Source organism: Macaca thibetana, chromosome 5, assembly GCF_024542745.1.
Source record: "Macaca thibetana thibetana isolate TM-01 chromosome 5, ASM2454274v1, whole genome shotgun sequence".
NCBI lineage: Eukaryota > Metazoa > Chordata > Mammalia > Primates > Cercopithecidae > Macaca > Macaca thibetana.
Genome location: NC_065582.1, coordinates 15924073 through 15996161, shown reverse-complemented (window position 1 = coordinate 15996161; position 72089 = coordinate 15924073). Strand labels below are relative to the sequence as shown.

The window sequence follows — 72089 nt, the reverse complement described above, 5'->3', positions numbered from 1 at the left end:
TATAGACATGTCATGATTATTTTTGAGTGTGTGTCAACTTGACTGGGTAAAGAAATGACCAGATATCTGGTAAACACATTTCTGGGTATGTCTATGAGGAGGTGTGTTAAGCCATACTTGCATTGCTTTAAAAAAATACCTGAGACTGGGCTATTTATTTTGTATTTTTTTAAAAAGAGGTTTAATTGGTTTAAGGGTCTGCAGGCGGTGCAGGAAGCATATTGGCCTCTGCTTCTGGGGAGGCCTTGGAAAGCTTAAAATCATGGTAGGAGGTGAAGGGAAAGCGAGCACATCATATGGACAGAGAAGGAGGAAGAGAGAGTGGGAGGAGGTGCCACACATTTTTTAATGACCAGATCTCACTTGAACTCAGAGTGAGAGCTCACTTATCACCAAGAGGATGGCCAAAGCTGTTCATGACAGATCCACCCACATAACCCAAACACCTACCACCAGACCCCACATTCAACATTGAGAATTACATTTCAACATGAAATTTGGGTGGGGACAAATACCCAAGCTATATTATTCCACCCCGACCCCTCCCAAATCTCGTGTCCTTCTCACATTGCAAAACAGAATTATGCCTTCCCAATAATCCCCCCAAATTCTTAACTCAATCCAGCACTAACTCAAAAGTCCAATGTCAGATCTAAGATAAGGAAAATCTATGAACCTGTAAAATCAAACCAAATTAGTTACTCTCAAGATACAATGGGAGTATAGCATTATGTAAATATTCCTTTTTCAGGTGGGAGAAATCAGCCAAAAGAAAGAGGCTACAGGTCCCATGCAAGTTTGAAACCCAGCAGGGCAGTCATTAAATTGTAAAAGTCCAAAATACATTCTTTGACTCCATATCCTGCATCCAGGTAACACTGGTGCAAGGGGGTGGGCTCTCAAGGCCTTGGGCAGCTCCACCTCTGTGGCTTTTCTGGGTGCAAGCCCCATGACTGCTCTCACGGACTGGAGTGAGTGCCATGGTTTTTTAGGCACAAGGTGCAAGCTGCCAGTGAATCTGTCATTCTTGGGTATGGAGGGCAGTGGCCCCCTTCTCACAGCTTCAAGAGCGAGTGCCCCAGTGAGGACTCTGTGTGAGAGCTCCAATCCCACATTTCCCCTTGGCACTGCCCTGGTAGGGGTCGTCTGTGGGGGTTCTGCTTCTGAAGCAGGCTTCTGCCTGGACACCCAGGCTTTTCCATACATCCTCTGAAATCTAGGTGAAGGCTGCCAAGCCTCATTCACTTTTGTATTCTGGGTGCCTGCAGGCTTAACACCATGTGTAAGTCACCAAGGCTTACAGCTTGCATTCTCCAAAGTGGCAGCTTGAGCTGGAGCTGGGCCCTCTTAGAGTTCCAGCTGGAGCTGGAGTAGCCTGGATTTGGGGAGCAGTGTCTCAAGGCTGTTTAAGGCAGTGGGGCCTCATCGGCCTCAGGACCTGTGACAGGAGGGGCTGCCATGAAGGTCTCTGAAATGCCTTTGAGGCCTTTTTCTCCTTGTCTTGGCTATTAGCACTTGGCTCCTTTTTAGTTATACAAATATCTCTAGCAAGTGATTGCTTTACAGCCTGCTTGAATTCCTCTCCTGAGAAAGCTTTTTTTTTCTCTGCCATATGGCCAGGCTCCAAATTTTCCAAACTTTTGTGCTCTGCTTCTTGTTTAAATATAAATTTCAACTTTAGGTCATTTCTTTGCTACCACATCTGGGTGTCAGAAGCAGCCAAGCCACTTCTTGAGCACTGTGCTGCTTAGAAATTTCCTCTGCCAGATACCCTAAATCATCACTGTTTCGTTTAAACTTCTACAGATCTCCAGGACATGGACAGAATGCAGCCAAGCCCTTTACTAATGCAAAACATATGTGACCTTTGTTCTAGTTCCCAATAAGTTCCTCATTTCCATCTGAGACCTCAGCAGTCTGGCCTTCACTGTCCATATCACTATTAGCATTTTGGTCACAACTATTTAACTAGTCTTAAGAAGTTCCAAACTTTCCCTCATCTTCCTGTCCTCTTTTGAGCCTTCTAAACTCTTCCAACCTCTGCCCATTATCCAGTTCCAAAGCTTCTTCCACATTTTCAGGTATCTCTATAAGCAATATTACATTCCTTTCTACACAGAAATTGGTACCAATTTTTTGTGTTAGGTCATTCTGGAATTCCTTTAAATAAATACTCAAGACTTGGTAGTTTATTTGGTTTAATTGACTCAAGATTCTGCAGGTTGTAGAAAGCATAGCGACATCTGTTTCTGGAGAGGCCTCAGGAAGCTTATAATCATGGCCGAAGGTGAAGTGGGAGAGGTACATCACATGGTCAGAACAGGAGCAAGAGAGACAAGTAGAGAGCAGACAGTGGAAGTGCCACAAACTTTTAAATCACCAGATCTCAGGCATGTAAACTCAGAGCAAGAGCTCACTTATCACCAAGGGAATGGCTCACACCATTCATGAAGGATACACCCCCATGACCCAAACACCTCCCAACAGGGCTCACCTCCAATATTAGAGATTACATTTAAACATGAGCTTTGGGCAGAGACAAATTATAGCAAACCCTATCAGGTGCTTCTGAAAAAGATTAGAGTTTGAGTCAATGGACTGAGTAGAGAAGATTCACTCTCACCAATGTGGGATGATATCCTAGTCATAAAGAGCCCCGTTACAACAGAAAGGTGAAGGGAAGGTGACTTTTCTTTCTGTTTTTCAGCTACAATATCCATCTTCTCCTGGCCTGGGACACTGGAGCTCCTGGTTCTTGGGCCTTTGGAGCCCGAGACTTGAACCAGCAGCTTCTCAGGTTCTCAGACTTTGGGCCTCAGACTGGGAGTTATACCATCATCTCCTCTGTTTTTTAAGACTTTGGATTTGGACTAAATTACACTATTGACTTTTCTGGTTCTCCAGCTTATAGACAGCATATTATGGAACTTCTTGGTCTCCAGAATAAACATCCATTTACATATCTGTATATATTCTATTGGTTCTGTTTCTCTGGAGAACCTTGACTAATACACAACCAGAAGTAGGGTTCTTGGTTGCCTAGGATTTGGATGTAGTGAGAATTGGTAGCAACTGCCAATGGACATGCGGTTTCTTTTTGAGCTGAAAAAAATGTTTTAAAATTAGATTGTGCTGATGGTTGCATGGAGAATAACCCTGTGATATTCTGTAATTTTATTGCACACATTTACAAAAGGTTCAAGGATTTTATAACTGATATATTAAATGGATCAAATTTCCCTCAGTGTTATGTTTTGAAACTTACCCATGTTAATACAAGGAGCTTGAGTTTTATCTACTGTATGATTTTTCCTTATGTAAATGTAACAAAATTTACTTATCCATCTGCTTATACAGATGGACATTTCAGAAGGTTTTAAAAGCTGCCACCATAGATATTTCTGTGATAAACACCTTGGATATGTTCCACTATAAACATATAGATGTGTTTCTCTGGGATATATACACTAGAAGTAAAACTACTGGGTCATAAAACACATACCATCTTTAACTCTACTTGATATTGCTACATACCTCTCCAAAGAAAAGTAGTTTGCTCCACATTCTTGCCAATAGTTGTTTCGGTTAGACATTTCAAGGTTTTGCAAATCTGATGGGGTGGGAAATATTATGTCTTTGTGGTTGTTATTTGTATTTCCCTAATTACTATAAAAGTTTAATATTTGTTAATATTAACCATTTGAGTTTCCCCTTCTATTGTGTATTCACACCATATTTCTGTTTTTCCATTGGGATCTCTATCTTTAAATGTTTGGAGTTCTAAATCCTGGGAGTTCTTTAAATGTTTTAGATACAAATCCTTTTTTTGTTATGCATATGTATTGCACTATGGTTTGTCATTTTATTTTACAGTGTCTTTTGTTAAAAAAGAGTTTTGGCTGGGGTTTGGTGGCTCACACCTGTGATCCCAACACTGTGGGTGGCTGAGGCAGGAGGATGGCTTGAGGCCAGGAAGTCGAGACCAGCCTGGGCAACACAGTGAGACATCATCTCTACGAAAATTTAAAAAATTAGCTGGTCATCGTGTCACATGCCTGTAGTCCTAGCTATTTGGAAGGCTGAGATGGGAGGATCTCAGAGCAACTTCAAGACAATATTTAGATTTGGAAGTGGAAGGGAGAAAAGGAAGGGAATGTAACCAGAAAAGTTCAGAGAGGGTTTTTAATGGATCTACGATATTTTCTTTTTCTTGAACATTTTTTCATGCAAATTTGGCAAAATGCTAATCCTGTTTTTTTTTTTTTTTTTTTTTTTTTTTTTTTTTTTACGCTTTTTAGAGACTGGGTCTCGCTCCGTTGCGGTGACAAGATCATAGTTCTCCTGCACTCAGGCATTCTTCCCACCTCAGCCTTCCTAGTAGCTGGGACCACAGGCATGTGTCACGATGCTTGGCTAATTTTTTGTATTTTTGTAGAGATGGGGTCTTGCTATATTGCCCAGACTGGTCTCAGATTCCTGGGCTCAAGTGATTCTCCTGCCTCAGCCTCCCAAAATGCTGGGATTACAGGCATGAGCTATTGCGCCCAGCCTAAACATTTTTAAAGTTGGAGAGTGACCTCACGGTATCAGTTAGACTATAATCTTCTATAATTTCTTTCATTTTGAGATTTTTCACTATAAAGATCTTTAAAATAAAATTCATTTAAGCAACACAGTAACAGTGAATATATTCATTATTGTATGGTGGAAAGCAAATGGACTTTGGGATCTGGCACATGAGCTATGCATTCTTGAGAAATTTTTTAACCTCTCTGAACATCAGATTCTCCATTTGTAAGATGATGGATGATCACACTTGCTGGCTGGTGAAATTCTGAAGGGTAAATGAGTTGGTATAAAAATATGTGCCTGATATCTCTAATAAGTACACAATAATAAATATTAATTTTCTTATCCTGGAACAGATTTACTACTTCAGTATGAACATATGCATAATTGCTTTTTATCATGTCCTATAATGTTACTGAAAAAATCATTGCTGAATTATTCAGCAGTGAATATCAGCCTGGAATATGTTTGGCTCCACAAAAAGAATTATATCTTTCTGTGGAATGGTGTGTTGACTCTATAATGACTTCAGGGACCTTGATCTCTTCTCTCTTTCTATCCAGCCATATTCAGTAAGTAGTTTTGTCTCTCACACCCTTTATTTCCAGTCACAAAATGACAGTTCCACATCTAGCATTATATTTTCAGTCTAACTATGCAAAAGAGAAAGGGCAATGTCAGCTCCCCCTTTTTAAATAATTTTCCAGGAAGCCTTATCCAGAGTGTCCTGTTTATTTCTGATTGGGCTAGAACTGTGTCACATGGCATCTGTCATAGCAAGAGAGGCCTGGGAAGGTGATCTTGGAGCTGGGTGTGCCTCTGGAAAAAGAAAATGAGGTTCTGTTAGTAAGGAAGATGAGGATAATGAAGAGTATTGAGTGAGGAAACTGTAAAGACAGCATCAGAGATTGCCATTTTATGCATTCCACAAGAACCTCCTTTTTTTTTTTTTTTTTTTTTTTTTGAGACGGAGCCTAGATCTGTCACCCAGGCTGGAGTGCAGTGCCACGATCTCGGCTCACCACAGTCTTCACCTCCCGGGTTCAAGTGATTTTCCGGCCTCAGTCTCTCGAGTAGCTGGGATTACAGGGACCCGCCACCACACCCAGCTATTTTTTTTGTATGTTTAATTGAGACGGGTTTCATGTGTTGGCCAGGCTGGTCTCGAACTCCCGACCTTGTGATCTGCCCGCCTCGGCCTGCCAAAGTGCTGGGATTACAAGCATGAGCCACTGCACCTGGCCAGGACCTCCATATTTTGAGTCAAGGTTTGTTTTTCTGGTGTGTGATGGTTTCGCAATTCCTACCTAGAAATGATTTTAGGGTGACAATATTGGAAGAAATGAATTTCTTTAAGTGGTTTTATTTAAGACTATGTGCAATGTCAGTACAGGGCTTTTGCTGAAATGGCTTGTTTATTTCGGGCACTGGGTGTGGGCGTGAGAGAAGTAGTTAATGGAGCTGACGGGTGAGAATTCTGAAGTCCTCTAGAGTCTTCAGTTGAACCATCGCTTCTAATAAATATGCTTTTAACGTCTCCAAACACTTAAAATCGAGCTTTCTTTGCTCTTGCAGTAAAGCAGTAAAGTACAACACTCACAACTTTTTTTTTTTTTTTTTTTTGAGACGGAGTCTCGCTCTGTCGCCCAGGCTGGAGTGCAGTGGCCGGATCTCAGCTCACTGCAAGCTCCGCCTCCCGGGTTCACGCCATTCTCCTGCCTCAGCCTCCCGAGTAGCTGGGACTACAGGCGCCCGCCACCTCGCCCGGCTAGTTTTTTTGTATTTTGTAGTAGAGACGGGGTTTCACCGTGTTAGCCAGGATGGTCTCGATCTCCTGACCTCGTGATCCGCCCGTCTCGGCCTCCCAAAGTGCTGGGATTACAGGCTTGAGCCACCGCGCCCGGCCACAACTATTATTAATAATGCTTCTTCATGAGGGGGACTAACTGGATTTGGCAGAATTGTGCTTTTCCCCTTTTAGCTGGTTTCTTTCTCTTCTCACGGTATTATAGGAAGAAACTATTAGAACTAATTTTTTTTTAAGGAGAAAAAACAATACTTCTCCTAAGAGGGGCCTTGCCTGAAGCAAACTCTTTTATATGGTGCTTCCTAAGGCAGTAAGCCAGCCTTTTACAGACATGGCCAGCACAGGTGTGGCAGAGTCGCACTAATGAGCAGCATATGCTTTTAGTTACATTCTCATTTATGGTGTCATCAGGGCCCAAGAAAGCAACCATATTACACGTTTAAGTTTTTAAAAATGGAAAGATGCTAGGGCTCTTTTAATTTTAAATATTCTGGGAATCATAATTGAAATCAAAACTTCTTTGAACCATTGTGGTGTACCCCAATTACAGCAAACCATTTACCAGTGAAAATTACACAGAGAAAGAATATTTTCAATTCTATGGAAAAGGGGGGAAAACATGTTTCTGTGATGTTGGTCTACTCTGGGGAAACCTTGACTCTAGATCCGAAGATTGGTCCAATGCATTGATCTTTACGTAAATTCTGTTAATATTGAATGGCACTTAAACAAGGTCAAAAATGAAACTCAATTAATGATTCCCCTCAAGTTTTAGCTTCAGTGGACACTGCAAACCAAGCCTTGGGCTCCTTGAAATTTAAACTGGCTCATTTACAAAAGTCAAGCTCAAAAGTTATCTTGGTTTCATTTGGAAGGATCACTCCCCTTACCATCTGAGGTAGTTATGAGTGATTCTTCTTGGGGGACTGATGTGAATCTTTAAAATCTTTAAAATTTATTCACTACCACAAAGAGTATCTGAGTTAATATGAACTGTCATGGATAAGGACGTGCCTGAGTTCCTTATTGTACTCACACAACATAATGAAGACACACAATTCACCCTCACACCATTTTCTGCTGCACTAAAGTTTGAAATTGGTGTAGACACTAATACATGAAAAAAGTGCAAATGTGCTTCCACTTGGATTTTTAGCTCCAAGCCATTTGGCAGTGAGTTGAAGGAAGTAAGCATACTGACAAGCAAATGTATTAGTCTTTTATATCCCAGTTTGAGTGGTTTGGGTGTGAAAAAAGTGGGAGAAAATGGAAGATTATATGTCTACTATTCTGGACTGTTGAGTTCCTTCCAACGGAGAATGATGATGTGGAAACTGCAAAGCAAATCTCTAGGGGATGGGATGAGGTCAGACACTGGATCCCAATCCTAGCATTTAGAGAAAAGCAGAGTGGGAGCCAGGCCAGTCACAGGCCAGACAGCTGGCAGAAGATGCCAAACCAAAGTTGGGCAGGTGCAAGAACCGGAGTCCTGGAGCACATTTAAGGTTATAACGACTAGAGTTAAAGAGGAGGAAAGGAAACTAAGAAATACTCCTCCTGGGCAACGTTCTTTGTGGGAGTTTCTTCCCAATCCCTAAATGCCGTGCTGCCTCTGGTATGCCTGGAGCAGCATTTAATAATATTTCATCAGCTGTCATGTCCTGCACACACCTTTCCAGTTTTGACACATTTCACACAGTTATCACACCCACTGTCCGCAGGCAAGTTCATGTGCTTCAGACAAACCAAGCTGTGCTCATACATATTTATATATCTCAATTGACAAGAGTGAGTCATCTGGAAGACTTGTGGCAGCTAAGACCAGAAAGAGCTCTGTTCCTTCTACTCCTCTCTTTGGAAATTGATGCCTTTTCATTTTCCCATCTTAACACTTATTCTTCCAAATTTTTAATTCTGGCTTAAGCCAAGATAATTATTGCAGGTGCCAAATCTCTCATCTTTGACTCAACCTCCTTCCCTTTTTTTTTTTTCCATGGAATCTCATCAAATCTGCCAATATCTGCTTTTGAAGAGCTTCTGAATTTATGTTTTTCTTTTCTCTCTCACTCTCACCCCCTTGTCTAGACCCTGGTCACATCAAACCTGGCTTGTTTTGACATTAAGTCTTCTCATTAGATGTGCTGGCTCCAGCCTTTCCCGCCCTGACCTATTCACACATCAGTCCCCAGCGAAGGGGTTCCAGAGAGGTCCCATTGCCTATAGTACTAAGTCTACACTCCTCCTGCCACTCTCAGTATCTGGCCCACCTTCTCTATCCAACCACATTTCCCTCCTACTCTTTCTTATCACTCATCTCTCTATCTCCGGTTTTACCATTTCCTCTACTTCTGCTAATCAATTTTATTTGCTTAAAATGTCTCCCCATTCTTCCTCAGCTATCGAAACACTAGCTATCCATCTACGTTCATGCCAAGTTATCCCCCACTAAGTCTTCTCTGAAAAATTGGGTCCCTTTCAATTCCATACATCTGACTGCCAATACTTCACATTTATGTTATCTAGAAGATTATGTTCTGACTTGAGGTTACTTAAGGCTTGTTTTATAAATCTGTTTGCCTCCTTAACTCTTTAACTCTTGAGAGCATTGTCTTGATGATACATTTCTCCTACATTGAGCTTTTTCGCCTTTGGGAAAATGTATATGTATATATTTTAAAATGTATATATTTATCAAATTTGTATATATTTATCAAATTTGTATATATTTTTACACAAATTTACATGTATATATTTTTAAAATTTGTATATATTTATAAAATTTGTCTGGGAACATAGATTTTAAAAATTTATATTAAGAAGGACTCTAGGAAAGTCAGCTTGGGATTTGGAGAGTTTTAAACATTTTATCACAAGAATTAGTTTAAAGACACAGGACTGAAATATCCTGCTCCCTCTGACCTTTGGGCTGGCAGCAATGCTGGCAATATTCTACTCTTTCATTTTTGGCCCTTCTTCAGCAGCTTTCTGGGCTGCTTAATTGGCCTGCATTCCAACTTCATCCCTGGAATGTAAGCTATCACCTACACACTTAAGTAAATAGTTAAATCGTTCTTCTGGCTTTACCAAATGGAACAGTGGTTTCCAAAAATGGGACTCCACAGCTCTGCCATGTCTTTCTTTACTTGGGAAAGGTTCTGTTGTAATCTCCTCGCATCCCTTTACTGAATTTACTTTCTTTTTCTCTGAAAATAACACTAAAGTAAGTCAGGGATAAATTCAGAGTTCACTGGAAATGGAAAGATGAAGAACATTTGATTTTAAACAGAGAAAAGTTTTCATTCTGAAGAACTTACATATATGGTATCTTCAACTAAACAACATAATATGGTTTTTATTAAGCACCAGAAAAGCAGAGAGCACGGGTGAAGTTGTAGCCAGCTCTGGACCTGCTTTATAATTGGATGATCTAATCAGAGAACACTACAATCAAGAAGAAAGTATACACACAATATGAAAATTTATTAAGTAATAAGAGTGTGCAAATTCTCCTTAATTCTGTCCTTCTTATTCCATCTTCAGAGGCCATAGTAAAATTGTTTAAAGTATGGAATCTTTATTCTTTTTTTTCCAAAAATAAAAAAAGTTGATTTTTCCCTACATGGACAACACCAGGACTGGGATCATGGAAAACTAAATTGGCATGTACTATCTGGAGGCAGAAGTAGAATCTGGGAGTAATTAACAATTAATTTTGAATAAGAGCATCTCATTTGTATCACTCTTTTTTAATACATGTGGTTTAGAATTTCAGTAATCAAACCATAATAGCTTAAAAATACCAAGTTAGCTACCAAATCTATGTGCAGACAAGATTAGGGTTCAATAATGTGCTGACTAGTCTCACTCACTCTAAACATATTATTTTCAGATTTGACTTAAATAGCTAAGTTACTACTTTATCGCTTTGTCCAAACCAATGCCTTCCCTCTCCTTCCTTATACAGTACCATCTTTTTTCTTGCTCAATATTATCAAACCAAGCTACAAATCTAATTAAACTGTCTTGATGCCAAAATCTCTGCTCCTGGAGAAATGCATCATGCAGCACATCTAGGTAAGTGAATTAAAAAAGCATCCAGGCAGGTATCTGGTGAATGTCTCAGTTCATCCTTGCATAATAAACTATCTTCTCCTGCTCATTCATTTGTCAGTCACAGTAACTAAGGATTATTATTTGCTGAATGTACGTGACACCAGCAATTTGCAAAGTCTGTTGGCAAGAAAATCAGGTTAGCATGACAGAGTGAGAAATTAAGCAGAAGCCTGATGTAATTAGCTACAACAATCAGTGCTCTAATTTCTGATTTATTGTTTCCTGTTTTCCTGCTGCACTCCACTCTGTGTATACTGTATGTACTTCATATAGGTCAAACAATTGCCTTATCAGTCCTGGCAAAGCGAGAGGTCAGAGTTAACAATATTTATTTAAACATGCAGGATGCTTCCCTCTGCAATTAGGAAATAACTATTACTAATAAGTCCTTGGCACTATTTCCTCATTTATACAATTTTTGGGGAAAAAAGAAACAGAAGCAAGGAAGAATTGGGATTCATTTTTTACATATGCACGAAAGTTTATTTCGTTCTCCCTCTTGGATAATTCTTTTACTCTCAAAAGATCTATGATTCTAAAAGAGCCAAATGAATCATTACTGTTACAGATGAATATTTATAAAAATAAAGTAAAAATATCTTTCTTGATAAAGAGTGGGGTTTTATTTTCAAAGCCCTGTTAAAAGGTTATTGCAGAACCCCCTTGGAAACTCTAGTCTATGGAGAATTTTCTTGCTGTCCATCATTCAACCACAAACAGAAAGTGGTGTTAGCTGTTCTTTTCATATTTTTAGAAAGCATTCTTTTAAATTGCATATAGCTTCCATTTTGTAGAACTATGAGCTTTCTTACATTCAAAATAGAATTTTTTAAAACCTCTGAAATAAAGCAACAAACTTCTATAAGATAAAAATACCACTTCACTCAAAATAATGTTAACATTTCTGAAAGAATGAAAATAACTTAATTCAGCGTAAATTAAATGAAATTTGCATCACTGGCATGTAAAAGAATATGTTTTAGGTTTCTTAAAAACAAAGGACCTGAACATAATAAAACAAATAGTTCTGTTTGTATTCTTTTAATTTAAAAAATTTTATATATTAATTCTCTCAAGACACTGTATACCTTTGAGAAGATAAAATAGAACATATTTCCAAGGCTTTCAGAAAATCCTCAGGATGTAGTCAGACTGTAAAGCAAGATGGGACATAGAAGACACGTTACACTGCCAGGAAATCTGGATTTTTCTAAGGTCATCTCTTTCTTAACTAGTAGCCTTGGGTCAAAAGACTCTTACAGTCTCATTTTCCTTATAGACCAACCGAAAGGCATGCATTCATTAGTTCTTTCATTATTCCACAAAATTTTACTGAGTGCTAAACAGGCACTGTGCTAAGTGTTGAGAAAATAGTGGTGAACAGCAACAAGTAAGAAGAATATTTGTTCTCATGAAGAACAACTGCAAGATAAAAGTAGATACGTTTCAGGACCCATGATAACAGTGTGTCATTAAGTCAGTGATTATAGTAATATCTTTTCCAGTTGCTGAGATCCACCAAAATGAGGGAAGGGAGAATGAGCAAATAAACAACTAAATGATCATAATAGGCTGAGAGAAGAAAAATAAAACAAGTGGAAGTAACAGAGAGTTACTGGAGGACAACTTGAAAGGGGAGGTCAGGGAAGGATTCTCCAAAAAGGTAACATCTGAATTGAGACTTAAGTGACAAGAAAGTGCCAACTATTCAAACATCTGAGAATGGAGCATTACCAGGAGAAATAGGAAATAGAACACTTCAAGTGGGAATAAATATGTTGTGACTAAGCAACAGAAAGGAATCCAATGTAAGCTACTGCAATTTGCAAGTGCAGTAGTGGAAAAGTATTGAAATGAGGTCAGAGAAGTATGTAAAGTTGTTATCACGCATTTTTAAAACCATAAGCAATTTGAAGTATATTCTAGGTTGGATGGACAGTAATTGAAGCTAAATAGGCTTATACTGTAATCTAATTTAATATGTAAAATTAATTGAGCTTCTAGGTAGAGAATTGAGAATAAGAGTGGCAGCTATGGCAACTGCTTGGGAGTGGATGGTGGTAGTAATATTGGCTTGGACTAGGCAGTGAAGATGGAGAGAAGAAAACTAACATAATGAAGTTTGGAGACAGTTGGTAGGACTTGCTCTTGGATTGGATGTAGAAAATGAGAGGAAGCGAGAAATCAAAATGACTCCTAGGTTTTGGACTTGAGCATCTGGGTGGATAATGTTTGCATTAATGAGGTGGTGACTACAGATTGGGGTAGAATAAATTTGATTTCAGCTATGCTACGTTTGAGTTATCTATTATACCCCCAAGTAGCATATAAAATAGGTAGCTGGATATTCAAGTCTAACTAGCCAGATCAGGACCAGAGTTATTGATATACAGATGGCATTTAAAGCCATGAGGAATTAGATGAAATTATCCAGAAAGACATTATAAATAGAGATGCAGAGAAGTCCTAAGACTAAACTCTAAAGTACCTTAACATTAAAAGGTTCAAGAGAGAAAGAAGAATCCACAAAGGTGATTGAGAGGAAGAAACCCCACATGATTTGATATTACGGAAGCCAAGACAAAAAAGAATTTCAAGAAGGGAGGAGTGATCAATTTTGCCAAACATTACTGAGTGGTAGAGAAAGCTGACAACAGATGATGGTGAAATAGAAGTTAATGACCTTGACAAAAGTAGTTTCATGAACTTTAAGGTTACACATCTATGGATTTAAAAATCAGGCACAGGCTGGGTGTGGTGGTTCACACCTCCAATCCCAGCATTTTGAGAGACTGAGGTTAGAAGTTCGAGACCAGCCTGGCCAACATGGTTAAACTCCATCTCTACTAAAAATACAAAAATTAGCCAGGTGTGGTTGTGCATGCCTGTAGTCCCAGTTACTCAGGAGACTAAATCAGGAGACTCTCTTGAATCCAGGAGGCAGAGGTAGCAGTGAGCTGATATTACATCACTGCACTCCAGCCTGAGAGACAGAGCAAGACTCCGTCTCAAAAAATAAATAAATAAAAAGTAATAAAAGTAAAATAAAAATCAGATTCTACAACTTAATAGTGAAGCAGACTATTTCCCTATCCCCTTTGCAGGTGGGAACTTGAGTACAGGGACGCTGGAACTAGCTGGCTGCTTTGGCACTGGCAGAGGCAAATTCCACTCACTCGGACCCACTGCCCTTCACCCTTCATGGGAGGGGGAATGTGCAGGTGAGTGCGTGCCGGAGCTGGGGGCAGCGCTTTTGGGCAGTGGCAGGAGCAAAACTCTGTGCGGCCCCACAGCGGCATCTGGGGAGGTGCCCGTGAGCCCTGAAGCCCCAGAAGGAGTGTGATAGTGCCCTTTCAGCTTCACTGTCCGTGGACAGCTTAAGTGATAACAGCTCAGTGGAGGGTCATTGTGACAATGCACCCGCACTCATGGCACCCAAGTTCTTGTTCAGCATCCAGGAGGAATGAGGTCGCATGAACAAACTGAAGGTGGTAAACGAGGGGGATTTTATTGCCAATGAAAGTAGTTCTCAGCAGGAAGGGGAGCTGAAAAGGGAATGGAGTGGTAAGGTGATCTTCCCCTGAAGAGTGGATGCCCAGACTCCTCTCCAAAGCTACGCTGTCAGGCTGTCGCTCTGAAGTAAAGCCTCTTCTGTCCGACGTCCAACCATAGTCTCTGACGTCCAACCACTTCCCCTCCTTCTGCTGGCTGAGCCTGGGGTTTTTATGGGGGGTGGGGTGGGCCATGGGTGGTTTTGGAAAGGCAACATTTGAGCAGGAAAACAGGGATGTAAGTTCTCACTTTGGGATGCAGTATCAGGCTTTTCAGCTTAAGGGTGGGGCCCTTGCCAGGGACCTGCCCTCTTCTGCCCAGAATTACCCTGCCTCCTGTCCCTATCAATAGCTATATGACCTTGGGCAAGAAATTTAAATCTTCTGTGCCTCAAATTTTTCTTCTTGGCAGTGGGAGTATAGCGCCTGCAATCAGACTGGTTGAATGATTAACACAGTAATATATTGGAAAGATCTTGCCATGACTCAATAGGCCTTCTTTCTGTTCCCCTTTTCCCAACTCACCAGAAAATGTAAAATATAGTTAACTAACCAACTCTGTGAAAGTCAAATAAAGTCCATACATCAAAATATGAAAAAATAGATGCTGGAATTATTTAAGCTACTCTTCTACTCACTATTTTATGTAGGACAGCGGAGCTTAAACTTTGTAATGGAAATGGTCATAAGTTACTATGTAGTTATATGTAGTTACATAATAGCCAATAATTCCAGTAAATTATCTAAATTTCTATCACAAAGGAAATAACTAAAACATATTTTTTACCCTTAGAACTAAAATTTATTCTGAAATAAAGGCACAATGAAAGAAGAGCTCATGACAATGGGAGTATTCTAAAGCATATTAATTTTTAAATTAAATAGTATTAATGAATCTATGCTTTTTAAGACTGAGAGAACAATTTCATGTACAATCTCTGACAAAATAAATGCCATCCTTGCAATGGAATCTGTCGTTTTACAATTAACTAAATGTTTTAGCTGGGTTAAGGCTCTGTCTCTGCCCAAATTCTTAAAGCAATATGAATTTTTACCAAGATATTGAAACACCTAAAACATTTTGTCACCTGGGAATTTCTGTAGTACTCTCTTAATTGTATGTTTAGATTAATAATGTTTTCTAATTTTAGTGGAGTCTGATTTGTCCATTTTTTTCCTGAATGGTTAGCACATTATTTGTCTAACCAACTTTTAGAAGTTATTTTTTTTTCTCATCTAAGAGTTTATTATTTATTTAAAAATATTACTTCAGTGTCTTTCTGGGTCAAAAATAGGAGGTAAAAGTTCTCTCTCTGCCTAATTAATGAGAGACATAGGTCCTCAGCCCTTGGACTGGAACTTACTTCATTGATGCTCCTGGTTCTCATGCCTTCAGATTCAGACTGACATTTATTTAATACAACATCAGCTTTCCTGGGTCTCCAGCTTGCAAACAGGAGATCATGGGACTTCTCAGCCTCCTTCACTGTATTAACCAATTCTTATTAAAAATTTATAAATAAATATGTATAAACATGCGTGTGTGTATGTATATATATATCTCTCTCTCCTATTAGTTCTGTTTCTTTAGAGAGCCCTAATACAATGTGAGATAGAGATTAAATAACTTTATTTCCCATGTTGATATTCAATTGATCTAGTAAAGTTTACTGAAAGTACAATCATTCTTCACTGCCCTGCAGTGCCAATTTGTTATAAATTAATTATCTTTATGTGTATGGTCTGTTTCTGAACTGTCTATTCTGTGCCTTTGGTATATTTGTGTATGTCTACCTAAATTCTATACTGTCTCAATCACATTAACTTTATATACTAACTTACAGAAGAGAAATGACTCCTCGAACTTTATTCAATATTTTAAGATTGTCTTAGAAATTCATGGCTCTTTGACTTTCCATAGAAACTTTTGTATTTTTCATAGAGACAGGGTCTCACTTTGTTGCCCAGACAGGTCTCGAACTCCTGGTTTCAAGCGATTCTCCCACCCCTGCCTCCCAAAGTGCTGGGATTACAGGTCTGAGCCACCATACCACAGACTAGAATCTTCTTTCAATAGAAAGCTGTTTCATCTACATTGAAAATTTGTTCTTTAGTTCAGCCACCTTCATCAATTACCTCAGTTAGATCTTCTGGATTACTTGCTACAACTTCTCCAGCAGCACTTGCTGCTTCACTTTGCCCTTTTAAGTTATGGAGACATCTTCTTTCCTTCAACCTCATCAACCAACCTCTTCTAGCTTCCAACTTTTCTTCTGCAGCCTCCTCACCTCGCTCAGCCTTCACATAATTGAAGAGAGTTAGGGCTTTGCTCTGATATAGGATTTGGCTTGAGGCAATATTGTGACTGGATTGATCTTCTATCCAGACCACTCAAATTTTCTCCATATCATCTGTAAGGCTGTTTTGCTTTCGTATCATTTGTGTGTTCACTGGAGTAGCACTTTTAATTTCTTTCAAGAACTTTCCTTTATATTTATGATTGGCTGACTGTTTGGCCTAGCTTTCAGCCTATTTCAACTTTGGACATGTCTTCCTCACAAGCTTAATTATTTCTAGCTTTTAATTTAAAGTGAAAGACATGTGACTCTTCCTTTCACTTGAACACGCAAAAGCCATTGTAGGGTTATTAAGTGGCCTAATTTCAATATCTTTGTGTCTCAGGGAAGAGAGGCCTGAGGAGAGGGAGAGAGATAGGGGAACAGCCTGTCAGTGGAGCATTCAGAGCACACGCACTTACAGATTAAGTTCTCTGTATTATAGGGGTGTGGTTCATGGTACTGCAAAACAGTTACAATAACAACATCAAAGATCACTGACCACAGATCTCCGTAACAGATATAATAATAATAAAGTTGGAAATTTGCAAGAATTACCAAAATGTGGCACAGAAACACAAAGGGAGAATAAGCCAGTGGAAAAATGGCAGCAATAGACTTACTCAACACAGGGTTGCCACAAACCTTCAATTTGTAAAAAAAACACAATATTGGCAAAGTGCAATAAATCAAAGCACCACAAAATAAAGTATGCTTGTACTTTTATATCATATCTTCATTATTATTCAGTTTTAAATATCTTCTAATTACAATTATGTTTTGTTGCCCTATATGTTTTTGTAAAATTACATTTGGGGATTATGTTGAAGATTTTCCAGTTAATCTTTTTAAATTTTATATTTTTATGACCAACTTTAGCAAATGTTTAAAATACATTTGAAAAGAATAGACATTCTCCAGTTACTGTGTGTCTGTATCTATTGATTATATCAAGTAACTTAATTGTGTTTATAACCCTATAATTTTTTCTTGCCTGTTCCATCAGATACTGAGGGATGTTTGTTAAAATTTTCAAATATATTGTGGATATTCTGTTGTCCTTTTAGTTACATCAATTTTTGCTTTATGAATTTTCAGGCTATGTATTAAGTACATGCAAATTCATGATTCATAAGTCATTCTACTTAATGGAAAATTTTATCATTCCAAAATGTCCTTCTTTAGTTCTAGTAATGTTTCCTGCCTACAATCAATTTTGGTATTCATTTAAACATATCAGATTTCTTTTGGTTAGTTTGTACTGTGTGTGACTTTCCATCCTTTTACTTTCAACACTTTTTTCCTCTTTTGAAGGCATACACCTATTAAGTATTACATAGTTGAATTTCTTAAGGAGTCTGACAATTATTGTCTTTTAATTAGAGTCTTTATTATATTGATATTTAATATAACTCCTGCTGTATTGGGATTTAAATCAATGCCTTGCTTTTTATTTCTTTTTCTGCATCCAACCTGTCTGACATTCCGTTTTCCTCCCCTCTTATTTTCTCTATGGCTAATTAAATATTTTGTCTCATCTTATTTATCATTCTGTTTCTGGTAGCATTAATACTTTCAGTCATTAGTCAGAGGTTATAGTATGAATCCTTGATTTATTAAAATCTAATATAAATTAGCATTTGCCACTTTCCAGATATTGCTAGAAGCTGAAAATAGTATAACTACAATTACCTAGCTTACTTGTTGTGCAATTATTATTATGTATTTTAAGTTGACATATGTTTCAAACCCCCTGTTAAAAGAAAAACTTCAGCCGGATTAAATTTAAAAGAGTTTAATTGAGCAATGAACGATTTGTGAATCAGGCAGCCCCCAGAATCACAGCAGATTCGCAGAGACTCCAGGGATGCCTCATGGTCAGAATACATTTATAGACAAAAAAGAAAAGTGATGCACAGAAATCAGAAGTGAGGTACAGAAACAGCTGGATTGGTGGCAGGTTGGTGTTTACCTTATTTGAACACAGTTTGAACACTTAGCAGTGTATGAGTGGTTGAAATATGGCTGCTGGGATTGACCAAGACTGAGCCACTGTTACAGGCACATACTCCAAAGTTAGGGTTTCAATCTTGTCTACCTACTAAGTTAGGTTGCAGTTTGTCCACAAGGACTCAAATATAAAAGTACGGAGTCCCTCTCAGGCCATGTTTAGTTTGCTTTAACACTCCTAAAACAATTTATACAATTAATTTTCATTTCTATATACTCAAATATTTACCCTTTATTTTGCTTGTTTTTCATGATGCAGCTATATGGTTCCATCTGGATCATTTCACTTCTGCCTAAAGAAATCCTCCTGAATATTTACTGCTTTGGTAGATAATCAACACCTTCAAACAATTACTTTAAATTTTTGTTTAGAGTTTCTAGTTATTATTGGTAGAACTTTTGGTCTGAAATAAACTTATCTGATATCACTGGAAGCAAAAGTCTCACAAAATATCTCCTTCTCAAACCTTTCTACCAGATTCATATATTCACATACCTGCTAGACATCTCCATGTAGATGTCTAACAGCTCAAACCATATTGATGTATATGGACTTTCCCTCCCCCTCCACAACAAAAATCTCACTCCACCCATATTACTTCCATCTTACTTGATGATAATGCCAACCTTTTAGTTGTTTGACTCAAATTTTGGAGTCATCTTTCATTCCTGTCAGAAACTGCTGGCTCTACCTTCAAGACTTGTCCAGAAATCAACAATTTCCCTCCATCTATACTGTTACAACTCTGATCCGAATCACTATAATATCTTTCCTGGATTGCTATAGTAATTCCCTGGTAGGTCTCCCTGAGTCTATCTTTGACCCCCACAAAATGCTCAACAGTGCAGCTAGAATGATACTTTTACTGGTTAAATCAGATTATGCCAATTATCAGCTTATACCACCCAATACCTGACCATCAGACTAGCCAAAGATCTTACTATAACTTGCAAGGTCCTCCTGGATCATCCCCTCCTTGCCTCTGACTTCATCTTCTACCATTTTCACTGTGTTCCACCACACTAACCTCTTTCTGTTCTTAAACGTAAAAGGCATTTTCATTCTCATATCTCAAACCCCTGTCTCCAGCTGTTTCTTTTGCAAGGAAGGCTCTTTCTCCACATAATCTATTGGCAAACCTGTATCCTCTCGAGCCATTGCTGAAATTCAACAGCACTTACCATGACCAGTCTATTTAGATCTGCAACTCACCCCAACTTCTGCTTGGCCCTCTCAATCTCCCTTACTCTGCTCTACTTTTTTTCTATTGAATTTTTCACCTTCTAACATAAAAATGTGCTTATTTTTACGGTTTATTTCTATTTGTCTTCAACTGCTAGAATATGTGTCCCAAGAAGAAAGGGGTCTTTGTGTTTTTCATAGATGTATTCCAAACATCCACAACAATGTCGAATATATAACAGACTCCCCATATATATATCTGTATATCTGTTGAATGAAGACGTGAATGAAAGAATAAATGCCTTCCTCTTTCTATACAGTCGTGCTTAGAAGGTGAATAAGACATTTGGTGTTCTTGAACATGGAGAATGTATACCATTCCCTAGTGTATTACCATTTGTAATATGAAATTACCTGCTATAAGAAATTACCACAAAGTTGATGACTTAAAAAAACAGAAATGTATTATCTCACAGTTCTGGAGGCAAGAAATAATCAGTATTGCTGGGCCAAAATCCGGGTATCCAGAGCCACACTACTTCCAGAGGTCCTAGAGGAGAATCCATTCATTCCTTGAATTCAGAATTCAAGACGGGAATTCCTAGGCTTGTGACCACATCAATCCAGTCTTCAAGTGCAGTATCTTCAAATCTGTTCTGTCGTGTGTGTGTGTGTGTGTGTATGTGTGTGTAAAATCTACCTCTGCCTTCATTTATAAGGATTTAGGTGATGGCATTTAGGGGCCACCTTAATAATCCAACATAACCTTCCCATCTCAAGATCCTTAATTTAATCACATCTGCAAAGACTCTTTTCCCAAATAAGGTAGCATTTACAGATTCTCAGGACCTGATATCTTTTGAGGCCTAAGATCTTTTTGAGAACAGCCCATCACACCTGGGCACAATGGCGCGGTGAATATAGTTCCCTTGTGACTTAATGGAGCAGAGCAGTCATTCAAGCCTTGGAAATTCTTACTTTAAGATACTAGGTTGAAGAGAAATAAACCTATTTTAAGCCACTGTTATTCTGGGCCTTGTTGAGTTCAATCATAACGAATCCTAACTGATAATGGTTAGTGAATAACTGTTAATATTTTTAATTGAAATATTACATTTACCCAAGTTGAAGTTGCACAAACTCTAATGTTATGCTTTTCTCCTTCAGACTGGAATTTTATTGCCTAATTGGGTAACCCTGGTTATTTCATATTGAAATACTCTCTGATACACAATGGAAATAAAACGTAAAACTTTAAAATAAAGTTTGGTAGGCAGTTTGAAAACTTGAAGTGCCTAGAGAATACAAAAATTAATATTTTAAAATCTGATTATGGAACTGTTTAGAACCACTGCTCTACATGAAAGCACATTAAACGACTGAACAGTTATCCTCTTTACTGACTACATTTTCTCCTAAAGCCTGATAAGGAGCAAATTGCAACAGCCTAGACTGAGTCACAAAGACATGGATGCTCGCAAGAAAACATGTGCTAAACAAATACCATATTTGGTAAGTACAAGTGGTTAGCAACTGAAAAGCCTTTCTTTGTAAATAGAAAATTGCGTCTTTAACCTAATGGTAAAAACTGGTATTTATTTTGACGTGTTTATCAAACAGTAAATTAACAAAAGAGCAGCACTTCTAATTCTACAAAATTAATCCCCAACAAACTTCCCCAGATATCTTTGAGGATCAGAGACTATTGGAGATTACAAACTTAAAAGGTATTAGAAGATCAGAACTGTGAAAGACAGCTCAGCAACCTGTGGAATTCCAATGGACATTTGTGTTTGATCATTGCCATGTATGTTTTGTTATTAAGTAACTGTTGGGTAATGTGTCTCAGGCCAAAATAAACAGTATTACCTGATAGATGTATGCACTAAACAGTAACGTATTATAATTAACAGAGATACGTTGCTGCCCAAATGATCATATACAGATCATACAACAGTGTAATCTGTTTATTATGATACCAAAATTCTTATGTTCTGGCTTTTTCTATAGGGTATCATCAGTTAGATTATTCAGAATTAATGCACCCCATCCAGCCAGCTGCCCAAGCCAGAAGGGTTTTTTCCCAGTCAACCCCTGAACAGCTAGTGGAGAAGAAGTCCTAGTTATTTAACATCTCCATCCATGTGTCTCTATCCCCATTGTTACCACTTAGGTCAACTCTTAAATTCACATTTCTCATTCAGGTTCCATTAAGCTCCTAAGTGAGCTCCACACACCCACTGATGCCTCTTTAATACATTCTCCACTCTGCATCCAGAGGTATCTTCTAATAGTACAAATATATCATTGTTCTGCTGAGAACAATTTGATGGTCCACTATATTCTTCAAGGCTATTCATAATCTGGCAATACAGTGGAGCCATCAAGTACTTGGGCCCTAAAGCCAGATAGTCTAGGTACAAAGCTTGGCTCTAACACCAAACGTGGTTCTGGGAATTCATTTTATGTCCTTGCTTCTCAATTTTTCCTTCTGTAAAATACTTAATGTAATACTAGCGTTGCATTAATATGGTTGGGATTAAAAGAGATAATGCATATAAAGCCCTTAGTCCAGATTCTGGCACACACATAGTACACATTCCATAAAAATAAGCAAGCGGTTATCATGTCTTGAGTCCTGTGTTCTTTACAGTTAAAAGAAACTGCTGGCACTCTCTGAAGACATTATTCTGCCTCTGGATGCTATCTTTACATGTGCTGCTTCCTCAGGCTGGAATCCAATCTTCTCCCATGGCCCCAACATCACTTTCTCTAATTGATTCCCACATTTAACCTCTAAAAAATCACGGAGATTGAATGTCCTCCTGACTTTCCTCACTTTCTGCCATCTAGGTTGAATTCATATACTCATGGAGTAGTCCATACATAACACTACCCTAGGGCCTTACAGTTTATATTGCAATTGCCTGCCTAACTGCCTATAACCCCACGTGGGTTATAAGCTTTTTGAGGTCAAAAATGTGACTATTTGTCTCTGCATCATTAGTTCTTTTTTTTTTTTTTTTTTTTTTTTTTTTTTTTTTTTTTTTTTTTTTTTGAGAAAGAGTCTCACTCTGTCTAGGAGGCTGGAGTATAACGGTGATCTTGGCTCACCACAACCTCCGTCTCCCAGGTTCAAGTAATTCTCTGCCTCAGCTGGGATTACAGGCATGCACAACCATGCCTGGCTAATTTTTGTATCTTTTAGAGAAATGGGGTTTCAACATGTTGGCCAGGCTGTTCTCCAACTCCTGGTTTCAAGTTATCCACCTGCCTCTGCCTCCCAAAGTGCTGGGATTACGGGCATGAGCCACCACACCCAGTCTCATGAGTTCACTTTTAAACTGCTATAAAGAAATACCCGAAACTGGGTAATTCATAAAGAAAAAAGGTTTAATTGGCTCATGGTTCTGCAGGCTGTACAGGAAGCATGGCTGGGGAAGCCTCAGGAAACTTACAATCATGGCGGAAGGTGAAGGGGAAGCAGGCATCTCTTCATATGGCCAGAGCAGGAGGAACAAAGGTGGGGGAGGTGCTACACACTTTTAAACAACCAGATCTTGAAATAACTCATTCACTATCACCAGAACAGCACCAAAGGGGAAACCTGCTCCCATGATCCAATCACCTCCCACTAAGCCCCATCTCCAACATTGGAGTTTACAATTTAACATGAGATTCGGCAGGGACACAGACCCAAACCATATCTCACAGTGACTGAAGATAATAGGCAAAGGAGAAGTAGCAGGAATAAAGATTCTGTAGACTTAGATGAATCTGAAAGCAGGACAGTCTAAGGGTTCCAATCATCAAGTGCATGGTCATATGCAAGTACTTAGGACTGTATCTTTTTCTCACCAGATAAATTCCAAACTAATTATATTCAGATGTAGAATATGAAACCATACTAGTACAAGAAGAAAACATGGGCTAACTCCTTTATGGCCTGAGAAAGGGACAACATTCACAATTATGATTCAAAATCTAGAATCAGTAAGGGAAAAGATTGATAAATATTAATATAAATACATATAGATAAATACACACATATACACACTCATACATGAAAGTTTTGCACGACAAAAATAAAAACACAAGCAAAGTCAGAAACAAATCATAATACAATTTTGAAAATCCTAGTTACACAATAGGCAAAGATTTATTATTCCTAAGGTGCTTATTTTAAAATATGATAAGTAAAATGAAAGAATTGTGGGTTTTCCTGCCTGGAGTGTTTTTAGATGAAATAATATGATGTTTGAAATTTGTTTTGTGAAAAAAAAACAAACAACAAGCCCTTGCTTTCCACAAAAGTAGGGAGATAGGTGAAATAAGTTTAACAAAATGATAGCGTTGGAATTATGCAATTGATTCATAGATACTCATTCTGCTGTTCTGTCTACTTTTGTGTGTAAACTCACCATAATAAAAAATCTTTGGAAGTGTATTGGAAGAAAATTATGCAATCATTTGAAGGGCTAGGCTAGTTGAATTCCAACACTTACTTATCAGTTTCATAAAATATATTTCCTAGGAAAAGCCTTTATCAATATTATAATTTTCACTTGGGATTGAAATCACTGCATGCTAAGCTCTGTGAAAAGCTAAGAAATTTTATCTAGCATGCTTTGTTTCAGGAAGGGTCAGCAACATTCAAGGATGTGCTATCTGAATTAGGGATTGCGCATCCTAAATCTCAGCTTAAGCTGGAATGTGCCAGAATGGTTCCCAGTTGTCATGATTGCACTCAATTAGGCTGAGCTTCTGGCCATCATCTAAACCAAGACCTTGCTAGACACCTCACAGGCCCAGGCCCACACATTTGAGCTGCCTTGAAGCCAAGGCATATCCAGGATATTGATATTTACCATATGCACATGACTGTTACACAACTGTGACAGAGGCATCCTTACCATCTTACCGTCTCCTACTGCTTCCCAGTAAAGTCTATTCTGCACTTCACTGCAAAATTATTTTTCAAGAAGATATTTATCACTATATTCCCTTTTTGGAAAACAATAGCACATATTTAGCTGTAGATTAAAATTCACAGTGTGGTATTCACTGCTCTTAATCCAGGCAAATTGGGAAGCTTCTGGTCTCACCTCTGTGGCTATCAGCCTCCCTCAAATGTTTTCTCCCTAGTCTACGTTATTCCCACTGCCAACCTGTACTTAAAGTGCATACTCTTCTGAACAGGTGCTTTTCTGCTTGTTATACGATGCTCAACATTTGCAAAAGTAAATGTCTTATGTCCCTGTCCGGACTTTTTAGATTTCCTCTCAGTATTTCCTGAATTCAGCATTAGGATAAGGAGTGGGCACTCAATAACATCTATTTATTCTTATAGTCGAAGCTGTGGAATTTCGTGATGAGGAATATGATTCTTGAAGAATAAGTCAATGAAGATACTATCACAAGCTACTATATGGTTCTTTAAGTGGCACAAAATGTGTGAGAGCATTTAGTGTGTCAAAAGAACAAGATTATCAATCGTTGAACACATATAACAATTTCCACTTGTCCACTCATCACTGTAAATTTCAAGTGTTCATTTCATCTCATATACTATTTCCAGACTTCAGAGTTATTCCTTTAGATTCCCCTTTCTACTGACTTATATCCATCCTTTATTCCGGGTTTCCCATTATTCTCACCCCATAGTTAAATTTCCCATTATTCTCACCCCATAGTTAACTTCCTTCCTGAACTGGAATGCTTACTATTAAAGGAGATCCCTTCTTCCTCTACACCAGTGATTTCAACATTCAGCAAGAAGCCCCCATTCCCCAACAATCATCCTGCCATAAACCACTGTTAACTAATCAGAGTGTAACAGCTCCTCAAGTTCAGGGAAAAAATCATTTTGAGAATTGTTGCTCCAATCAACTTCCTACAAAATTTGTCCTAAAATTATCGTTCTAAAATAGCCCTGTGATCAAACTACTCCCTGCTAATATACCTTCGATGGAATATTGTTCTCATAGAATAAATCGTTTGCCCCTTACAATTTCACATTGCCTGACATATCTATCTGTAACCTTTGCACATTTCAAGGTAGCCTATCCCTTATCTACAGAACATTTCAAACTTACCTCCCTCGGGGCCTTTTCTCAGCCAACTCCCTATCCAAAAAGCTGTGCATTGCCTGCAGCACATCTTAGAATATCATGTTTTTATTTATTTTTATAACTGTATTCTTTCTACCGCCACCTTGACACTAAACTTCTTAGACAGTAGAAACTACATCTTAAAATTATTTTTCTCCCTCAGCATTCTTAACACAGTGTTATAATGTGCAGTCAACAAATTAGATTTATTTTTAAAGTACATATTTGTCAAGCTATAATTTTCATAATGTTTTAATTCTGTTCTGAGGTCTACAGATATCGCTACATAAACACTAAAGCCAGTGATTTAATAAGTGAAAGGAGTGCATACATTGCTTTGCAAAAAATTAGCTTGATATATTTACATCTATATATTTAGAGAATCATTTTCTCAAAGCTCATGAAACTAAAGTGCACACACACATACCATACACACACACACACTCGCCATTATAGTCAATTCAAATGGATTTATATTGTGTCAAATTAAATGCTGTATGAAATTTATAATCAGATACACAAAATATGAATTGAATCATGAATATACTGTTGATAATGGATACCATAGCTCACAAATATGATCTCCAGTTAAGAAGAAATAATTGTTTCATTGGATTTTTGGTATGCGTTAATCACCATCTCAAAAAAATCAATTTAATTACACAGTATCAGAAATTTAACAAACATGCAGATATTAAGTTGACCACAATAAAACCTTTAAATCTGCAAAAAGACATGAAAACGTATGGTCAATAATACAATTGTTCACTTGATTCAGCTTAATATTTTACTTTATTCAGATGCCAAAGATAAGGTAGTCAAACAAGATAACATGTTGGGTTTCTTATTCTGGATTTCTACACTCCATCTCTTACATGTCTGAGACCAGTTATTGAACTGTAGTTCAGAGGAGCTTATTGGTTTGCAAATGTAGTTTAAATAGATCACTGTTAGATCACTAAGCACATTGCATAACCCATTTTCAGAAAACTTAAATTTTCATAGTTATGTAATTTTCCTGATAAACCTAAAAAGTTGTTTTTATTTATGTATTTGTTTGATTGATTGATTGATTTAGAGACAGTAACTCACTCTGTCACCAGGCTGTAGTGCAGTGGCATGATCATAGCTCACTGCAGCCTCGGACTCCTGAGCTCAAGAGATCCTCCCATCTCAACTTCCCAAAGTGCTTGGATTATGGGTGTGAACTAACACACCCATTTATTTATATTATACATACATTTATTACAAATAAACAAATCTAACAATTATTTGTTAGATCATAAGTTTATGGTGGCACAGAGCCTCTGGGAATTTATGGGCACTTGAGGGAAAATTTCTGTGTGAAGTGGCAATTGCTTATTTCCCTTGTAACATCAGATGTGACCTTTGCTAGAAAGCTATAATAAAATTTGGGAAGCCAGGATTCACTTCAAATTAGCAAGCCCCAAGCAATTTTTTCTTAAAATGTTGAAAAGTTTCTAATAATGATGATTATTCCTTAAAAATCAAGATTATGAAAAAAGTATGTTTAGGATGCTAATAATTCAAGCGTATTTCTGAATTTATCTGTCCATCCGTCTAATCTCTCTCTCTCTCTCTCTCTCTCTCTCTAAGGCTCACTATAGCAAAATATAACATTATGAATAAAAAGTGTTGCTCACTTTTGAACTGCAAAGCAAAATTTAGTATAAGTATACTCCAATGATTATAATCTAAGCTTGATCCGTTACTTCTTGGGGGTTTGGTTTTCTTAAACGTTAAAAAAAAAAAAAAGATTATCCTATTGATAGCTACAGTTGCTGAGATAAATCAAAGTAAAAGACACCATTTCATTTCTTTATACTACCAAGATCCACATGTTGCCAAAATAGACATGTGCTCATTTTTCCAGGGATCTTTTTAGGAGGGCAGAGTCCCTGCAAGACATTATCGCTAATTTGCTGCCAGTAAATGTGTGGTACAAACCAGAATTTCAGTTTGACCCTTCATTTTATAATTCAATACCAATGTTACGTACATTATTAGTTTTACTGGTAAATCAGGAGTAAATTGTTGGAGTCCAGCTGTGACCCCAGGGCAAGAACTTTTTGCCTGCTGTCACCTTCTGACAGTTGAGGCTGTTAATTACCTCCATCAACTAGAACACAAGCATCTCTCTGTCTGCCAGCTGGCAGGCTGAGCTTCAGAAATTGGCAGCTTGGGAAGATCTAGAAGCTGTAAAGGGGGCTGCTATGTAAACAGTTATTGTATAATATTTGATAACCACAGTAGGCCTGCATCAGTAATCAAAGGTAGGCTCCGCTATTGGGCATTGATAGGTTAGCAAAGAAGAAAGTTTAAAATAGCTTTTGTTTATATGTTTTTTACCCAGCAGAGTGAAACTAAGGGTTTTAGTTCTGGAGGCATTATGTTGGTGGCCATGGAGGAAGACAGTCAATCATTTAGTTCTGCCGAAATAGGCTTGGACCCAGTCAAAAGAAAGGTAAGTCAACGGTGTGAGTGTGCGCCTTGAAAGTTTAAAGCTCACTACTGGTTAAGGATACTCTATGGACATTCCCTATAAAAGGGAACTTGTTACCATAGACATGTGTGTAAATTATGTATGCACTGTATGGAATAACTAATTATGTTTGCTACTACATTCTGATCAAAATGCCTTTCCTAACATATCAATGATTTTGTTTTGTTTTGTGATGGAGTCTCACTCTGTCGCCCAGGCTGGAGTGCAGTGGTGCAACCTCAGCTCACTGCAGCCTCCGCCTGTTGAGTTCAAGTGATTCTCCTGCCTCAGCCTCCCAAGTAGCTGATACTACAGGCGCCCACCACTGCACCCAGCTGATTTTTGTATTTTTAGTAGACACAGGGTTTCAACATGTTGGCCAGGTTGGTCAATGATGTTTAAGACACATTTTCCAAAGCCATGCTCAAATTTTGAGATTGTGTCTGATATTTCACAATCTCATTTCCAAACTCCACAGAAACGTTTATAAATGTTAATTTGATAAGACTATCAAATAAATAAAAATGTTAAAAACAATACTGACTTAATCCTGAATTCTATGAACATTAAAATTCTGTCATCTGGTCTTTGTTGATTAAATGGCTAATTTCATAAGCCACGTGGGCTTAAGTTTAAATCACAATCAAAATCCAAATTACTTATTTGTTTTAAAGAAATAAAAACAAGCATAATACACTGTGATAAAACAACATTAAGTAATTTTCAGTAAAGAAATGAAACCAGGTTAGCATGCATTTGCCTTTGATTCATTTCTTTGAAGCATTTCATCAGTCTTTCCAGAGAAAAAAGTAGCCTTCCTGACATTTTCTTTGGACACTCTTTTTATAGAAATTATCAGACCTGTTTAGAATTAACTATTTTTATTCAGGCGAATGCACGAGTGCGCGCGCACGCACACACACACACACACACACACACTCCCCATCCAAACATTCTACAGGTATAAAGATGACTCTACTGCAAAAAGACTTGATAACTCTACATCTGCGTAAGAGGAATTCCTACAGGTCTGTAATCTTTGCCTTTGCCTCCAGAGAAGATCTCAGATCTGCATGCCCCTCATTCTTTTTAACCTTCCCAATGGATCTGTCACTAATATTGGTAATAGTAGCTAATACAGATTTCTTACTGTATGCCATACAATATGAAAAGCACTTTAAGGGCCTTATTTCTCATTTATTGTTTGCAACTGTCTTATGAGATAGATTATAAAATTGCCCTCACTCTACAGATAAAGACCAGATAACTTGCTCAAAGCCATGCAGCCTACAAATGTGAAAGCAGAGATTCAACAGGAAGTCCTTCTGACTCCTGGCTCCAGACTCTACATCACTCCACTACACCACCTCCCAAGTTACTTTCTTGAAAGACAATCCCATTTCTGTGCTTTTCTGGTTCTCCTTCTTTCTGCCAAAACTTCATCAACTTTCTATTTTTGTCTCTACGTATATGAAAGGTTCTTCCCATTCCCAGGGCTTCTTCCAACTCACTGTTCTCATTTATTTTAGTAGCTTTGAATTTTACTACCGTGGGTGTGGTTCTAAAATTTTCATCACTTTTCTTGAGTCCCTGAACGCTCTGTTTGGCTGTGGTTGTGCCTAGCCAACCAGGCTATGACCAGCCTGGCCAACATGGTGAAACCCTCGTCTCTACTAAAAATACAAAAATTAGCCAGGCGTGGTGTCACGTGCCTGTAGTACCAGCTACTCGTGAGACTGAGGCAGGAGAATTGCTTGAACCCGGCGAGCCACTGCACTCCAGCCTGGGTGACAGAGCGAGACTCTGTCTTCTCTGGCAAACCTGCCCTTCCACTTGTAATTGCATCTTCGTTGATGGCACACCATCCACCCAGAACTTAGGATTATCTTTCATCTTTTCATTCACCACTCATTCAGGTGAAAAAGTCTTATGAATTCCACTTTGAAAAAATCTTTTTTTCCTGTACTTATTGTATGGTCTACTTTGTGTCCCCATTGTTACTCACCAAAGTAATAATGCAGCAGCCTCCTAACTGCTTGCATAGCCTCTTGTCTCTGTCCTCACTAATCAGTCCCACATTGTATCACCAGAAGCATCCTTTTAAACATAAAACAGTTCTTAGACTCCCCTCTTCAAAAACCTTTAGTGGCTTCCCAATGTAAACAGATGTCCAGTATCAGTAAACCTCTGGACTTAGTTCTGGCTTATCTTAGCACAGATTAACTTCTACTTCAATACTCCAAGAGGCGTGGTGCAGCCATTCCCTCATCACGCCCTCCCCTTGCCTCTCCTATGTTTGTGTTATCTCTTCTTTGTGGGCTTTTTCTTCTTCTCTCATCTTAATCCCTCACAATCCACTTCTAATTTCCTCCCATGAAACTCCTGATGCCCCTACTAAAAATTTATCCTTTTCTTCATTTACTTAACAACTATTTATTGAATATTTACTAAGCTTTGGAATCTTAAAAATAAAAGACAGGCTCCCTTCCCAAGAACAGTCTATAACATTCTAATGGGGAAGACAAGTAAATAAGCAATTAAAATTACATATGATTTTCATGAAACACACAAACTAACAATGCTCTCTCAAGAAAAATACAATTAGTATTTTATTAATATATTTTATAATTTTGTTTTAAAAAGTTTGTTTTGCTATAATTTTGTTTAAAAAAAAATTGTTGGCCGGGCACAGTGGTTCACGCATGTTATTCCAACATTTTGGGAGGAGGCCAAGGTGGGTGGATCACCTGAGGTCAGGAGTTCAAGACCAGCCTAGCCAACGTGGTGAAACACCGACTCTACTAAAAATAGAAAAATTAACTGGGCATGGTGGCGCACGCCTGTAATCCCAGCTACTCTGGAGGCTGAGGCAGGAGAATCACTTGAACCCAGGAGGTGGAGGTTGCAGTGAGCTGAGATTGTGCCATTGCACTCCAGGCTGGGTGACAAAAGTGAAACTCCATCAAAAAAAAGAAGAAAGAAAGAAGGAAGAAAGGAAGGAAAGAAAGAAAGGAAGGAAGGAAGGAAGGAAGGAAGGAAGGAAGGAAGGAAGGAAGGAAGGAAGGAAGGAAGGAAGGAAGGAAAAAAAAAGATTTATTCACTAGTTGAGTTCTTCTCAACCTTTAAGGAACAAGTGATAACAGTTTTATACAAACTCTTCCAAAAATTAAAGAGTGCACTAGTACATTGATATTAAAACTAGGCAAAGACCTTATGGAAAAGAAAACTGGGCCAGGTGTTTTGGCACATGCCTGGGCTGCTTGAGGCCAGAAGTTTGAAACCTGCCTAGGCAACATAGCAAAACCCTGTCTTTACAAAAATAATAAAATAATTAAAAGTTAGCTGGGCATGGTGCTGTATGCCTATAGTCCTAGCTACATAAGAGACTGCGGTGGGAGGATTACTTGAGCAATCTTTAATTGCTTCACTTTGAGACAGCAGTGAGCTATGATCATGCCACTGCACTCCAGCCTGGGTGATAGAGCAAGAAGACCCTGTTTCAAAAAACAAAACAAAAGAAAAAAGAAAACTAAAGACCACGATCTCTCAATAACATAGATGCAAAATCCTACATGGTGTTTTAGCAAATGAATTCAATCAATATACTAAAAAGGATAATGCTTCATAATGAAGTAGATTTCATCCCAGAAATATGAGATTTGTTTCAATATTTAAAAATCCAAAAACGTAATGGTTTCTCAAATTTTGCTTGTTTCAACGACCTATGCAGTTTTGAGAATTACCAGTTGGGTATTTTGTAGAATGTTCTTTACTTAGAATACATGTGATAATTTTTAAATAGTCTGGAATTATGGGAATGGTAAGAAGAACACAGAGGTAAAGTGCTTTTTTTTTTTTTTTCACATCATATCAAGTGTACATGACATAAACATCACTATCACTGTTGATGTTGACCTGGATCACTTGGCCAAGGTAGCAATTGTCAGGTTTCTTTACTGTATAGTGATTCTTTTTCCCTCTTTCCATACTGTACTCTTTCTAAAGAAATGAGTATGTTCATGTCCCACTTAAGGAGCATAGAGTTATGCTCTTCTTCGTGGAGGAAGTAGTATCTACATAAATACTTTCATTTTTTTTTGCACAAAAATCTGACTCTTCTTCCTCATTTAATTATTTTTTTAAAATTATGCTTTAAGTTCTGGGATACATGTGCAGAACGTGCAGGTTTGTTACATAGGTATACATGTGCCATGGTGGTTTGCTGCACCCATCAACCCATAATCTACATTAGGTAGTTCTCCTAATGCTATCCCTCCCCTATCCCCCAATCCTCTGACAGACTCTGGTGTGTCACATTCCCCTCCCTGTGTCCGTGTGTTCTCACTGTTAAACTCCCACTTATGAGTGAGAACATGCAGTGCTTGGTATTCTGTTCCTGGGTTAGTTTGCTGAGAATGATGGTTTCCAGCTTCATCCGTGTCCCTGCAAAGGACAGGAACTCATCCTTTTTTATGGCTGTATAGTATTCCATGGTGAGTGTGCCACATTTTCTTTATCCAGTCGATCATTGATGGGCATTTGAATTGGTTCCAAGTCTTTGCTATTGTGAATAGTACTGCAATCAACATACATGTTTATGTGTCTTTATAGTAGAATGATTTATAATCCTTTGGGTATATAGACAGTAATGGAATTGCTGGGTCAAATGGCATTTCTGGTTCTAGATCCTTGAGGAATCTCCACACAGTCTTCCACAATGGTTGAACTAATTTACACTCCCCCCAACAGTGTAAAACGTTCCTATTTCTCCACATGCTCTCCAACATCTGTTGTTTCCTGAGTTTTAATGATGGCCATTTTAACTGGTGTGAGATGGTATCTCATTGTGGTTTTGACTTGCATTTCTCTAACGACCAGTGATGATGAGCTTTTTTTCATATACTTGTTGGCCGCATAAATGTCTTCTTTTGAGAAATGTCTATTCATATCCTTCATCCACTTCTTAATGGGATTTTTTTTTTTCTTGTAAATTTGTTTAAGTTATTTGTAGATTCTGGATATTAGCCCTTTGTCAGGTGGATAGATTGCAAAAATTTTCTCCCATTCTGTAGGGTGCCTGTTCACTCCGATGACAGATTATTTTGCTGTTCGGAAGCTCTTTAGTTTAATTAGATCCCATTTGTCAATTTTGGCTTTTGTTGCAATTGCTTTTGGTGTTTTAGTCATTTGCCCGTGTCTATGTCCTCAATGATATTGCCTAGGTATTCTTCTAGGGTTTCTATGGTTTTTGGTCTTACGTTTAAGACTTCAATCTCAGTTAATTTTTGTATAAGGTATAAGGAAGGAGCCCAGTTTCAGTTTTCTACATGTAGCTAGCCAGTTTTCCCAACATCATTTATTAAATACAGAATGTCTTCCCCATTGCTTGTTTTTGTCAGGTTTCTTGAAGATCAGATGATTGTAGATGTGTGGCATTATTCTTGAGGCCTCTATTCTGTTCCATTGGTCTATATATCTGTTTTGGCACTAGCACCATGCTGTTTTGGTTACTGTAGCTTTGTAGTATAGTTTGAAGTCAGGTAGCATGATGCCTCCATCTTTGTTCTTTTTGCTTAGGATTGTCTTGGTTATATGGGTTCTTTTTTGGTTCCACATGAAATTTAAAGTTGTTTTTTTTCTAATTCTGTGAAGAAAGAGCTACAATGACTAAATGTAATGCCTTAGTGTGGATGGGATTCTGAAACAGAAAAAGACATTGGATAGAAATCAAGAAAATCCAAATAAAATACAGAGTTTAGTTAATAATAATTTGTCAGCATTGTTTCCTTAATTGTAACAAATATACCATACTAATGTAAGATACTAATAAGGGAAACTAGGTGTGGGGTACACAGGAATTATCTATAATATGTTGAAAATTTCTCTGTAAATCTAAAGCTGTTCTAGAGTTTTAAGTTTGTTTTTTAAATGCCTCAGTTTGGAGGCACCATATACTGATCCTTGAAAGGATGTGATCAGGTCTCTCAGAAAGAGAGAAGTGGCCAGGCGTGGTGGCTCACGCCTGTAATCCCAGCACTTTGGGAGGCCGAGGCAGGTGGATAACTAGGTCAGGAGACTGAGAGCATCCTGGCTAACACAGTGAAACCCCATCTCTACTAAAAATATAAAAAATTAGCCAGGATGGTGGCGGATGCCTGTAGTCCCAGTTACTCAGGAGGCTGAGGCGTGAGAATGGCGTGAACCCGGGAGGTGGAGCTTGCCGTGAGCTGAGATCGCACCCCTGCACTCCAGCCTGGGTGACAGAGTGAGACTCCGTCTCAAAAAGAAAAAAAAAAAAAAAGAGAGAGAGAGAGAAGAAAGTGACTGGATAGTTGACCTAGTATTATATTATTGGGAGGCACTGACCCTATCTAATGTTGGATTTCTGGGCTTCTGGTATGCTGTTTTCCTTTTTCTCTCCTGATCTCAATGAATATTTTAGCTCACTCTTCCCAGAAAAGAGCTTTTGGTGACTTGGAAATAAATGAGTTTCATTCCCCCTGCCTGAATTATATATTTAACTGTAAAAGAGATACCATCTAATTTTATTACCAATACCATTAAAGCATAACCCTAGTTTGGGGAGAGGTCTGATCTTTATGTGGTTTGTGTAGTAGAATATAACCACCAATTTGTTTCTGGTATTCCTAAATGAACTAGACTCAGACTTTTGTTGTTGTTATACTACATATAATTGCTGTTTTGTTACTTTAAAAATTCAGATATTTGTAATTTCATCTGGTTTGACCAAATAATAATGTCAAGAATAAAAGAGAATAAACATTTATTTGAGCACTGAAAAATAATCCATAAATGTAATTCATCATATCAATAAATTAAATTTGATTACAAAAAAAAAGCCATGTGATCACCTCAATAGATGTAGAGAAACCATTTGACAAAAGTCATTGCCATTAGTGCATGGTAGAAACTCCCAGGAAAGTATAAATAAAAGGGAACTTTCTCAACTTGATAAGGGGTATCTACAGAAACTATACAGCTAATCTTATTACTACTGGTATGATAGTGAAAGCTTACTCCCTAGATATTAGAATCAAGACAAGGTTGTCTGTTTCCAATACTTTTATTCAACATTATTCTGGGGATCTCAGTCAGTACAATAAGCTTTGAGAAAAAAGAAATAAAATACAAATAAATTGGAAAAAAAAGAAATAAAAGAGTAGTTGATTATAGATGACATGATAGCCTTGGTAGAAAATCCTAAAGGATCAAAGAAATATGTGGCCGGGCACAGTGGCTCACGCCTGTAATTCCAACACTTTGGGAGGCTGAGGCAGGCAGATCACTTGAGGTCAGGAGTTCGAGACCAGCCTGGCCAACATGGTGATTCCCCTGTCTCTACTAAAAATACAAAAATTAGCTGGATATGGTGTTGCATGCCTGTAGTCCAAGCTACTCTGGAGGCTGTGGCAGGAGAATAGCCTGAACCCAGGAGGCAGAGGTTGCAGTGAGTGAAGATTGTACCACTGCACTCCAGCCTAAGCAACACAGGGAGACTCTGTCAAAAACAAAAATATCTAGAAATAATAAGTGACCTTAGCAAAGTCACAGGATATAAAGTCAACATACAAAAAAAAAGTTGTAGCTGGGCGCAGTGGTTCATGCCTGTAATCCCAAGACTTTGGGAGGCAAAGATGGCAGGATCACTTGAAGCAAGGAGTTTAAAACCAGCCTAGTCAGCATAGCAAGATCCTGTTTCTGCAAAAGAAAACATTTTTAAAAATGTTAACTAGGTTTGGTGGCATATACCTATAGTCCTAGCTACTGGGAAGGCTGAGGAAAGAGAAGAGCTTGAGTACCAGAGTTTGAGGCTGAAGTGAGTCATGATTATGCCACCACACTTCAGCCTGCGTGACAGAGCAAAACCTTAAACCCTGTCTCAAAAAAAATTATATATATATATATATGACATTTAAAAGCACCAAACTGTAAACTGCCTCTGAGAAATTCACCTGACCAGTAGAATATATACATAAAATATATACAAATAAATATATAAAATATATGTAAATACATAGAGAATATATAAATATATAGTATATACATATATAAAATATATATAAATATATGACACACATATATAAAACAAAAAGTATATTTCTATATTATGTATTTTTATATTTATATAATTTTTATTTGAAATTTCACTATATATACTGTTTTCATTTAGCAGAATCTAACAACTAGAAATTTTCTAATACAAATAATGGCATCAAAAACTAAATATTTAGGGATCAGTTTAACTAAATATGTGAAACATCTTGAAAATTTCAAAACATCGTTTAAAAAAATTAAAGAACACCTAAACAAATGGAGATACATAATATGTTCATGTATTGGAAGATTCGGTATTGTAAAGAAATCAGTTCTTCACAGATTATAGATTCAGCATAATCTCAATCAAAATCCCAACAGACTTTTGCTGTAGAAATTGACAAGCTGACTCAAAAACATGTATGAACATGTAAAGTACCCAGAATAGACAAAACAATTTTTATCTAATTTTTTAGATTGACAAATAGTTATCGTACATATTCTTAGGATGTATAATAAGGTGTTGATAAATATAATAGATAGTGATCAGATCAGCATAATTAGCATACCCACCATCTCAAATTTTTATCATTTCTTTGTGTTAGGAACTTCAATATCCCCCTTCCAGCTATTTAAACTGTATGATATAATATTGTTAACTATAATCATCCTGCAGTGGTAGAGAACACAAGAACTTCCTTTCATCCAGTTTTAATTTTATATTCTTTAACAAATCCCTTCCTATCCTTCCCTTCCCCCAATTCTTCCCAGCGTCAGGTATCCTCTGTTCTATTTTACTTCTATGAGTTCAACTTTTTTTTTTAGCTTCCAAATATGAATGAGAACATGTAGTGTTTAACTTTCTGTTCAGGGTTTATTTCACTTAACATAGTATCCTCCAATTCTATTCATATTTTCACAAATGATAGCATTTCATGTGTGAGGAGGCAAAGATACATACAGATACAATGCATATTATTTAGGTAATAATTACCCTAAATAGGTAAATAATTACCCTAAAAGCCCAGACCTTACTGCTATGCAATATATCCATGTAACAAATGGCACTCGTAGCCCTCAAATTTATACAATCTTTTAAAAGACAATAAAGAGGTAATTTATAACAATAAATGCCTACATAAAAAAAATAGGAGATTTCAGATACACCTAATGATGCTAATGATGCATCTCAAGAAACGACAAAAGCCATAACAAACCAAATCTAAAATTAGTAAATGGAAAGAAATTATAAAGATCATGGCATAAACAAAATTAAGACTAAAAATACAAAATATCAGTGAAACAGAATACTGCTTTTTTTGAAATGATAAAAAAAAAATCAACAAACTATTAATGAGATTAGGAAGAAAAAGAGAAACAACTCAAATAAGTAAAATTAGAAATGAAAAAGGAGACATCATAATGGATACCATAAATACAAAGGATCATTAGAGACTACTATGGACAACTACATTTCAATAAATTTGAAAACGTAGAGGAAATGGATAGATTCCTGGACACATGTAATTACCAAGATTGAACCAAGAAAAAACAGAAAAACTGAACAGACCAATAACAAATAATAAGATGGAATCAGTAATAAAAAGTCTTCTAACAAAGAAAATTCCAGGATGGGATGGCTTCACTACTGAATTTTACTGAACCTATAAAAAATTCATTATTCTCAAAGTATTCCAAAAAACTGAAGCAGGGGGAATTCTTAACTTATTCTGTGAGGCAGGCATAACCTTCATTCCAAAATCAAAGAACATAACAACAAAAGAAAACTAAACGACCAGTTAGTCTTGAACATAGAAGCAAAAATCCTCCATAAAATACTAGCAAAATGAATTCAACAACTCATCAAAATGATAATATCCCATGATAACGTGGGATTTATCTCAGTAATGCAAGGATGGCTCAACATATACAAATCAATAAATGTCATACATCATCAAATCAATAGAATGAAGGTCAAAAACCATATGATTATCACAATATTTCTTCATGATAAAAAAAAAACCACACTTTTAGTTAATTGGGTATGGAAGGAAAGAGTTTCTGGCTAGGACTTCCAGTAGTATGTTGAATAAGAGTGGTGAGAATGGACATTCTTGTCTTTTCCAGTCCTTAACTTTTCCTCATTCAGTGTGTTAGCTATGAGTTTGTCATATATAGCCTTCATTATGTTGAGTTACCTTATCTTTCCAGTGCTGACAGTGGAGTGGCGAAATTCCCAAATATAAAAGCATGTACATTTCCCTTATTTATGCCTGTTGAATAAATGAAGAGATGAACAAATAAATAAATGAATGACAAAGGATTAAGAGGACATAAATTTAGGTGGAAGAGGTAGAGTCAGGAGTGGATTCTGGTGCTAAATGGGCCTCTAGCTAGTTGCATGATACTCAGCAAAAAAGGTGGTAACATCCACAAGTATTATTGTGCTGAGGGTCTATCTCTCCCTTTAGATCCAATAATGTTTGCTTTATATATCTAGGTGCTTTAGTGTTGGGTGCATATACATTTACAATTGTTATATTCTATTGCTAAATTGATCCCTTTATTAATATATAATGTCCTTCTTTGTCTATTTTTACAACTTTTGACTTGAAGTCTATTTTGTATAATTCTTTTTCATCCCTTCACTTTGTCTATGTATGGTTTTACTGGTCAGGTGAATTTCTCAGAGGCAGTTTACAATTTGGTCTTTTTAAATCTATTCAGCCAGTCTATATCTTTTAAATGTGGAATTTAATCCATTAACATTCAAGGTTATTATTGAGAGATGAGGATTTACTCTTGTCATTTTCTGTATTGTTTTCTGATTATTTTGTATCTCTTTCATTTCTTGATTTATGTATTACTTATTTTCGCATTTCAACTGTTTTATGCAGTGATATACTTTAATTCCTTTGTATTTCTCTTTTGTATATTGGCTCCACTGGTGAGTTTTATACTTTCACATGTTTTTATAATGTTGATTATCTTTTTGCTCTAGATGTAAGACCCTCTTGAGCATTTCTTGTAAGGCTGGTCTAGTGGTGATAAATTCCTTTAGCTTTTGCTTGTCTGTGAAAGATTTTACTTCTCTTCTGAAAGAAAGCTTTGCTAGGTATAATATTTTTGAGTGTACAGTTTTTGGATTTTTTTCGGTACTCTGAATATGTTATCTCATTTTCTTCTCACCTGTAAGGTTTCTGCTGAGAAATCCATTTATCGTCTCATGGACATTACCTTATATGTGACTTGATTCTTTTCTGTTGCTGTTCTTTTAGTTTTTGACTTTTATAAATTTGACTATGGTGTTCCTTGAGCTTTCTGGACCTGGATGTCCATCTCTCTCCCAAGATGTAGGAAGTTTTCTGCTATGATTTCATTAAATATGTTTTCTTCACCTTTTCCCTTCTCTTTTCCCTCTGGAACACCCATAATATGAATATTTGTTTGCTTAATGATGCCCCATAAATCCTATAGTATTTCTTGAATTTTAAAATTATATTTTCTTCCTTTCTTTGTTTTGTCTGTCTGTGTCATTTCAGAAGACCTGTCGTAAAGCTCAGAAATTCTTCTGCGTCGTCTATTATGTTGTTGAAGCTCTTGAATGTGTTTCTTACTTCACTCATTGAATTCTTTAGCTTTATGATTTGTGCTTTGTTCTTTTTTATGATATCATCTCTGTTGAAATTCTAATTCAAATTATGAATTGTTTTTGTGATTTTGTTGAATTGTCTATGTATATTGTCTTGTATCTCACTGTATTTCCTTAAGATTTTTATTTTGAATTCTTCTGGCATTTCATATTTGTCTTTGTGATTGGAATATGATATTGAAGAATTATTGTTTTCCTTTGGCAGTGTCATGTTTTCTTGTTTTTTAATGTTTGATGTATCCCTATATTGATTTCTATGCATCTAATAGAAAAATCACCTCTTCCAATTTTGTGGAGTAGGTTTCAGAGGGAAAGACTTTTTTAATTAACCAGTCTTGGAGTGTTAGTTTGAGGGGGTTGCATTCACTTTGGTTCTAGGTGGACGTGGTAGTGTAGTCTCATGTGGTTTCTTCAGATGTAATTCCCACTAGTGGCATTGATAAGTTTCTCAGTGACCTAGGCTGAGAGAGGGGCTGAACTTACTGGGCGACTTCTCGGGTCAAGGGCACATGCATGCACCACTTGCCCCAGTGGGTTGGCCAGCTTGGAGTCAGGCTTATTGTGATTGGGGCCATGAGACTGATATTCTGGCCAGAGGAGTGGGCACGCAGTTGCTTGGGCATCCTGAGGGCATGCTTGCCAGGGGTGGCCCTCAGGGTTATTTTTCAGGCCCAGGAGGTGGATGCAAGGCAGCCTAGCTGACCTGGGGGTATGTCTTCTGAGAGTGGCCCACAGGGCTGTTTTCCAGGTTTGGGACATCGGTGCACAGCAGCTTGTCTGGCCTGTGAGTTTGTCTGCCAGGGATCAGCACAGGGCTGTTTCATAGGCCTATGTACAGGCACAGGAGTGCTTGATTTGTCTGGAAGTATGTCCACCAGAGGTGGCCTGTGTGACTGTTTCTTTGGCCTGGGGTGTGGGTGCAAGGCTTCTCAGCCAGCCTGGGGTCATGTCTGCCCTGGGGTCATGTCAGCCTGGGCTGTTACTCAGATGTGGGATGTGGGCTTTTGGCTATATGGCCAGCCTGGGATCATACCTGCCAAGAGTGGCCTTTGAAACTGTTTCTCATCCTGATGCTTATTAGGTCTGAAACACAATTGCAAGGATGCTTGGTTGGCTCAGGGTGTTCCCCACCAGCAGTAGCCCAAAAACCTATTTCTCAGGCCCAGAATGTGGGTACATGGCTGCTTGGCCAGTCTGGGGCATGTCCACTTGGGTTGGTCCACAGGACTGATACTCAGGTCTGGGATATGCACTTCTGGCTATTTTGTCAGCTTAGGATCATAACTGCCAAGAGTGGCCTGAGGAATTGTTTCTCAGGCCCTGATTGAGGATACAGGGCCATTGGGGCAGGCCAGGGCTCTCTCTGAAGGGTGCAGGTGTGCTGTGGGACTGTTTCTCAGTTCCTGGATGCAAGCACATAGCCACTTTACTGGCCCTGTAGCATATCAGCTGCTCACAGGCTTGGAAGCCTCTCCTGTTTTGGGGAGGGTATGCAGCAGTTTGGCCAGCTCAAGGGCAAGTTCACCCTGAACAGAACAGGACCAGAGCCACAGTCCATCCTGGGGCCATGCTTTACGAAGCTGGGATTGAGGTGTTCCAGCCTCCTATATGGGCTTGGTGGAATGAAGACAGAGCCCAAGTGCTGGAGAGGTGCAGTGGCTACTGGCCCTCAGAGCAGGGTGCACTGCAGAAGTGGCTCTGGTCTCAGGATGGTGCCATGCTATAGCACCATGGCTCACAGTGGGTGAATAGAGGGTTGAGTGTCCACACCTTGTTCTCCTAATCTGGGACAATGCAGCTGTGTGAATTCCCAGCCAGACTCCAAACCTGTTGCAGGATTTGTGAGGACTGCGGGATTCTCCTGCTATCAGGACCGTAGGTGTTTGTGATGGCAGTGGGCACTGGTGGGGATCTTCTGCTTACCTTTTCCTTGCAGCAGGAAGTCCTTCCTGACTCCAGCAGATCTCACCCAGGTGAAGAAGACAGGCTTCAGAGGCCAGGTGCCTCCAGCTGCCCTCCTGCGCTTCCAGTCACCACAGCTGCATCTCCATCCCCCCACTGCACACCAGTGCTCTCCCTTTGATACTCTAGTAAGATCTTAGCTGTTTATTTGTTGACTGAGTTCTTTCCTGTGGAAGAGGGGATGAACACCAGGTGTCTGTATTCAGCCATCCTGCTGACATCACTTCCAAAACAATTTTTTGAAGAATAGCAATGTTAAATGGCTTATAAGCTATGACTTTAAGAATTACCATAAGGCAGGTGCTGGGATAACTGGCTATCTACATGCAGAAGAATGAAACTGGACCCTTATCTATCCCTATGTACAAAAATTAACGCAACATGGATTAAAAACTTAAATGTAAGACCTAAAACTACAACTATCCTTCAAGAAAACCTAGTGGGTACTCTTCTGGAAAGCCTCAGCAAAGAATTAATGACTAAGTCCTCAAAAGCAATGGCAACAAAAACAAAAATTGACAAGTGGGAACTAATTAAACTACATAGCTTCTGCATAGCAAAGAAACTATCAAGAGAGTAAAGAAAGAATCTATAGAATGGGAAAAAATATTCACAAACTATGCATCTGACAAAGGTCTAATATCTAGAATCTATAAGGAACTTAAGCAATTCGGCCAGGCGCGGTGGCTCATGCCTGTAATCTCAGCACTTTGGGAGGCCAAGGCAGGCAGATCACCTGAGGTCAGGAGTTCAAGACCAGCCTGGCCAATATGGTGAAAGTCTGTCTCTACTAAACACAAAAATTAGCCAGGCGTGGTGGTGGGCCCCTGTAATCCCAGCTACTTGGGAGGCTGAGGCAGGAAAATTACTTGAACCTTGGAGGTGGAGGTTGCAGTGAGCCAAGACTGCACCACTGCACTCTAGCCTGGGCAACAGAGTGAGACTCCGTCTCAAAGGAAAAAAAAAAAAAAAAAAGAAAGAAAAGAAAAAGAAAAAAAAGAAAAAAGAAAAAAAATTCAACAAGCAAAAACAAAACCCATTAAAAAGCGGGCAAAGGATATGAACAGACATTTCTCACAAGAAGACTTACATGCAGCCAACAATCATATGAAAAAATGCTCAATGTCACTAAACATTAGAGAAGTTCAAATCAAAGCCACAATGAGATATCATCTCACATCAGTCAGAATGGCTATTACTAAGAAGTAAAAGCAAAACAAAACAAAACAACATATGCTGGCAAGTCTGCAGAGAAAAGAGGATGCTTATACACTGTTAGGAATGTAAATTGCTTCTGCCACTATAGAAAGCAGTTGGGAGATTTCTCAAATAACTAAAAATAGAACTACCTTTTTACCCAGCAATCCCATTACTGGGTATATAGCCAAAAGAAAACAAATCATTCAGCCAAAAAGACACATGCACTAATATGTTCATCACAGCACTATTCACAATAGAGAAAATATGAAATCAACCTAGGTATCCATCAATAGTGAATCGAATAGAGAAAATATGGTACATATACACCATGGAATAATTTTAAAAGAATGAAATTATGTTTTTCGTAGCAACATGGATGCAGCTGGAGTCCATTAGCCTAACTGAATTAATATAGAAACAGAAAACTAAATACCCCATATTCTCATGAATAGGTGGGAGCGAAACGTTAGGTACACATGGACATAAGGATGGGAACAATAGACACGGTAAGCTACTAAAGGGGAGAAAGTAGGAGGGGGACCTATTGAGTACTGTGCTCTCTACCGGCATGACAGAATAATCCTACCCCAAACTTGCCTCACACAAGATACCTGTAAAACAAATCTGCCCATATACACCCTGAATCTAAAATAAAAGTTGAAATTTAATAAATAAAGGAAGAATTACCATAAAACTAGAGACTTGGCAAAGGACAAAAATAAAGTAAGCGTAAGGTAATTCAATGGTGAATTAATAGTATTTTCAACAAATCATAATAAACAAGTAGATATGCATATTAAAAAATAAACTTCAAACTTTCCTTCACACTAGATATAAAAATGAACTCAAAATGGATTATTGACCCGAATATCAAAGATAGATCTTTAAATTTCCAAAAGAAAACATGGGAAAAAAATTATGACCTTAGGCTAGGTAAAAAATTTTTTAGAGGAGATAACAAAAATGTACAAACCATAAAATAACAAGTTTATCAGATGGACATAGTCAAAATCAAAAACAACTAATCATTGAAAGACAGTATAAGGAGATGAAAAGACAAGCCACAGATTAAGAGGAAATATTTGCACAACACATAACTGATGATCTTCCAGTATCATAGGCCCATTAACTCATGAGTTATTCATTCAAATAGCATTTCAGTCTAACTGACTTTTCTTAGGAGACAAGTTTAATCAAGTACAAAATTTCTACTGAGAATTGTTTTGGATTGAAGCAATTATTTCTTTTTTAAAAACACATTCAGATGTGAAATGAAGCAATTATTTCTTAATCCAAAACTTCCAAAGCAAGTAATTCCTCTGTGGTTAAATGGTCTGTATTAAATCTGGTTATGTAAACCAATAACCCAATATTTTAACACAATAGAAATTTGTTTCTTACTGTTGTCACAGTCATTTACAGTTTGAGAGGATCTAGGGATGATTCTGCCCTATGCTGTCATTTGAAGATTCCATCTTCTTGCTTCCTGTGGTTTTGCTACCTTTATAGGGCCTCATGTTATTGCATTGGACCTAGCTGGAAGACTGGCAGAGATAGAGTGTGGCAATCACAAGATCAATTTTAAGTGCCAGATCTGAAAGTGAGGCACATCACTTCTGCCTGCGTTCTATTGCCAGAACTCAATGCTATGGCCACACCCATAGGCAGGGAAATGTAGTTAAGCCATGTGCACAGGAAGAAAAGGAAGCAAGTGAGCATATACAATTGCCTCTACTACAGTGACCATGAGAAGAACACATACTTAACCATTTTCCTTTGTACCACATATATTTTAGTTGCATAAAATTTTTTGGAGCAAAGTTAATTATAAATTAATCAATTACACTTTGCTTGTCATTAAATTGTTTTTATTTATTTATTTATTTATTTATTTATTTATTTATTGAGACAGGGTCTTGCTCTGTTGCCCAGGCTGGAATGCAGCGGCGTGATCTCAGTTCACTGCAACCTCCGCCTCTTGGGTTCAAGCGATTCTCCTGCCTCAGCCACCCAAGTAGCTAGGACTACCAGCATGTGACACCATGCCTGGCTAATTTTTGTATTTTTGGTAGAAAGGGGGTTTCGTCATGTTGACCAGGCTGGTCACGAATTTCTGAGTGCAGGTGATCCCCCCGCTTCAGCCTCCCAAAGTGCTGGGATTACAGGAGTGAGCCACCAGGCCCAACCATCTTGTCATTAAATTATAACCAGTTCAATAACAGGGATGTTCTGTACACTGAAAACTTTCCATAGTACTTTATTATATTTACCATTATGGAAGAAGATCATTAAATTTTTGCTATGATCATCACAAGATGCTATAAAAATGACATCTAATGAAATTCAAAATTTCCACATGTGGACCCGTGTGTATAAATATGACTACACATATAAATATCTAAATCCATGTTTCCAGATAAATTCAAACAAAAATGTGTACAATAGGTATAGTTCATTATTTATTTTCTTTATTTCTTCTTCTTATCTAGGACAAAATTACATATTGACTACCTCATTATATCATAGTGTGATGGAAGGAGAAGTAGGGATCTACTTCTAGGCTCTAGCTCTGGCTCCCAATATCTGTGGCCTTTACAAACCAGGTCATGTCTCTGTAATTCATCAGTAAAGTAAAAAGTGTGTGCCAGATGATCTCCAAGATACTTTCTGTTTCTGGTATTCTGAGAGTCTTTATGGAACCATCAACTCAAGCTAGCTGGCTCCCACTTGGGTCAAAGTGTCTTATCTTTCAAGAAGTGAATATTTTGATGGCAGAAAGTCAACTGAAATGGAAGGAGAGGGAGTAAGGGAGGCAAGGCGGGAGAGAAAGAAACTAAAATGAACCAAAATTCTTCTTTACCCTAGGAATTTGTAGAAATCTGTACAATTAGCTCTACCCAGGGAAAATTACAGTTATTTCTTCTCCCCCCACAAGAAGTTATTTGGGCCACCCTGTGCAGCATAATGAGGTCCTGCCTCTACAAAAAAATACAAAATAAAAAATTAGCCAGGCACAGTGGCATGTGCCTGTAGTCCCAGCAACTCAGGAGACTGCGGTGGGAGAACCACTTGAACCTAGGAGGTCCAGTCTTCAGTGAGCCATAATCATGCCACTGCACTCCATTCTAGATGACAGAGGCTGACTCTGTTTTTAAAAAAAGAGATATTTGGGGCTCAGAAAGTCAGTAAACATTGCCACAGATTGTAACCTAATCTACCCTGCACCTATTGATTGTGGGACAAGATGTAACATTTCAATGGCTAAGACAATCAAATAAATATTAAAATTTAAAATTTCCTAATCACCTCTAATTCATTTATAAGGATTAACCACAGATGAGATTATTTAGGTTTCAAAAGAAGCCACATGAAGTAGTGAAAAGAGCACAGAAATAGAAGCTTGAAAATCTATATTCCATTCTCTGTTCTGACCCATTTGTAGGATACTGGCAAGTGACTTAAGATCTTTGGATCCTAGTTCATTAACTGAAGAATAAAGTGTTTGGATTTGTTGGTATTTAAGATGTCTGGCAACAATGGAATTTCTTGACTCTATGAAAGATGAGACTTAAATTGAGAAACAGAGGTAACCTTATCATACTGAAAGTCTATCCCATTTAGATGCAGTAGGAGGCTCATGAGCAACATTTACTTAGGAACCAGAATTCTTGCTTAGTTTGGATGTACCACCACTGTTATAAGGCGGAGCAAAAGAAAAGCTTTTCCATCCTGGTTAGAAGATAAAAGGATGAGTTAAGATCGTATGTCATAGATCTCAAGTCAGCAAAGTTTATAGGTAGAATAATTTAAAAATAAGCAAGTATGTAATCTAGATCAATGAAAACATGGGAAACTTGTTATTTTTTAAATCATTTATTAGATCAACAAAATCGGATGGTGGCAGGGGGGCCAAAGACTTCTTAAGAGAAATTAATCTCAGTTTCAAGCCTCAGCTTGAAATGTACCAAACTGTCAGGTGATAGATTTATTTGATAGAAAGCAAAAAGAGAATATATATTGAAAAAATGATTCCAAATAAAATAAAAATAATTTCCAACAAAGATTAATATTGCTCTTAGAACTTAAGGTACTAGAATTTTTTTAAAAAACAGATTTCATACTCAGAAATATTCTCATAGCAGGAAATTTTTCTAGAATCGTATTAGAAAATTTCCTGAATATTATAGTAGTGAGTAACTTCATTTTCATTTAAATCTATTTTGCTGTTAGATTTCACACACCAAACATCCTATTAGTCCAGGTGGTTCAATTGCATAATAACAGTATTTTTATCACTTTAGATTATCTCTTTAGATCTGCTGAATAATTTTATCATTGAGAGAAAACAAAGACTGTTGTTTGATTACTCGAGTCTTAGGACAATCATAAGTATTTAGATTCATAAAGCCAAATAAACAAAAGCGGGGGTTGTTGCTGGCTATATGATAAGCACCAAGCTTCTTTGTCATTGAAAGTTTCCTCCCACACTATGATGTAACAAAACATTTCACAAATAGCCAGAAAGAAAATCAGATTCTTGTGAGGCTTCTCAAGATGGTTATTGTGAATGTTTGTGCATAAACATTCTGAGACAGACAGAGGTGCACACCCTCCCCGCACCCCACCGCCACACACAGCCTATCTCAGAAATTTGCAAAAACATAGTCTAACAGTTTCTGTGGAAAATGCCTCATTAAGCCTTGGGCAAATCACCATAGGAACCTGTGAAATAGGAAGGTGAAATCTTGAACAGGATGGGCCCTTCTCATCAGTCATTGATGAACAGGATGGGCCCTTCTGATCAGTCATCGATTATTGTTAGAAATAACTCCTACTTTTTCATGTTACCTACAATGTTCAAAGTAATAATGGTTTTCAGTACAAAAATAAGTCATAAAGATAATGACTCAGATGTCATTTTACAATTCCCCATTACACTAAATATCTAAAATAATAATTTTTGAAGTTATACTTTGTTCTCTGCCCGATTTTTTGTAACTTTCCATGAATTCTCCTGTATCTCTGGATTATCTATCCCTCTGTTCTCAATTAAAATCTCCAAGGAATGGAAAGACTGAAATACAAGAGGAAGAGACAGAAGCTGCAAGAGAAGAGAGAAGACATAAAAAAGAGAAAGATAGGAGCTTCCCATTTTTTAAATAAAAGGTAAAACTTCCCTTCTAGACTCTATTGCTCAAGATTTTCAGCATTGACGGTGATAACAAAACCTTCTAAGGCTTGAGTAAGCCTTTTGAAAATTTTCACTTTTTTCTAACTCACTAACTATATCCAGAAGGCAACAAAATTCAACTGAAATATGAAGCTCTTTTGGATGTCACTGACAGCCCACACTACATGTGTTCCAAAAGGGAGGAAATTTTCCAAAAATTTGTAGAATGAGGTAGGTGTTTGTTCATTCTGGGCAAATCATCCATTAACATTCAGAAGACTTTTAAGTATGCCATGATAGATTCTACCCATAGCCTCTATAGCACTTGTATTTCTTCAGCTAATCATATTAATACATTAATTAACAGTGGCAAGGACAAGCCTCAGCCCTCTAAAGGCAGGCAGTAACTTTACAATTGACAGAGAATAAATTGGAATCAAAATAAGGCTTGGCTTCTGTCGATGGTGTGCTGGTGCATGTGCCAGGCTTAACACCAGGCTTTCCAGAAGGGAAATAAATAAATACATACATAAATATATATATATATGTATATATAATATATATTATAGACCTGTGTTTATTATTTCTTAAAAATTTTACTAATATACAGAATGTGTAGTATACAAATTATAAGTAATAATGAAATGTCTAAAACTATTTTACATTTTATATAGCCCATTTATTCTCACAGAAGGCTTTTGTTTATTTCTGCCAGATTCTTAAATCTATAATCAATCTCTTTACAATTAATGAATGTGGTCTCAGCGTGAATGTAGGTTAATATTCCATTTACCTTAACAAGCAAGGTGAAGTAAACACATCAAAGTATGTTGGAACTTTCTTTATTTATCAGGAATGTGTTCCTTTGCTGAATCAGGTAATAGTTGGCAAAAACAGTACTGGAAGGATATGCCATCAAATTTTGTGCTATTCACAAGGTAGCAGCTACAGCTACAACATCCTTTTAGGTTTGATCTGTGTTCTTTATGTTTCTTCCATCGCTTCCTCAAGTCTAGATTATCAAAAATAAATAAATAAGTAAGTAAATAAATAAATAAGACTTGATTCTTAGTGTTTGCTGATTTCCATGGTTTAAGCACTCCCAAGATGACAGAATTTAAGCTACCAAAATCCCTGAACATGGAGTTTGGAAGAGATATGCAATAGCACAGCATTATATAGTATTTCCACCAGACAGACACAATAATTATAAATAATCTCAGGAGCACAGATAATATTATGAGGTAAGTTAATTAGGAAGTAATGAATTTCGAGTATTACCTTTCCTTTTTATATAATTTATTTAATTGTAAGTTTATCCCCTCCAATTTTCATTATTGGCTGTCTTTAACAACCAGGTCACAAAATACCTGACTATTTAATAATCTGTTCTTGTGAGCCAGGGTGAACCAGCTATGGCACTTCACTGCCTCCTGTTCAAAGTTTACTGGGAACTTGAGTGCTGAACATTCTGTTACAGCTTCATGAATCTAAATTCCTGCCCAGGTAAAAGATTACTGGGGTTACCAGAAAAGAATTTTGTTTAACTTCATCTAAGACTAAGACTATACCACTTAATAAGTCCTAAATTTGACAAATGCTTTTGAAACTTAATTTGTTAATATTATACACTTCTTATATCAATGTGTATTTACACATCGCTGAAGAACAATAGAGGGTAGTTTACATGGGTTGACATGCTACATAGGCTTAAGGGCTTTCTGTTTCTTTATTTCCAAAACAGATTACAGTGATCAGAATAGAGGTAGCAGGCAAATAGTCTGCTTATTCTCACTGAAGCCATTCAGAGCAAAATTTATTTATACTATAAAATGCCAAGGCCTATAAAATTCTCAAAGCCCCATCTTTAAGAATGTAAGCAACAGATACTTGGATGTGCAGACCAGAGTTTGGCCAGAATTCCATTAAGTGATCTTGAGTCCTATCAAAAAGCTAAGCTAAAAGATACATTAAAATAAGTAATACATTTAGTTGTGAATAAAACTGTGCGTCTAAAAAGTGAAGAGACAGGGACAAAGCAGAAGGACCAAGAGGGCCAGAAAGTTGGCCTCAAAGAAGGTCTGAATCCAAATTCCAGTTAAGCGGCTAAACTAACCATGTAACTTTGGGAGATTATTTAACCAGCCTAATCTTCAATTTACTCAAAGATAAATTAGAGATTGCAGTACTATCAGGATTACATAAGAGACTATTTGAACATTACCTGGCACATCGTAGCAGATCAGTAAGTGATAGTATCATGAAAACATACTCCCTTCTGCCTAATAAGAATGGCAGAGACTCAGGTAGGAACCTCATTGCGAATACGTGTGAGTAATTACTCAAGATTCTGCTTCTTGGCAGATTTTATTCAAAGGTGAAGTAAGCAAATACTAGCATTAGCTCCAGAGGCTACCTCAGCCCCCAAATATCTACAACCCACAGTTGGAGTTTGTCCTTTGAGTTAAGGCAATGTACATGAAATATGGGACTCTGAAGCTATATAGTATTTGATCACCATCAAATACAAGATATTTGGAAGTACTTGTAACCCTCTGCAGTCTGTTACAAAACAATAATAAAGCAGAGGTGTTAAATATCTGCTATCTGCTACTGCAAGAAATGCAAACCATTCAAAAGGCACAATTTAGGTATGATGAGATTAGAAAATTCCATTTTAGATGTATATTTTACCTGAAATTGATTTCCTTAGCCCTCAGTAGTCACTAATTTATTAATCTGTATTAGTTTTTCCATTTCATTTTTCTGAGAGAAGGTGGAGTGAAGGACAGGTAACTGATTTAGGTGAGGATGGGAAACTCCTACCGCCTGGGAGGGCAGTCTTCGCGACACGAGGCAGTGACGGGCTTGGGCCGACCACAGCCACTGGGGAGCAATGGGGGGCAAGACAAGGGAAGAGCTGCCCCAAACAAGATGATTTCGTTTTCTAGTTTTTTGTGGAAACACTTCTGTCCACAGTCATAAAATCACTTTCTTTGAGATACACAATATTTTCTTGGCTATTCTCATTAATAAAGAAATATTATAACAATTTTGTAAATTTTAAAGAAATTACTGGGGCCTTTAACCGCAGTCATCTTGTGAGGTAATCAACAAAAAGAAATGCTTCAACTGAATGAACAGTACCTCTTCATGCTGTAGGACTCTAGAAAAAAAATGTATGAGCTAGAATTTCGGAAATAGCATGTAACGGAAACAACAGCCAAGTGGGAAATTAAAATCCAAAAGCAAAAGCAGTGGCAGTTCCAGAATGTCTACAAAGGAGAGGTATAGGAGTCATCTTTTGGGTGGAAAGAAAACTAGGGAATTTTCCTTGACACAGTATTTGCACAGTTTTTGCTTATAGGATATATTTATTTAGAGTAACTTGGTACCGGGAGTTGGAGGGGTCCCTGATGGAGATGATGAGGGAAATAAAGTCCCTACAAGACAAAAAAAAAAAAAAAGTTTCACAATTCTTTGCCCATATACCTGCAATCACTAAAATGAGAAAGGAAAAAAAATCTAAAATTGTATACTTAGCCGAAAAACTTTACCCAATATTTTTCTGCTTATAAGTAACTAAATTTAATTAATAATCAATCAACATTGATTGCCTACAATATGTTTGGCATAGAAATTGGTACTGGGTAGGAACAAAATATGTTCTCTGCCCTCTTGTTGCTTAAATCAAGAGAGAAGATGAACATCAGGCAAGAAAGCAATGTGATTGGTTTCAGAGGAGGAGGAAGGATGAGTGGAGATTCAACCTGGTCTAGAGGGTCAGGGAAGGCTGCCTGAGGAAGTGGCATTCCAAAAGTGGTTGCCTAGGCAAAAGCGTTGAGTTAAGGGGTGAGACAGCTGAAAGGAGAACAGGAACAGGAAACATTTCTTGCAGAAGGAACTGAATGTGGGAAACTCAGGAAGCAGAACGATAAAGAGTCTGAGGAATTTAAAAATCCTGTCTGTCTGAAGCTGAGAGGTGTTAACAGCCGAGAAAGAGGAAACCCACACTGGTAAGTCTAACAAAGAGAATTGAGAATTGCCTCGTAGGCATTAGACAACAAAAGACTGTAACTTCAAGAAGCAGGAGTCCCTAAGGCTAAGAGAACAAGGAGAAGAGAATAGGGTTACTAGAACCTAGAAGCTTGGAGGAGGGACCAGAGCTGGAGCCTAGACTTCAGAGCAAGGGACTGTGGCCCGCAGATCCTGTTGGTATTTGTGGGGACACAGTGAGGCTGTTCTGGGCTTTGCGGGGGAGGCTGGAGCCCGCTGCTGTTAAGATGAAGAGCTCCTGCTGGGGTGATGCTGCAAACTTGGGAAAAACTCAAAGGAGCCTGCAATCACCCCCACCTCGGGGTTGCCAGCAGCATCTCATTCTTATGCTGCTGTTGTAAGATTAGGAGGCTGTTGCCCTAGTCTAGGTGAGAGAAGGCAGTGACCTGGACTGGGGTGATGTGTAGTAGTTATTTAGTAAATAAAATCTGAAGAATTCATGATGGATTACATTGGAAACAGAAGGAAAGGGGAGGAACAAGGACAACTCATAGATTTCACTGGAGCAAGTAGGTGGGTGGTAAAGCCATGAACCAACACAGGGTTCCAAGTAGGAAAGGAGCAGTTGAAGAACAGAAGTTTAATTTGGGACTCCTATAAGGTATTCAAGTAGGAAGAGGGGCTAGAGCTGGGGGGACATATGTGATCTAGAGATATAGTTTGGAAAACTTAGGTAGGACAGATAGTAGCTGAAGTCATGGAAATGAGTAATCTGGCCTAGGAGAGTATATAGGTCACCAAAGAGGGCTTGGACAATGCTGGATCAAACTTTTAAAGGAAGCTGTATGATACATGAGCTAAAGTGCTTCTCTTTGATCATCCACACGTGCAGCCGTGAACTGGAGAATTATCACGGAAATATGAGAGACAGCAACATACCAGCAGAAGAAAAGAGAATAGCCTTATCAGTCGAAATTATTCTGGTTGTTGCTAAGCAATTTAAATCTGATAGAAGCATAAGTTTACTTTTGAATAAAATTACCTGTCAGTTTACACCTTTTTATCAACCACTATCTTCTCCCACTGGAAAATAATGCAACTGAATCTGACACTCTCCTTAAGAAAGTCTCCATGTGCACATCCAACTGCATTTTGATATGGAATTGCCCTTCCCCGTTTTAATAGGAATACTTGATTTACACCCATATATTCATAGTTAAAAACCACCATTTTATTAAAATGCATCAAGTTGTTTTATTCTCCATTATTTTGCTTTTTACTTAGTCTTTTGAATTCCTGTCCTAAATTAGAATGATTCACTCCAACCAAAGCCTATTGTAAATGTATGCTGCTGGCTAAGTGTTCTCTTTTCAGGTTAAAGGGGCATCAGCCCGGACTCTCCATTCTTCCCAAAACTGCAGAGTGAAAAGTACAGCTTTTTCTTTCAAGGAAAGTGAAAAAAAATGAAAAAAAAAAAAAAAAAAAAACCTGAAGCCAAGTGTTTTGCTTTTCTGTTATTTTAAAATTCAAACTCTCAGAAGAGCTTCGACTTCTGTCTTTGATCTCAAAAGTAATTTAAATAGGAAGAATTACTAAAGAGGTGGAATTTATCCTTTTCTTTTAATCCAGATTTTTCTGACATTTCAACTATTTCTAAAGAAAGATGAGAAGGTAAGATCTGTGCAACAGCTCTACAAGGGTAAAATAACATATATAAAGCTTATAACATTTCTATGTATTGGAATTTTTAAACTATACTAGAATAAAATTACAAATTTCAGGTAGTTAGCAAGAAGTTTTCCTTGAGCTTTGTATTTTTTTCTCCTCAAATCACCTTACAAAGTGTTTTTAAATCATGACAACCTCCAGAATTTCTCATTTTATTTCTCTTGGGCTCATAAGTCTCTTTCATAGATATTTCAGCAAGGATTGGAAAAGGCAGGGCAAAAAAAAAAAAGAGTAAGGCTTGCTTCATCATTTTAAAAACATCAGAACTAAAATATATTATGTACATAAATACAAACCTAGAGTTTCCAAAGTGGATATAATTTGTGCAGCTCAATGTTTGATATCTAGATATATTTGTAACATCTCAAAGCACTCTGTGCTGATTTTTTTAGACAGATTTACAGAACCCAGCTTAAGTTAACAGAAGTTGTAAATTATGTCTAAGTGGAATTTATAAACAAAAGTTAAAGTTGAGCATGCAAGGGAATATTGAAAAGTTTGCATAATGCTGTCAACATCTACAGTGCCAATGTTCATCCTTTCTTTTGTTATTAGCTGAACTTTTTTCTGTGTACATGGATATATGTCTGAGTAAGTATGTGTGTACAGATTTATGTTTTCAAATGAAACAAAGCTGTGCAGTTATGATTGCAGGGGTTGACTGGTCTCTAGGAGCACGTGCTTCCTCTGGCCTATTAAAGTACAGTACCAACATTTCCCTCTCGTAGCATTGTGAGTGTGATCTGACCTGAGCTTGTGTTTCTGGGAAAGCGCCTGGAGAATACCAATTTCATTTAGAAACTGCTCAGCTTAAGTGTTTGGTAGGGTTTGACGGTGTTGCGTCAGGTGATCAGATAAATTTTCAGAGATACCACAAAGAAAGTTTGGAAATGTCGTCAGAGAGTTTATATTAAGCGTAGTTTGCCTACAAAGAAATTGATTTTAAACACCATTTAAATTTATAATGTGTGCCAGATTTCAGTGTTTTATTGCATTACAGAAGTTAGATGTTAGTACACTGTTTTCCAACTGTTTTAATACCTAGTATGGGCTCTTTCTTGAATTGCAAACATTGCTATTCTTTTGGACACCATTAAGCTAATAGCCAAAATGGAAATTCATATGTCATGGAGATGACAAATGTTTCTCCTGCAAATTGAAATACTCTAAAGTTGTTAAATAATATTTTCAGATATGTTTACTCTTCTATAGACTTTTTCATTATTATTATATAGTCAGATATTAAAATATGTGCACATGTATATATATATGTACATATGCATATACACACGTGATTTTATAGTTGGATTAAACCTATAATGTCTTCAAAAAATTATAAAAAAATTTCTCCTCCACTTATCATCATCTAAAAAGCATGCATTCAGCTCAAATTTTATTGAACATACACAATGTATCTTAAATAGTATCATATATTGTCCTGAAATTAATAGGGGAAAAATATTTCACTCTAGATGAAAATCGTGTTCATTAGTAACCCATATAATGTTATTTCCAAGGATACTCAACTTTATTTTCCTTTTGATGATACTCCGTGGAGAGAAAAAGTTGTTTAATTCAAAAATTGGACTGTTTCTTCTTAACTGGCCTATCAGCTTGCTTCTCTGCCTGCCTTTTTATTGAATCCATACTTTGTATTTCAGTGGCCCATTAAATTCTTCCTGCTTTTAGAGTTTCTTTGAAAATATCTTGTGAATATTGCAGGAGAAAAATTGCACTGAGTCTTGCAAATCGCCCGTATTCTCTAAACAGGGACAGAAATGCCTTTGGGTTTGGTTTGCTTTGTTTTGTTTTGTTTTTAAAGGAAGGATAGAACATTAACACATGACAACAGTGAGATTACGCAGATAAATTTTTGAGTCCTTTTATCTAGTAAACATTCTAATGACCCACTTCAAAGGCAGGCTGGGAAGAAGCCTCCCTGTCCTCCTGCCAGAATGAGAGGCGAAGCTCTTTACCGCTCATATGGGAGATATGAGGAGACTTTGAATGGATCATTGCTTTTTATGAGTAGTAATGAGGTGAGAAGTATTCTAGTGTGTGGCACAGGCCTTCATTAAAAAGCGTGAAACAGAATGGCTTATGGTTAAAGGGGGTAATTTGTTCTAACATACTTGCTAAATTGTGTTGTAACCATGCCAGTTAACAGCACTATATTTTCCATAGGATTCCTGAGTGCATTTGTGTGCAATTATTCTTCTCATACAAAATTCAGGGATTTTTCCAATAGCTTGTGTTAACTAGTTGACAATGCTCACTCCTTCAGTGGAAAGTACACGGAGCCCCACCATTAAAAAGGGGTGAAGGAATCCAGAGATGTTCTCATTCTCTTTCTAAAGCCAAAGGGTTCTTGTAAAATCAAAAATTCACAGAACCCAAATTTAAATGAATACCATTTGTCCAAAAGGTAACATCAGAAGTAATAGGTAGTTTAATAACTACAAAACTTAAATTTTCAAATATGCATTATAATTAATAGAATCCATAAGAAAGAAAATAAGATTTAGTTGTTTCAAGTCTTTGATTAAAAAAAAAAAAAGACAAGAAAAATTGAAAAGTAAGAGCAATAATCTTGCTACATTTGTGAGGAAATTCTGCTCATAACAGAACTTGAAGTTCCACAGCATACCAAGAAGATTACTTGTTCAGACTCTTACCGGGAACATTGAGCTAAGATTTTGTTCATTGGAAAAATCTTTCTACTTAGAGAAACATAACATGAAAACATAACGTGTTTTTTTCACTTGACCAGCTATCAAAAGAGAAAATGTTGTAGAATAGAAACATAAAGGTTAGGACAAGACCTAGAATTTGGGTATGTCATTTGGGAAAACTATTTTTTAAGTGGCAACTTTTTAAGACACATTGTTACACGGGAAATGTTATAACATTAAAATTTGAGGGGAAAATATCCCTATGAATTTTCTGGAATTTTCTTGAAAGGCAATAAATACAAATATGCATTGTTTTAAAAAATATTTTGTAACTGATGGCACAATATTATTGTAAAAAAACTTTAAATATAATTGATATACAATCACAGACTGAAAATGGAGAACTTAAAATTTAAGCACCAAAAACCTTTACAGTGAGACAGGAAGTATTCATGTTTGTTCACCCTCTGGAATTTTTGTGCCTTTGCTGTAGGGGAGAAGAATTTCAGTTTTGTCACTTTCCATCCATTTCATTATTATTTAGTTTTTGCACATTCGTTATTTGATATTTTGAAAACAATGTTTGCAATCATAGGTAAGTACATTATTCTAGCTTCAAAAATAAAAACTGTCAAACTTAATAGAAACCAGGCTGTGGGCCTCCAATAAATGTAATAGGCCCAGCCTCTCCTTTCTACTTCTTTTTATTGGGTTTTCAGGAAAGTCTATGAAAGAAATTCTAATTGCAGCTGCTCCTAGTCAATGCTTAGGTTCTCTTCCCCTTAGAGAGGGAAATGGTAGCTCTGGGCTATATGGTGGAATCAATGGTTTGGTATTTGTTTTTTGTTTTCAAGCTAAATTGAATATGAAGCATAGTAAGTAACAAAAATTATATTTACACATTGCCTAATTTTCATCACTGTGCCACAAGGGGTAAACCAGATACAGCTGTTATTTGAATACAAAATAACATCTTATTCAGTGCTAAATTAACTAACCTAGAATATTGCCCAGAGAGAACAAATCTTTTTATCAATGTCTGAATAGTTATTCTCAGAATGAATGTCACCTTTCCTCAATTTAACACAAATATAAACACTCCGAGTTAATAAGTGACAACTAGGATAGAAAGCCTGGAGACTGACATAGGAAGAAATGCACGTTAAAGGGACATTTACCATTCTTTAAGCTTTCTTGTTATATTTACTTTTTTCTTTTTTCTTTTTTTTTTTTTTAAGAGACAGAATCTCACTACATTGCCCATGCTGGTCTAGAACTCCTGGCCTCAAGGAATCTCCTTGCCTGTCTCTCTTTAAGCTTTGCTTTGCATTGTGTCTTATTTATATCTGACGGGAAAAATTAAGACTTGTGAGACTGATAACAAGAAGCCACACAAGGATTACATTAATGAATGTATTTCATTGGAACTCTTCTGAGCTAAGCTGGTCTAATTGCCTTATGACATTATGGCTTCCCATAATTGGGAATTCTCATAGCTTCATGATATCAAATGCCTGCATTGCCTTGCGTGTAGTCTGGAGGTTTCTCTGAAATTAATTTTTTCAAATCAAGAATAAAACAAATATAAAGAAACAAAAGGATAATAAATATCAGACAGAAAATTTGTATCCAAATATGTTCAGACTAAATGCTATGTAATAAAACATGAGTTCTGAGAGAGAAAATAGCTAAAATATTCCAAGCCAAGTGTATACTCACACTTGAGAAAAGCTTTTATTGAAAGAGTACTAGTGGTTGCATTTTCGTAAGAAAGGTGAAGCCATTTAATAAAACTATTGCATGCACCAAGCCTCTGGCAGGTGTGAAGGTGACAGATGTAAAGGAATCCCACTCAGCCAGTAGGAACTACCTGGGCAGTTGAAAAGATGTGACAGCTCTATTCTCTCTGTTGTGGACATCTCTACTTATGTAGGATTAAAGCACTAAAATGCATAGGAGTATCTAGAAAAAAAAAAGTCCATTTTTATTCTGTTTCATCAAAGTGTATAAAAATTGGGGAGGAGAAAGGAAGAGGGATAAATACACTTGGGACAACACTGGCAGAAGCCAACATTTTAAAGCAATCAATGTTGATCTTTTGATTCTCCTCTTTTGGTTGTATTACACATCTTTACAAATCCTCCTTGTGTGAGTCTCAGAAAGATGCTAAGTAAACTTAGGCATTTCCTTCATGACTCGGCACACTTAAGGTGGTACTCTATCCCCTCAAAGTTTGTCACTGCCATATTAGTCATTACTGTGCTTGAAATTTTACCTCTGTTGCATTCATTCAATTATATCTCAAGATACCCACTCTTGATTCATACTATAAGCCAAGGTCCAACTCAAATCACTTCCACACATAAATTGGACTTGTAAACTCTGCCCATCAGAACCCCCTTGTCCTGGCTATTATCTGTACCACATTTATTTTAAGTGGTTTTATTTAATTTCTCTACTTACTATTAGCTTTAGTTTGTTCCTATATTGTTTCATGATAAACTCCTGAGGACAAATAACATATATTACAATTTACATTTTTTTTGTGTTTCACCAAGAGTAATATACAAATAAAAAGTAATACAGCCGGGCGCGGTGGCTCAAGCCTGTAATCCCAGCACTTTGGGAGGCCGAGACGGGCGGATCACAAGGTCAGGAGATCGAGACCATCCTGGCTAACCCGGTGAAACCCCGTCTCTACTAAAAAATACAAAAAACTAGCCGGGCGAGGTGGCGGGCGCCTGTAGTCCCAGCTACTCGGGAGGCTGAGGCAGGAGAATGGCGTGAACCCGGGAGGCGGAGCTTGCAGTGAGCTGAAATCCGGCCACTGCACTCCAGCCTGGGTGACAGAGCGAGACTCCGTCTCAAAAAACAAAACAAACAAACAAACAAACAAAAAAAAGTAATACAAAAGTTGAAAGACACCCAGCACTTTGAGAGGCCAAGGCAGGTGGATCACTTGAGCTCAGGAGTTTGAGACCAGCCTGGGCAACATGATGAAACCGTGTCTCTATCAAAAATACAAGAAATGTAGCCAGGTGTGGTGGCACAGGCCTGCGGTCCCAGCTACTTGGGAGGCTGCGATGGGAGGATTGCTTGAGTCTGAGAGGAGGATGTTGCAGTGAGCCAAGATTGTGCCACTGCACTCCAACCTGGATGACAGAGTGAGACCCTGTCTCAAAAAACAAACAAACAAAAAAGAAGTTGAAAAACAGAAGAAACACACCAGCCTCAATACCTCCTTTCTTATTGTGTATATTAATATCTTTTAAGGTAACACTCCAACCTTAATGCCTGATTTCTAATGAATCTCATAGTGGGAATTACTATCTCAAGAAGAAAAGAAATAAAATTGGCAAACAGCAGAAGTCTTGAGATGAGCATTACTTCATGGTACTTCTTGAGATTTCTCCCTATATTACCTAGTCTGCTTGGCATTGTCTAGAAAAGGAGAAAGCAAAAAATGAAAGTAAAAATGAATCTGAAATGTTAGATATTTGGAAAAGAATGAGAGACTGGTTTGAAGAAATACAAGAGAACAAAGACATGCTTGCATTTTGAAAGCCGTTTTACGTAAATTCTTCAAGAGCTGAATATGCTAATTTAGCACACTGAACCAATGATTTGATTTATCCTGTTCTGGATTTCTGTAATATAAAGAAATTATGACTACACTGAATGTCTAAAAATAGCAAAGTGCAACCAATCATGTTTCTTATTTATTGAAAACCACTAAATGAACGTGACATGAGTGGTTCTATTCATAATATAGAAAGAATTTCTGTTTATACCTCACTGAACAGAAAAGCCTTTTATTCTTTCAATCAGAGCAACACCTTTACAGATTATCTAACAAGTCAGAAAACCCATTTCTTATAGTATGATATGGCAGGTTTTAGGTTGCTGGTCAAAACTTCCTTTAAATTATTGGTCATGTATATGAACCCAAAGTATTTAGAATTAGGGTCTCTGTAGTAAGGCTAACCCATTTAATTTTCTTATTTATGCTATTCATAACTGAAGGAAATTTAAAGACACTGCTAAATATTGCCCATTAATTTACTCCTTGCTCAATTTCGATGTAGAAATAATTTCGGTTTTATTTGTTTACCAAGAAGTACCATATTTAGGAACATTTAGCTAGACGTTTCAAAGCTATAAATAAAATTCTAACTTAACTCTGCAAACTGTTCCGTACCCCAATAACTAGAACCATAGAAAATAACTGGCTGGCTGCCAAAAAGTAAGGCGTGGGATAGAAAGGCTTTCTAGTATTCAAGTTTCTGAAATGAGAACTTTAAATGAATACTCCTTATGATGTCAAGAAATCTCCATCCTGCTTAGTCCAACTCAAATCTTTCCAGTTTGCAAGTTAATATCTCTGTTTAAAATAGATAAGTGTGGAATGGTCTTCAGTGTTTGTCTGGATGCTTTCTGGCAGTGGAGAGAGGGGCATGCAAGAGTTCCCAGATTCTCCCCACAGCCTCACGTTAGAGCAAAGGTGTTAATTTCCCTTGTAATTTTTCCTTCTCAATAACAGCATGCTCAAACCCAAATATTTCTCATTATATTATTACAATTTTTAAAAAATGCTGGCGTATCCAATTCTGATCTGAAAAACATTTCTCTAATTAGTGTCTTTGCAAAACTGAACTCAGGCAAATTTTAGCCCCTCATTTACTGATTTTATTTTAATACTATTACTCAGCATATGTTGGCTGCATTAAACCATTACAGTAAAAATTAAAATGAAAGTCACATGATTTATTCCCCTTTAAAAGTGCTCAATTGGTCTAGTAAAAGTCAAGTACCAAATACCAGATGTCTGATTTAAAAGAAATTCTGAACAAGAAGGAAAAAACCCTCCCATTATTTTCTTAAGATATTTGGTTGAAATTAATGCCATCCCAGAAAAAATTAATATTAACATATGAATACATTTGTCTGAATATATTTGATTTAAGAAAGAAGATACAGGGAATAAAAATAAAAATATATTTAATATTTATTGATTTAAATCCCCCTTTCAAAAAATACATTTGTACTGCTGTTATACACAATTGTCAAGCCCACTTGATATTTTACAAAGAAAATTAGAGTGGTTGTTTCAATTTAGAACGCAGACGGTCAGAATAGGAAGACAAGAAATAGTATAGATACTTTCATCAAGTTTTTATTACTTTTCCTCCAAACCTTTGTTTCTCCTCATTATTTATTTATCAGCATAATTTTTAACCAAAATCCACTTCCTGGAAAAATAAACTGATGTGCTCAGGTTAATAGAAAGATATGTTCAAAAGAAAGAGCCAAATAAAGACAACTACCCTTTCAGTTCTTATACTTTCAAGACAACTATTTCATATTCACCACTCCTCAAACACAGTTATTCCCCAACTGCAGATCCTTGCCCACATTACATTTTTCTTCCAAAAATTGCTGTTCTCTTTCCAACAGTTAAGATCTAGACCTCAAAGATGGTCTAACTATAGCATTTCTTCCATAATTTTTAAAAAATTATTCCTCCCCCACCCACCCTGCCATAACTAAAATACTGCTATAGTAGTCACTGGCTAGCAATTCCCAAAACATTACTGCCTTTCTCCCTGGATGCAGCAAGATTACAATTCCCAGTTTTCTTTTTTAGTAAGGTATGGCCATGTGAAAGTAGACTGACCAATGGGCTGTCAGCAGAAGTAGTAATACCCTCTGTATGGGTATTTCCTTTCACTGTGCTGGCTGCATTTGATTTGCAGTATGATGGTGGAAGAAGTTCATGCTGGAGGTGGCAGTTCTGGGGTTCCTGATGGCTCTGTGCAGTAGAGCCTACCCTCCTGTTAACCCCCAACCCCAAACCGAGCCCTCCTTCTGATTTAACTTCACATAGCATAAAATATTATATTGCATTTATCCACTGAGATTTCTCAGTTTCTCAGAAGCTGACAATATCTTAACTAATGCAAGCAAAATTATGATCTCTCAGTTGACAGAATATACATAATATTTTGTGTTTTTCTTGTCACTGTCTATATTTTCCTTATTTGTTAATGATGCCTCTTCTGACAAGTTCCTTAAAGTCAGGAAGTCCTCTTTTGTTTCAACTTGTATTCCTTACAGCCTCTGGTAATAAGTAGATGCCTAATAAATTGCCCTTTATCTATCAATCTGAGTTTATTATGCCACCCCAAACTAACACTCTCTTGGTTCATTCATTATTTTATTCATTTATTTATTCAAAATATCTCTTGTATCCTCACCACTTGTCAGTGCATTAGACACCTTTGAGATATCTTCCCAGCTCACATTAATTCCCCATTCCTAAAGGGTGACCTTCGACCATAGTCTCAGTGCATAAGCTTGTGGCTGATTTGACCAGAGTACATGATCTCACTCAAGCTAGGCCAGCTAGATCCTGTCCCCAGGCAAGTTGCTAGGAAATAGCTAGTTAATCCTAGATCATGACTGAAATTGTACCATATTTACTTGAAAGCAATGGCAGCTATGTAATGCCACATTGACCTGAGAAGCCCAAAAAACTATGGAGCAAAGAAGAAAAATAAAATAAGAACCCCCAAAAAATTAAAACCCTAAAGACTCTCCATGACCCGTATGCAACTATTTCCTTAGACCAGCCTGAATTCTACCACTGTGCTCTATAGCTTAACTATATATGACCTATTTTGTATAAACTATGTCAGGATGGCTCCTGTTACTTGCAACTGATAAAATTTTAATTAATAAAACAAGACATTTTGCTTTTCCCAGGGATACAATGATGAAAAAGAGATATATAGCTCGTACTCTTATGGTAAAACCAGTAGGTGGCAATTCAGTAACTTTGCAAGGGAAAAAAAATGAACTGGTTTTTCAATGCTCTCAGATGCTGATTTTCCTTCCTTTTGAAGAATAAGATTTGGGGGTGATTTTCATTTATGTTACACATGTAACAAGAGTTTTATTATTCATGATAATATCACTTTCTCCTCTCCTAATTTTTTTCTCGTTATTTTGCGATTCTGAAGTGTAACAAAAATTGCAAATTTAAACATCAGAAAAAGAAGTCAAATACATCTGTGTTGAAAAGAGGGGAGGTGGGAAACTTTGAATTGGGATGATGGGAATGGTGATGTGACAAAGTGGAAAGATATAAAACATTAGTGAGATGAAAGATGCAGAACTTAGGAACTAATTTCACACGAGAACAACAGAGAGGAGAACCAAGGATGGCTGTGTTTCGAACTTGAGTCACTAGGAAAATGGTGCAAGACCAGGATGCTGGTTAAAGGGAAAAAAAAAGATACATGGCATATTGCTGCATTTCAGAAAGTCTCCATTCTCAGGGTACATCAAGATATTTTGGAGAGATTTTAAAAGATACAATTGCCCCACCTTCAGCCCCAGAGACGATGAATCCTTTGGTCAGGAGTGATTCTGTGCATTCGTGTTTTTAAAAGTCCGTGTTGATGGGATTGAGAACAAAATTCATTTGAAGTGTCTAGCTCTTCCACAAAAGTATTTGCTTGTTTACTTTCTAAAAGATGTTTCTCAGTAGACTGGGGACTTCAAAAGTGTGGAGGGAGGAAGAGGGCAAGGGTTGCAAAACTTCCTTTGGGTATTATGTTCACTATTTGGGTGATGGGTTCAGTGTCAGAAACCTGCATGTGTAGCCCCGGAATCTAAAATTTAAAAAGAAAAACAAATCAATTTAAAACATAAAAATGTTTTTTTTATTTAAAATAGTAAAACGCTGTACAGAAAACTTGAAAGCTATGCCACTTAGTAATATGGAGTTGAAAATTAAGGCAGAAGATAAGAGAAGGAATGAAAAATGAAAACAAAGCAAAATACATATTAAATAATACAGAGAGTGGAAAGACAAGGGTATATTCTGTAAGTCCTGCAGTTCATTTTCTTTACCTCAGATACTGAAGCTTCTGACAATTCAGAAAATCCAGAAGACTCTGGGAAGCAGGAGAGGTTTGACTTCAATTCCTCTTCCTGCTGAGTTCCCAGTCTTTCGGTGCCTCTCACACCACACTCGACGATCGCCTGTTGCTTTTACTTACGCAGACATTCCTAATCACTCCGACGTCAGCTTTTCTCTTCATTGCTTTCTGAGATAGAAAAGAGGGAATAGTTCGCTAGGGAATTAGCCAAAGCATCGTTAATAATTACCTACAAAGTAATTCGCTTCTATAGCTACTGAATGAATGAATAAGTTGCTACATACGAATCAACTACAATTCTGTCCTTTTTCTCATCTTCAAAAGGAAAAAAGAAAGGAGACATTATGTACCATTTATTAAATTGAACTTAAGAGCTGAAACCTAACAGCTTCTCCTCCCATACGGAATAGATAAAACGGATATCAATCAGTGAAGCAGAAGCCATGTAATGGAAAAAGTGGAATATAATGAGTTTGGATTTGATGGTGTTTTACAAGCAGATACCCCAAGTCAAATTTCACAGCAATAAAAACAACAGAAGTCCACAAGAGATAGATGAAAATGTATCTCTCTCCTTTCTCTCTCTCTCTCTCTCTCTGTGTGTGTGTGTGTGTGTGTGTGTGTGTGCGCGTGTGTGTGTGTGTGGTGTAGGGAGAGGGATAGATTCCTTTTCAAAAAGTGTCCAGAGGGAGAAAAAATGCATCATGACACCTAGTGGCAGAAATTAAGTCGATTCCTTTTAACCCAACAAATAGATGAATTCATTAACATAGTGGAATCCTGATTTGGCAAATTACACAGTAGTTAAAATGTAAACACCAGGTCTATGTTTTAATTTTTCATCCACCAATGGCATTAAGAAATATGGTGAACTTTAAAGAGCCCTGAAGTCAGAAGTAGGATAACTTTCCTTCTCTTTCTACCAGGTCACTTAACCACCCTGAAGCTCCATAAAGGGCCAGAATAGATGAACTCTTAACTCTTCAATTCCATGTTTCAAAGTATGCAATAGACCACATAATCAGGGTACTCTTATCAAATGCAATTCCTTGTGACAAAGTCAGGCCACCATCTTCACTGACTAAACGCTAGATGACATAACATGCTTTCTACACTTGCAGCCTCATTCCAGTCACATTTTACAGATTCTATGCTTCATTGCAAGCCTTTCTTTATTGCTGCTTTGCATTACTGGACGCCTGCTGCTGAGAGTCCCTAGATTACAATTCTTAACTTCTGTGACCTACAGTGGTGCATATTTGTAATGCATTTTTCTAACTTACGTGAATGTCCACAAATTCCCCTTTGAAATCAAGTAAAGTATTCTTCAAAGAGAAAAAGAAATAGTTTGTGATTATGTAGCAATATTTTTCAGACATTGTGAAGTATAATTGCCCCTTTCTCCCACTCTCACTAATAATATACATCCATAATGATATACATCTGTGAATCAGATTTAGAAAAGGCATTAAAGCAGCAGTTAATCTGTGCTATCCAGAATATGTAATCTCCTAATAACTAATCTGTCCTTTTAACTTAGAGACAAAAGTGTGAACATTTTGTTTTAATTCAAAAAGAAAGGTCTTGAAATATTTTATATATATATATATATATATATATTTTTTTTTTTTTTTTGAGACAGAGTCTCACACTGTCACCTGGGCTACAGTGCAGTGGTATGATCTCATCTCACTGCCACCTCTGCCTCCTGGGTTCAGGCGATTCCCCTGCCTCAGCCTCCAGAGTAAATGGGATTACAGGCACCCACCACCACGCCTGGCTACTTTTTTGTATTTTTAGTAGAGATGGGGTTTCACCATGTTGGCCAGGCTGGTCTCAAACTCCTGACCTCCTGATCCACCCACCTAGGTGGCCAAAAGTGCTGGGATTACAGGAGTGAGCCACCACACCCGGCCATAATATTTTCATTATTCTAAATGTGATGGAAAACCCATAACAATTAGCTGATGCAATTGTTTAAAAAGTATAAGATACATAGGTAAAAAGTCTTTTTAGTCAAACATTTGACTTTCTCTGCAGCAAAGCCTTGCCCCTCACCCTCAGCCCCAACCAGCTGAGGGAAGAGCAATTAACTCTTCAAAGAGCGTAAGTGGTTAATGCAAGAACATGTTTATTTGCTCTAAGAAGCCTGTCTTGAGGTTTATTCTCTACCTAGATTGCATCTTCACTGTTGACAACACAGTGTGTCACAGATGAAATTATGCATGGGGTAAAATTAGTATTTTCTTCTCCAAACTGGAGATTAGAAAATAAATGAGTCAAGCATAGGAATGGGATAGTACATACATTAGCACTCTATGAACACACAGAATGACTAGCAACTAGATTCATGGTGAATATTGCTGACAAACTCACAAATATGAGACAGAATATTCTAGAACATGCTTATCAATATATTTGTTTCTTTGTTCAATTCCCTTCTTAATCTTGTCCAGACATCCTTTAAGCCTCCAACCTCCCCCAAAGACATGCATACAAACATATCCAAACACTTCATTTTTCCCCCCAGCACCTTATAACACCTCTATTTAAGCCTTTAACTCTATATGGTATGTTTACTTGTCTTTCTATCTCACTAGACTGTTAATTACAGCAGGTAGGGACCTTTTCTTTGTTAAACCTAGGACTTACTACTATGACTAGCATATAGTCAATACTTTAAAACCTTTGCTTGAACTGAATAGACTGTATTAATTTAAACAGAGTGCATTATTAATACTGGGACCAGATCACATGAGTCCATCTTCGTCCTATATCTCACTGCTAAACAGCTGTGGATTCTCAATAGTAGAGTGTCACAAAGGGAGCAGCCTCTACTTCATTTGGAACTACTACAAAACATTGCTTTCCTCATGGTTTCTTTAGAGTATAGACAGCAAAGTTCTTTTCATACTGTTATGAAACACTTCTGATAGCTGGGTAACAGCTAGGAAGTCTCTTCAGTGAGGCCAGAGGCAAGAATCAGAGGATGTTATTCCCTTCATTTCCAGCATATTATGTGGCAGGACAAAAATTTAAATTTCCTGCAAACACTTCATTCCTTCCCCTCTTCACCCATAATAAGGAGAAGAACATTTAGCATAATAACACATTGAAGTTAAACAATTAGACACGGCAAAATTTAGAGACACATGTTTGTTTTACTGTCATTGATATTTTTACTAGGCAAATAGTTCACTCTGGAAAAAACTCCAAAGACAACCTGAGCTTGTTCCTAGAATGAATTTATCTATTCCTATAAATGGAGCCAAGAATAAAGTCTCAGAGGCGTTGACCTTAATATGCTACTAAACAGAAGCCAGGACCCTGGAGCAAGGGATGGGGTGGGCAGATGGGTAGAAAAAACAGGAGGGATGGTCCCTCGACTTCTGTTTGAAGTGAACTCTCTCTGAACTAAAAGGTGCTGTGATGGAAAAACCCTTGGCAGAACTTTCCAGATTTTATGCATCTTTATAGTAAGCAAACATTAAGATTATTTTCCAGTAAAATCATCTTTCTGATAATGGTCTCTATCCACATATCCTTCCAGATGTTGGAGGAAATAATGGAGTGACTACAGTCACTGGACTTCTAGACAAAAATGAATGAACAGCAATCTGGGAGGTGGTGTTTATCAAGGCATCAGCAAGTTTAATATGGAAGGAAGGGAGCCATTTCACAGTTTTGTACCCAACTAGTATCCAGCTGGTCTGACATTAGTTTTCCTGTGAATGCATTGCTTTGTCAAATATTTTTAGAAGTTTAAAAGAAAGAGCACTTTTTGATTCCTCAATTGGACTGTCCACAGCTTGAAGACAATCTGAAGACATGGTGATATTTGTTGTTTCCTTCTATCTCCTCTGCAATCTTAACCTTCCACTGTTATCCACAAATAGTATTACTCCCCAAAACAAATTCTATATGTGGATAAACTCTTGAGTTTGTTGTGCACAGAATGATGCTAATACTGGAAGGAGTTTAAAGAGTGCAGCAGGGTGGGAGGAAATGTAACTGTCTTGATGAAATGTGGAGGTAATTAAGGCAAGCGTGAAGAATTAAAATTTTGTGCCTGATGATTTTTAAGTAATAATAGTCACTATTTACCGAGCATTGATTAGGTGCAAATTACCATGCTAGATCATTTTCATATGTCACTTAATTTCATTCTCACAAACACCCTATAATATTGAATATTACTAGCCTGGACTGGAAGGATTGACTTGCCCAGGGTCACTCTGTGTGTAAGCGGCAGAGCCGGTACTCAAACTGGGATCTGTCATACCCCAAGTTCCTGATTTCAGCTTCTACAAAGAAAGCATTTTCTGTGCTTCACTAAGAGTGTGTTTTGGTTATTTGTTAGTATGTGTATCTATTTATGTGAGAGGGGTTGTAGTTGTACTCAAGATAACTTAAGAAATGTGACAACAGAGAGAGATACAATATTCCAGACAATGTAAAGAATGTCATGGTAAGGTCCCAACAAAATGTTTTTAAATCAAGGGTATATTTTGCCATATTTTTCACTATAGGACCAAGATTCATTTTATCTGGGGATCCAAAGATTCAGTGGCTTATTACATAGCTCTATTTGTATGTCTCACAAACCTGGAGCTTGATGAGTCCAAAACAAAGCACTAATTTTCTTCATCCCATCAATATCCCCTTCCTCCCCCTCTTATTCTTAATCTTGGTTGAGGGAACAAAAATGAATCCTCCAAGTCAGAAGCTTGAGAATGTTATTTAACTCCTGACTATGATGAACTCCTCGCCAGTCTGACTTTTCTGCCCCCTATTTCTCCATCACCTCCTTCTCAGCTCCTTTTTAGGGTTTTCCCTCTGCATGCGTCTCTTTCATGCTAGCGTTCCTTCACTCTGCTTTCTTCTCTCTTGTCTCTATCTTCTCTCCTTATGTGAGTCCACTGATTCTTAATACCTTACATACCATCTTAACTTGCTAATAAATCCTAAATCTGTGTTTCCATCCTAGAATTTTCTCTCTCTCTTTTAAACTTATCTTCAACAGATACCTGAGAATTAAGATCTCAAAAGCAAAATTTTATTATTTTCCTCCTCAGAATCTGAACTTCCTCCAATATTTAAATGGCATTCCCATTTATAAAATTGAACAAGCCAGAAACATGGTGGCATTTTTAACTCTCCTCTTTACTCCTCCCATCCCTGCCTAAACACCAAACCCTTCACAAGTCCTGCTTACCCATCTCCTAAACATTTCCTGAGTCTTTCCACTTAATACCATCCCCTTTGCCACACTTTCCTAGTTCAATGCCCCCACCCCCAAATTCTTTCACACATGTTTTTGGCCAGCACCTTAGATGGTCCTCTTGCCTCCAGGCTTAAAAAGAATAGATCCTTCCCATCTGTTCTGTTTGGGGTAGAGGTGCTGGAGCATGCACAGAGTGTACTAAGGAAGAGAACAGACAGATAACTGATTCTACTATCTCATTCTAATACACTATATCTTATAGTTAGAAGAAACATTAAAAGCCATTTAAGCCAACCATTGCATTTTAGATAATGAAATCAAGGCCGATGATATGCATAACATCTCTTTTTTAAGTCAGTACTATTCCTTTACAATTTGCACTCTTACATTCTGTTGAGTTTCACATGATCCAGTCAAATGAATCATGCCCTTTTCTGGCCAGGTATTAAAATGAATCCTTCATAGTCAGAAACGTTTTGAAGGTAAAGGAACTGAGAAGAAAACAGGGAGCATAAGCCCCTCTGGCAATAGATCAGAGGGTACTTACTTCCCCCACTGTATTTTTTCACATACAGTCAATTCTGAAGCCAGTGGACAGTAGTCAATTGCACTTAGAGGCATCCTCACTTTTTTTGGCCTTGTGCATTTTGCTGTGTTACATGTGACTATATGAATTTAAATTTAAATTAATGAAATGAAATGAAAAATTTAGTTCCTCATTCACTCAGGCCGTACTTCAAGTGCTCAGTAGCCACATGTGGCTCATGGCTACTGTACTCATGGCTACGGTACTGGGCAGCAAAGACAAAGAACGTTTTCATCACTGCACAAAACTATATTGGGCAACACTCATCTAGTGCTCTATAAAACTGACCACAATACCTCCTGGCCTAGATTCAGTTAGGGAAAAAACAGCTTTGAATGGAGTGATTAAGAGAAGGAATATACTCCTTGGAAACCCTAGCCATACGATAGTCTTTTTAAGAAATGCTACTCCTCCAAATCATGACATCTTGAAAAATTATTTCATGAATGAAACAAAGTGTAAGCATCTATGGTTGATATGGTTGAAGATAATCAACAATTTTCATTGAGCGAAAAATCAAGATCCCAAACATAAAAAATAGACACATCTTTCCCTTTCAGTGCCTGTTAAGAATTCAGTGATCAAAAGTAATTGCTCATTAATTTTACAATCAGAAGTAGTGAGAAGGGTCAAAAAGTCACCAGGGCCTGATAGAACTGTAAAAATGAGTTTTGCAGAGACATGCCAAGAGATACTTGAAATCATTGAAAAGAATGGAGCTTCACTGAGCTGCTGAGTCCTCCAAATAATGAAAAACAGCACAATAGCCATCAATTTCAAAAGCATCTAAATGAGTCACATATTATGACTGATATATATCAGATGTATTTTTCTTTTATTTCTATTTAATGTCATCCTTTAATAAAATGCTTTATTTTAAACTTTCATTTAATTAAATAAAATCAAGTAAGCTTTATTAAGAAAAAGATGGCATCAAACCATGTATTCATAACCTTTAGGCTAGTAAATAAATATGGTATCCATATGTGAGTTGAACTGTATGAAACTGCCACAATTTAACTATTTTTGCCTTACAAAAACAGCAATTTCATATGGTTCAACTACCTGATTTAGAAAAGCTATTTTTAATCTTTGAATAAATAAAATGGAGTGTTTCTGTGTTAGACCTGAAGAACAAATATTATTTTGCCCCAGTATTTTAAATAGAAAAGAACCTTTAAATTCTTCATTTTAACCTTTAGTCTTTATGATTGATTCTCTGAGATGATATAAAAGAATGTAACAAAGGCAATACTATCCACCCCCGAAATCTGCTGTTGCTTGTCAAATTTCAAGTAGTGAGGGGAAAAGCATGTATTATGGCTGTAATACGTTGCCTTGAAGTTTAATTTTCATAGTTCTGTTTTTCCAGTTTGCAGTAGTGATGGTTCACCTTCCTTAAAAGAATAGGTATAAGGCAAGTAGCCTCAAGCAGTGTGTAACAAGCTACTTTATATTATGCTCATTTAAAATCAGTGCTTCCTCACCACTTTTTAAGTTGATCAGCAAGGAGACATCAGGGATGTTGGCTTTGGGTCTGTGGGGGACTGACACAGATTCGTATATGGAGTCACTGCACCCCTGAGGCCAGTTTGTGACCTAAAATACGGTCATGAATTTAAGCTGATCACCAAGAGTTGTAACCTTTTGGATTCATGCCTCACAGAAAGCATTAGCCCTTCACCTGAACTTGCAACTAAGGAAATAACCTTATTGGAA

The 72089-nt window shown here is 37.3% G+C and overlaps 1 long non-coding RNA gene across 1 annotated transcript; it reads right to left on the bottom strand.

Moving 5' to 3' along the window:
* Positions 1 to 31985: 31985 nt before the first annotated feature.
* LOC126955662 (uncharacterized) lies at positions 31986 to 59061 on the bottom strand. The gene is made up of 4 exons (XR_007726027.1): positions 58488 to 59061; positions 41813 to 42018; positions 35953 to 36050; positions 31986 to 33880 (listed from the first exon to the last, which is right to left on the bottom strand). It is a non-coding gene; the product is annotated as an uncharacterized LOC126955662 (long non-coding RNA).
* Between the last annotated feature and the right edge of the window lie 13028 nt (positions 59062 to 72089).